Raw genomic sequence first — 72089 nt, forward strand, 5'->3', positions numbered from 1 at the left:
GCACCCTAACTGATCCAAAAGCTTAGAGCAAGAGCTTACCAGGTACATATTACACACGTAACAAACAATAGCTCTAGACTCAGCGAGTTAATCATGCATTCATGGGATCCTGAGGCCGGTTCATTCTACCCCAGCATTCCCCCTGCCCCCACCTTTCTTTCCTCTTTTGTACGATTGATGCCCTTTTTATTCCTCCTTTACATGTTATTCCTCCTCCAACAAAGACAAAGCTCAAGGCCCAGAACTTACCTATTATGGTCCTCATGAATGCTGCTCAGCAAATATTTTTATGCCTTCTTGGTTGTTGACTAACCTTACTTGAGGTGGTTGGCTGCTCTATCAGCCTGGATACTCTTGCTAACCCACAGTGAACGTGTACCATGAGCAAGAAACAAGCCTTTGTTGTTAAAAGTTACTGGGATTTAGGGATTGTTTGTTACTGCGGATAAACCTAGCCTAACCTGACTGATATATATACTCACTTTTCCTTTCAGCTCTTTGCATGTTGGAAGCACTTAGGAAGTGATTTCTCAAACTACTTATTTTCTTCTTCAGACCTACAACCACCATAAGGGCACTGTGATACCATTCTGAGCCATGTTCAGTGGCACAGAATTTGGTAAAACAAGAAGAGTAGGAAAACCCAATCCTGCTTCCTTGCTTCTTACTATGAGTCATGAGGATGTACACCACACTTCAGTGGGGTCATGGCGATGATGAGGTTCTCAGGTGTAGACGTATATCCCATCATTTAAGTGGGGACTCATTCAGCCAACATGTGCTGAGCTGAAACTCTGTTGGATGCTGTGCTAGCTGTAGGCAGGTGGGGGAAAATGTGGGTGAGAAAGCCAACAATCTGAGCCCAGCACTCTTCTGGATGTGAGCCAGATGGCCCGGCAAGAATGACTAACCCCGGTTTTGGAGATTCAGGTGACACTTGAGTCAAGTCCTTAAAGAGAGCAGGACTTACCTGGGCCAAAAATAGCTTGGGAGCAAAGCCAAGCGCATGAAGGGTGTTGGTGGGGAGAATTTTTGGCCCCCAGCTTCCCGGGGAATGTTAGACAGTGAACCCCCTGGAACTGTGGTGTTCAGAAAATTTGTGCAGGAAAGTTAGTAGGTTAGCTCTCCCAGCACTTTTCTTGTTGAGAGACAGGGATTTGGGCAGCCAAGGAGGCAAGTTTTCAAGTGTTTGGAAAAGAGCAGGCACTTGATCTCAGATGATGCCGAAACGAATGGGAACCACTAAAGCCAGACATTCTCCATGGTGCTTGGAGGAAATTAGCAGCCCCAGGAGCCAAGAGGGTGTCAGGCGGGGACTTGGGGGTGAAGAGTATGTGAGATGAAGGGGTTTGGGCATTGCTGTGGTTTCAGTTTTTCAGATGGAGCTGAGCATGGGTATGGCCACCACGAAGTTACTATTTTTAGCAGAATGCTTCAGGAGACCGACAGATCATCAGAGAGAAGGTCTTGTGCCCAAAGGGGAGGAGCCTCTAATTTTGGCACATCCGGGACACCCCCTAAAGTAAATATATATGCTCTTCTCATATCGTGCATGATGAACGTGAAGGTTTTCAGTAAAATGATGATCTTAATACCCTTTAATGATATAAATACCATGAAAATGAAATGTGCTCAACCTTGTCAGTAATCAGGGAAATGATGAGCAATGATTTGTACTGGCGTTGTTAGATTGAATTCCCAAGTTTGTGCAGGATCTACCGAGATATAAGCTACATTCTTTCCTGCTGGACTTAAACCTGGAGGGATACAGGCTGATGCTGTTGCAGCCATCTTGCCACCATGAGGGGTGAGCTTGTCTGAGAGTGGAGCTACACTGGAGGAAGGAGAGATGAGATGGAGAGAGAGAGAGAGAGAGAGAGAGAGAGATCAGGGCCTGATAGTACCATTGGAGTCCCAGGATCAAGCTGTACTCAAGGCTGGTACTCCCCTGGACTTTTCAGTTAAGTAAGCTAAGTTTGAGACCGATTTTCTATCTCTGGCAAGAGTTCTAGCCGACACAAGCATAATAATGGGGGAGAAAAGGCTCATGATATTTGTCAGTTATTGAGTGTTTACTACATACTGTTATAAGCACTTTATGTGTATTGCTTCATTTAATCCTCCCAACAAGTCCATGAGTTAGGGCACTCTTATCCTCATTTTACGGACAAGAAAACTGAGGCTTATACAGCCCAAGATCACAGAGCCAAGTTTAGACCTAGGTAGTCTGGCCCCAGAGCTCATACTCTTAACTACTGTCTTATCAGAACTCTTGGTGCTTTCTCTGCGGTTGATCAGGCTGGCTTGGCCTGAAGGTCTGTGTATGTGAATACAGCCAGTGGGATCCTGGACATTCAGTCTGTAAGGAAAACCCACATGATGTTTTCAAATTCATTGTCTTTCTACATTTAGAAGATGATGATGATTTTCCATACTGCAGTACAATGCTATGGGCTTAATTTGGTAATTAAATGTTTGTTGCTGGGAGTGAATAAATTGTTCTCTATCACCAGGAGATTTTGTCATGTCACTTTGAAGTTGGAGAAGCAAGGCGCCTGCTTGTTCACGGCGGCATTCACTTCCACACGGTAGCCTCATGTAATATATGCTGACGATCTTTCCCCATTTGTAGTCTCCGGGAAGATGTTATTTACTATCCCTGATGCTAGAGGAAAAAAAATTAGGTCACTGCCTCACACATCTTCCTTAAACCATCCGAACACATTCTTCTTTAGGCAGAGGTACATTTTCTGAAGAAGAGAAAACCAGCGCTTTTTTTCTCTTCTAGTCCAACTTTTCTAAAACCAAGACTGCTGTGTTCTCAAATGTTTGAAGCTAGCGTTCTGAAATGACGTCAAATGTGTTTCTTTTTCTTTTATGAAGTGCGTGAGCTGCAGCCTCTGTTCAGCAGTAACATCATTATATTTTTATAAAGTCCCGAAATCCTTTAACCCCGGAAGCATGGACTCTCTGCACCTCCTCTCCCTCTTGCCATTGGAGGACATCCAAGATGCCCAACTGGCCTGCCCCGCCCACTGCGGGCCATCTCCAAGATGCTCAGGGTTTGCACTGCATGGTGCACACAGCCGGGGCGCACAGACCTGTGCAGATGAGCTCTTTTGAAAGCTGCCATCTCCAATGTCGGTGTTTCGTGGACGAAACCTTATAAAGAGAGTCACTGGTCCACCTCGTTTCTGCCAAATTATGTCAATGTGGAATTAAGCTTTTTTTTTTGCTTGTTTTTGCTTTGGGGTAAGTCATAATCTTTTTGAAATAATTTACTTTGTTGTTTTTAAAAAATATGCAAAACATTTGGAATGGGTTTCTTTGATCCTGATTGTACCCTAAAAGAATGTAGAATTTTCACCCCTTCTGAAATTAAAAAAAAAAAAATCCTGTTACATGAAGATCAATCGTTAAAGTCCTTTTAGAGTCCCATGAAACACTTATTCTCAAAATATTTTATGTGAGGGGATACTGAGAGAGCATGTATACAGAGGCTTTTGAGTCAGATTAGGGTCAAATCCAAGGGCTTTACTTAGTAGTTGTGGGACTGGGCAAAATACTCCACATTTCTGAGCCTCAGTTCCCTCCTCCATAAAATGAGGAAAATAATATCTCTATGCAAGGGATGAAGAATACGATAAGCATCTGAGACATAGGTACTCATCAAGTGATAACTGCTTTTTCATTTTTTATTATTTTTAATGCTGTATAGTTGATTTACAATGTTGTGTTAGTTTCTGCTGTACAGCAAAGGGATTCAGTTACACACATGTATACATTCTTTTTTTATATTCTTTTCCATTATGGTTTATCACAGGGTGTTGAATATAGTTTCCTGCACTATACAGTAGGATAAACCTTGTTGTTTATCCATCTTATATATAATAGTTTGCATCTGCTAATCCCAAACTCCCAATCCTTCCCTTTCCCACCCCCCAGATGACGGCTTTTATTATTGCCCTTCGTTGTGGTTTTTCCCTCTACGTGAGATTCCCATAGGAACTTAAGTACCAACCATAAGCTTAAGGTGGGGAAGCAGGGGTAAAGGTAATGTGATGCCCAGGTATACATTGTGTCAAAGCAAAATTTTTCGAAAGTTAGGACTCAAATCCAAACCCAAACAAACAGATATTGGAAACATTCATTTGCGTTCAGGAAGATTCATCTTTAAGCTTCCTGGATTCATTCATGACTTCCTGTGTAGGCTACTTTGGGGAGTGTATTCCAGACACAGTCTGAGGTCTGTTCTCCAGGATCTTGTCCTGGACCCAGAGGAGACTGCACTTTTTTTTTTTTTTTTTTTTTTTTTTGTGGTACGTGGGCCTCTCACTGTTGTGGCCTCTCCCGTTGCGGAGCACAGGCTCCAGACGCGCAGGCTCAGCGGCCATGGCTCACGGGCCCAGTCGCTCCGCGGCATGTGGGATCTTCCCGGACAGGGGCACGAACCCGTGTCCCCTGCATCGGCAGACGGACTCTCAACCACTGCGCCACCAGGGAAGCCCGACTGCACTTCTTTTGAAAAGCAGATTTAAGGTAGAAGTCAGGGTGCCATAAGAGGAGACAGAAAAGCAGAAGAGATGTGGAGGAAAGTGGGGAGGGGAGTGGGCCTGGAGGAGGGGCAGCCTCGGAAAGCAGGGGACGTCCCTTTAGGAAAACCTTAGGAGAAAGGCACACAGCGGGGTGGGAGAGGAGAAGGAGAGAGGAGAAGGGAGAGGAGTCTCAACTGCTGGATGAGAAAGGCCACGTGCAAATGGTTAAAATATCGCTCACTTCTATTATATCATGAAAAAAAATGGCAGTGACCAGAGCTGCCTGGATTAGGAAAAAAGGGTGTAATTCCATCTTGGGGCTTCTGGTGAATTGAGCTTGTGGTTCTGTGGTTTATGATGTCACCAGAACCCCTGGCTGGAATTACAGCCTTTTAATTTACAACTTGGTAAGTGGGGAGGCCGAGGGTCCATCATCCCTGCTTGAAATGTGGTGAGGACCCCAGGGTCGAGGTTGGCCTGGGAGTGAAGGTCTGGAGGCTGGCCCCTTGTACCCTTAGTGGGTAGATAGTCTTGGTCAAGCCACTTTTCCTGTTCTGTCTTCTCCCCCTGTCTCCCCATCCCTCCCTCCTCATTTCCCCGAGTTGTACAGCTTGATTTTCCTATGATTTATTTTATAAAAAAACCCATGTTAGCTAGATTCCTCTGGCCTTCACGCTCATTAAGCTCACAGTTCAAACCTTTCTGTCTCAAAACCCACGCAAGAAAGGCTCAAATGTGACATCTCTGACTTCTAAAGGAAGAGCCCCACAGTGAACTGGGGAGCTCATTTCTGTCTTTTGTTCTATCCCCCAACCTCCTGCTTCATCATGCATGCCAAGGTCAGGAAGTGATGGAGCTGGTGGTACCACTGGTCCAGTGGTGAAGCCTCAAGAGTGACTGTTCACAGCCTCCTCCAGCATGGCAGCATTTGGTGCCCCAAGTGCCTTTGGTTACCCTAGCTCCTCAGCCTCCATTTCTTCTTCAACCTTTAACATAGGTTTCCTGAATATTTATTATGTACCAGGAGGCCCTGGACTCAGATCTTGGGATAAAATGGAAAGCAAGATAAATATGACTGCTGTCTTCATGAAGGCTCCTCCAGCCTGCTTGACATTACCATTTTGGGATTGCATAGATCTCAAAGTTAGAAGGTCCCAGCCCTTATTTCCAAATTCACCCATCCTTAAGGGTTCCCCGTTTCAGTTTCTGCCACTGTCATTGCCAAGTTGCTCAAGCAGAGATCCAGAGATCCAGGAGTTTCGTGTCCGATTTCTCCTTTTCCCTCATCCCCAACAGCCAATCTATTGGCTAGTCTTGTCCATGGTACCTCCAGGATAAAACTCTTTTGGACCACTTTTCTACATCTCACTGACATCATTTTACTCCACCAGCTCTTCATGATTGCAACAGCATCCCAATTGCACCTCCCACTTCTTTATTGTTCTCTCTAATCCAAGAGTTCTCAAAGTGGGGTCCTCAGACTAGCGGCAGTAGCAACACCTGGGAACTTGTTAGCAATTCATATTCTTGGGCCTCCCCCAGACCTATTGCATCAGAGTCTCTTGGAGTGGGCCCCAGAAGTCTTGAGTTTTACAAGCACCCCAGGTGATTTTGATGCAAGCTTACATTTCAGAACATCTTCAATCCATCCTCTGACCAAGCAGGGTACTTTTTAAAAAATGCATTCTCTTATTTTTTTAAAATTTTGTTTTATTCAAGTATAGTTGAATTACAATGTTGTATTAATTTCTGCTATATAGCAAAGTGATTCAGTTATACATATGCATACGTATTTTTTCATATTCTTTTCTATTATGGTTTATCACAGGATATTGTATATAGTTCCCTGTGCTATACAGTAGGATTCTGTATACAATAGCTTATCTATTCTGTATATAATAGCTTGCATCTGCTAACCCCAAACTCCCAGTCCATCTCTCCGCCACCCCCTTCCCCCTTGGCAAGCACAAGTCTATGTCTGTGAGTCTGTTCCACAGATATGTTCATTTGTGTCATATTTTAGATTCCACCTATAAGTGATATCATATGGCATTTGTCTTTCTCTTTCTGACTTACTTCACTTAGGATGATAATCTCTAGGTCCATCCATGTTGCTGCAAATGGCATTATTTCATTCTTTTTCATGGCTGAGTAATATTCCACTGTATATGTATACAGTACATCTTCTTTATCCATTTATCTGTCTATGGACATTTAGGTTGTTTCCATGTCACTATTCATTCAGGTGAATAGTGCTGCTATGAACATAAGGATGCATGTATCTTTTTGACTACAGTTTTCTCCAGATATATGCCCAGGAGTGGGATTGCTGGATCATAGTCTTTTGAGGAACCTCCATACTGTTTTCCATAGTGGCTGCACCAATTTACATTCCCACCAACAGTGTAGGAGGGTTCCCTTTTCTCCACACTGTCTCCAGCATTTGTTATTTGTAGAGTTTTTATTTTTTATAAATTTATTTATTTATTTTTGGCTGCGTTGGGTCTTCGTTGCTGCACGCGGGCTTCTCCCTAGTTGCGGCGAGCGGGGGCTTCTCTTGTTGCGGAACACAGGCTCTAGGCATGTGGGCTTCAGTAGTTGTGGCACGTGGGCTCAGTAGTTGTGGCTCGCGGGCTCTGGAGCACAGGCTTAGTAGTTGTGGTGCACGGGTTTGGCTGCTCAGTGGCATGTGGGATCTTCCCGGACCAGGGCTCGAACCTGTGTCCCCTGCATTGGCAGGCGTATTCTTAACCACTGTGCCACCAGGGAGGCCCTGTAGAGTTTTTAATAATGGCCATTCTGACCGGTGTGAGGTGGTACCTCATTGTAGTTTTGATTTGCATTTCTCTGTGCATTCTCTTATTTACTCCCATTTTACTGATGAGGGAACTGAGCCCTGATCTTAGAGGGTAAATTGGATTATATAACTTCCAAGCCGAAAATCCATCAGGAACCTCCCACTGCACTTAGAATAGAACCTGCACCATCTGGCTCTGGCCTCTCTCCCCAGCTTCCTTTTGAGCAATGCTTTTCCTTGGACTCACTTGTTTCCAAACATTCTTATCTTTCAGTTCCATGAACATACAATTCCCTTTCTAGCCTCAGGGCCTTTGCACATACCATTCTCTCTGCCTGGAACACTCACTCTTACTTTATATGAATAGCACCATCACCTCATCATTCTTGCTCAGCAAAAATGTCACATCCTCAGAAAGACATCCCCTGACTGTCTTAAAATAGATTTCCCCAGTATTCGCCATTTCAGTTCCTTATTCATCTCTTCACAGCACAATTAGAGGTAACTTTGTTCATTCTTTTTTTTTTTTTTTTTTTTTTTTGTCTCCTCCACTAGGAAAATAGGAGCTCTGTCTTTTCACCACCAAATTCCTAGTACCTACCATGGAAATACAGCATGGAATGAATGAATCTAGTCTAGATTATTTTGCTTTGCCAACCAAGTCCTTAAGATCTCAGCTCAAATATCACCTTCTCTGGGGGGCTTCTCTCATTGCCCTAAGCAGAATTAAATCCGTGATCTCCCAACACTCTGGATGGCACCATCACGACACCCATTTTCTTGTGAGGCTGGGGAGGGGGGCAGTGGGATGGCAAGACTGTGGCCTTTGAGGCACAGAGACCTGGGTCCACAAAACAGGCTGTGTCACACCCTGGCTGCTCACCACTTCCCCTCTCTGAGTTCCCTCATGTGCGCGATGGGGAGTTTCTCGTGAGGATGCAATAATGTGCCTGGCACAGGGCAGGTCCCTCAGAAGTGGTAGCTGTTAGGTTTTAGAGTGAGTTATTCTTATAACTCTCTCGCCCAAGAGCTCCTGGAGAGCTGGCCTGTGTCTTGTCATTTGTGCTGGTTAAGGGAGGAGGCATAGGGAGTCCCCTGCATGCCCTCCCCATGCATGTCCAGGGCATGGTTTTGGTGGCCAGCTGGCCAGAGGACAGTGAGAAGGCAGTCTCTGTCTGTGGGTGAGCCTGGCCTACGAGTCACAGGGAGAAGGAACACAACTGGTTTGAAAAGCAAGCTAGACCTCTTCACCTATGTGCCCCTCCAATGAACATCACAAACGGATGAGCCAAAAACGCAAAGAAAATCATGGGATCATAGATTGAGTTGAATATCCCATTTGCCCAGAGATGCCATCGAGTTGTTTTGCGACGCTGCTTGGAAAGGCCCAGTGGGTGTCTTTACTACCTGAAACTGCTTCCTGCCAGCTATTGCCCTCAGTTGCATGGATGGCAGGGAACGCAGGAGACACCAGATTCCAAGGAAGTGCATCAGGCATTTGCCTGACCCTCACTTGGTCATAAGTGAAGTCTGCTTCTCTCTCGTGAGACTCCTGGTGTATGTAGGATGCTGCCTGTCTGGTCCACCCTCTTTCACAGAGCCTCTTGAACCGTTCCACCCACTGCTGACCTCCTCCCAGGCCCATGAGCAGGAGGCTCACCTCTAAGTTCAGCAGTGTCTGCCATCTTGTGCTGTGCTCTATCTCGGGGGCACTTTGAGGTCCTGGCTTCCTCTGGAGGCAGGGCTTTGCCACTGCTCAGCTTCCTGAGTGTTCTCTGGGCACAGCACACACTAGGGGGACCTCTACTTCCAGGCATCCCTTAGTGTATATCTGTATTTTCCACACCTGAGGCATTTGGATCTCACTTTCATGATTTTTGCCGTAGTATGTTTGCAACTGCAGTTGCCCCTCATATCTGTGGGGGATTGGTTCCAGGACCCCCATGGATACCAAAATCCAAGGATGCTCAAGTCCCTTTATAAAATGATGTAGTACAGTCAGCCCTCTGTATCCGTGGGCTCTGCATTTGTGTATTCACCCATCCATCCCTGGCTGGTTAATCTGCAGACGCGGAACCCGTGGATGCTGAGGGTCGACTGTACTCAACTGCCATGAAACCATAAAAATAATACAAAAAAAGCAAAATCACTTTATGCATTTCCGTTAGATCTGCCAGAGACTTGAGCTGGAGGGCTTCTTTCTCCTTGTTGAAAGTGAGAACAGCAAGTTTTAGAGATGTGTTAAACTGCTACTTTTTCCTTGAAATAATCAGAAAGTTTGAAAGAGAATTGAGAACGAATTAATCCCTTGATTGAATGTTTTTTAAGGCTATGTCTGGTACCGCCTAAACCATTTTAGGTATAGTGACTATAGTTAGCAATACTGTTTTATATACAGTACTTCAAAATTGCTAACAGACTGGATTTTAAATGTTCTCACCACAAAAGAGGATCGTTAATTATGTCATGTGATAGAGGTGTTAGCTAAAGCTATGGTGATAATCATACCGCAATATATAAATGTATGAAATCAACACATCGTATACCTTAAACTTATACAATCATATGTAAATTATACCCTAATAAAAATAACTAATACGGGCTTCCCTGGTGGCGCAGTGGTTGAGAGTCCGCCTGCCGATGCAGGGGACGCGGGTTCGTGCCCCAGTCCGGGAAGATCCCACATGCCGCGGAGCGGCTGGGCCCATGAGCCATGGCCGCTGAGCCTGCGCGTCCGGAGCCTGTGCTCCGCAGTGGGAGAGGCCACAGCCGTGAGAGGCCCGCGTGCTGCAAAAACAAACAAACAAAAAAACGAATACGTAGTTAAGGCACAAAGTGTTTTAGTGAGATTAACTCACCTATCTTTGGAATAATCCTGTGATGGTGTATTATAATTATCCCGCTTTTCAGACAAGGAAATCAAGGCATCTAGTGGCTAACTTGCCCATGTTCGTACAGCTATTGGGTAGTGGAGGCAGAATTTGAACCCAGCTAGCTGCCTAGTTCTGGATGCCTTCATCTCAGATGCTACTCTCGCAGCCTCTTGGAGGTCCCACTCATCCTAATACTTTGGGGATGCTGGCCGTGTGGAGAGCTATGGATGGCGAGGCCAGGCCATCTCTTCCCTGGGCCTGGTGGGTCTGGCTCAGGCAGAGCTGCGTGACCCATCGACAGAGCTGCTTCCTCCTGGGGCCAGGAGCTGTGATCATCATTGAGTCTGTGGTGCTTCTGTGTCTTTAGCTCTGTTCTGTTCATTGAGCACCTGCTGGGGACTGGGGACATGGACACAGATACGCTCCTTGCTCTCGAGGAACTCACAGTCATCCAGTGGGGGAGCAGGACCATGAATGGACACTGAAAGAGCCGCCTGATGGAGTTCTATTACAGAGGGGAGCACAGCGGGGTGGGCTGGGCTGCAGGCACCTCATTCAGGTTGGGAGGTGGAGAGGTAGGTGGGGTTTGGAGAATGCTTCCTGAAATGAGGAAGGAAACAAAGAATGTGCAGAGCAGAGGGAAAGTGAGAGAGAAGGCACAGGGCTGACCAGCTGGGTATGCGCAGGGCAGCATGCTTCTCGACTCCCTTGGAGAACGTAGGCAAGTCTGGGTTCCCTTCCTGCCCTTGCTGGGAAAGTCCTGCGCAGCACTGCAGGGAAGAACTTGGGCCAACTCTCCTCTGTCATTGCTTTTTCAAAGGGCGCAGATTTGAAGTGTATGCCCAGCGACCGGTGAAGACCTCCGGCTCAACAGAGAAAAATGGAAGCTTTGGTCCCCAGTCGCTCCGGTGAAGAAGCAAAGATCACCGCAGTCTGATTTTTACAGACTCCGTACCACTGTTGCAGCCTGTGATTCTGAGGTGCAAAATTGGCCAGCCCAGAGAGGTAATTTTCGGGGTGAGTTTGTTTATTTTAAACCCCACACTGGCAGTTAGGTCAGATTTTTATGTGATGATTTTGTGTTCTGCATATAAGGAAGTACTGCTCGTTGGCTACTATGAATGTGTCCAAAACATCTCTCTCCAGAATAAACTCGTGCTTTGCTGATGAAATGAAACATACTGGGGCCACACTCAGAATAGAACGTGCTTGGTGTGGCGATCCCTGGTGAGCCACTAACCAGAACCCGAGAACTTGGAGCTCCTTACCGAATGCAGGAGCCTTCAGAACATGGAGCCGAAAGGGTGTGCTGAGTGGCAGGCTGTGAACATTTGGGGGGTATGCAAAGGCTCCCTGGAGTATTTAAAGGATGCCCGCACTCTCGTGCAGCATTTGATAAGTGGTGGTGGAGGACCAGTTTTGGCACAGGAGGGGAGGAAAAACAGTCATAATTCAGACCTTTTACCCGGGGCAGTTTAGGTTGTATCTAAGTGGAAAATGGAAGTTGTTTGGAAATCTGCTCAGGACACACAGGCAGCTGGGAAACCTGACCGTCACTAGTGAACTGAAGGACACTGTCTGTGTGGCCTCAGTAACCTTTTTGTGCAAAACTCGGAGGTTTAGGCTGTCAGGGAAGCTTTCAGGTCGCTTTCAGATTTGAAGTCCAGTTAAAGGAAAGGTAAGTAGGAATTTGCTGAGGTTGTTCTGCTCAGGGTATTGGGCCAGGTTCTTCAGCTGCAAGCAACGGAAAGTCTCTGGGAATTTATCGGCAGGACATCGGGCGCACTGAGGATCGAAAGAAAAGCTGAGTGCCTGAGTCCTGCAAAGCGGGGGACCCAGGACAATGCTGGGGACCTGGGTAGCAGGACTTAAATGCTGTCTCTGGGGCTTTACCAACCATCAGAGTCTAACCTTTTTTGGCCTTGTATTGCTTTACTCTAGCTTCGAAATTTCTGGGTGAACTGGGTCTGATCGACCCTATCATGGGTCCAGTACCCACTCCTTGGGCAGGGGAGCACAGGGAGCCTGAATTAACTGGCCCCCCAAGACTATGCAATGGGGAGTGGGTAGGGAGAAAAGAAGAACAACTCCCCCCCAAAAACTGTGTTGTTACCCAAAAAGGGGGGCATAGATGCTGGATGGGCTAGCATAACAGATTTCTCTTACTCAGAGATAATGAATAAAAAGGTGACAATTTGGACTGTCACACGGCCTATTTTTTGAGGTCATAGTAGCATGAGTATGACATTTGGTCTTCTTAGCCTGATCCTATGGAACATTTGCTTAAATATTCCAGTCGGCTGGTGCAGGGACAAGCATTTCTACCTGTGGTCCATGACTTGGCCGTAGTGCAAGATCCTTGCTATTTCAGCCATTTGTCTTATCCACTCTTGGTTAGGCTGGAATGAACAGGATTAAGTGAAGCTGAAAGGACTGGAATGATGATATTGCGGTCTATCTTTTCAGTTTGGGAGTCATAACCATGATTTTTTTTTTTTTTTCTTGGTCAGGGTTCTTTGCACATGTTCCCTGGACCAGCAGGGCAAAGGAACAGGAGGAATATGAGGGGAATTGACAGTGACCTTTAAAAATGGCTTGGTTGGGCTTCCCTGGTGGCGCAGTGGTTGAGAGTCCGCCTGCTGATGCAGGGAACACGGGTTCGTGCCCCCGTCTGGGAAGATCCCACATGCCGTGGAGCGGCTGCGCCCGTGAGCCATGGCCGCTGAGCCTGTGCGTCCGGAGCCTGTGCTCCGCAATGGGAGAGGCCACAACAGTGAGAGGCCCGCGTACTGCAAAAAAAAAAAAAAATGGCTTGGTTAACTCATGGCTTAGTTAATTCCCTTGCCCTCTTGGGTTAGGTAGGCAAGTTACATTGTTAAATTTCCACTAAGTACTGTTCTTACCAGGCACTGACAGTGGAGAAACAGCTCTAAGCAGCATTTTCCAAAGCATGTTTTATGGGATATAGACCTTGAGATCCTTAAAAAAAAAAAAAAAAAGGGAGTCTCAAATAAGCCTGGAATATGATGCAAATTACACGGTTGGATATTCATGATGCACATTAGTATATTAAAGGAGCTGATAAGTCCTGCAGTGAATAAGCCTGTTTAGTTTTGTCTAATTTGGCATTTCTAAGCATTTTTGACCACAGAACATTTAAAAATAATACCTGTTACTAAATAACACCTCTGGCTTTGAGGAATGCTGACACTGCTCTTTCACCTCTGTTGCTCTGGAACACGTGGGTGGGGTCATTGATCACGTCTTCATCTTCTTGGCACTTATAGATTTCTACATGGTGACTTCAGAGGTCGTGTTTCCTTATATTTGATCATTGTAAAGTAAGCCAGAGGCCTCACAGCATACTTCCATGTTGCTCCAGATTTGCTGTGCCAAGGTTCTTTTACCGTGCCACCAGTGTTTGTCAGGTGCCAATTACAGTGTTCTGTGAGGGCACATTTGGGAGCAGAGAACGAATAAGGGATGGACCCTTCCTTAAAGAGCCACTGGGCTCACAGAGGAAGAGTGAAGAGCAAACGAATCACTAAAAACGGTAGAATGAATAACAATAAACAGATGCTCTGTGCCAGCCCCAGGATGGGCTTGGCATTCTGTGGGCATCTGCTAAGGACACGTAAATTATGTACATCATACCTAAAGCTCAGCCACTCTGCTCTAGAAGCATTCTTTTCCCTTTGTACAGGTAAGGGAACTGAGGTTCCTGGAGGACTGTCTCTTGCCTAAGATTTCACCGTCGGTGAAAGATGGGAAAGATGGAGGCAGGTTTGAGTCTGAAGCCCAGGGTCTTTCCAAACACTCCATGCCGCTGCCATTTCCTGACCAGATTTCCTAAACCCCAAAGCTGGAAAGTTTCTGAGACTGTCATATGTGAGAGTGGGTTCAAATATTTAAATGAGTACTGTCCCAGAACACCTGAGCTGTGATCCTTGTCAGCAGTGGGAACTGACAGCAAGGCAACTTTAGCCTTTAAAAAAAAAAGTTATTTCTAATTGCATGAGCAATTCATAAATAAACTCTTCTAAAAAATAAAAATATCGCAGGTGAGCTATTCTATAACAGCTACCCTGGTCTCCTAGTCTCTTCCCCAAAGGTAAGCCACGTGATCAGTTTGGTAGGTATTCCTCCAGACCTTATGTACAAATGGATATAATATGGGAATATCACACTAAGTGAATTACCTTGCAGATTTTCTTTTTTCATTCAACAGTATATTTGAAGCTCTTTCTATGTTAGTATGTATACCTACATCATTCTTTTCTTCAACTTTTTATGCTGAAGCAACAACTTCTTTTGAAACACAGAAGTTGCAAGAATAAGAATAGTTCAAAGAATCTTCAAATATCCTTTCTCCAGATTTCACGTTTGTTATATATGTGTGTATATATATGTATGTATATAGTTATACATATGTAAGTGTAGAGTATGTATGTATATAGTGTATATGTATGTATGTAACTATATGTATGTATATAGTTATGTAAGTATAACTATATAGACACACATTATATATATAATTTAATGTTATTCTATAGATAAAGTATAATTTTCTTCTCTGAATCATTTGAAAGTAAGTAGTGTACCTCATGTCCCTGCTCCCCTAAATACTTCACTGCATAAAAGTAAAGATATTCTTTTAAATAGGCATAGCAATTATCAACTCCTCTAAATATAAATTTGACGTGCTACTTTGACCTAGTCTACCATCTTTATGCCATTTTTGTCAATTAATTGAGTAAATTGTCCTTTGTAGGATTTTCCCCTCCAATCTAGGATCCAGTCTAGGATCGGATATCGCCTCTAGTTGTCATGTCTTGTTTGTTCTTCTATTAATATGGAACGGTTTTTACAGTCTTTCTTTGTACTTTATGATATTGACGCTTTTGAAGAATACGGTCGCTTTTTATGAAATGAGCTGTTTCTTATTTGGGGTTTTCTGATGTTCTCTCACGATTAGATTGATGATTCGATTCAAGTTAGGCATTTTCAGCCAGAATATTATATAGTTGATGGGTCCTTCTCAGGGGACCACATCTGCACACTCACCGTGTTTATCTGCCCCTCGCTGGTGATGCTAATTTTGATCACCCGGGCAAGGTGTGGTCTGAGTTGTCCACTGTAAAGCTACTATTTCCCCCCCCCCGCCTTTTTTCCCCTGATGGTTCCCCGCAACTGTCATGTGGTCTATTGGAAGGCACTTAAGACCGTGCAAATAGCCTTCTCCTTGTCAATATTTCCCCCCAGATTTAGCATCACTTGATGATTTTTTTTTAAACTTTTAAAAATTAATTAATTATTGATTGATTTAGTTGCGCTGGGTCTTGGTTGTGGCAGGCAGGCTGCTCAGCTATGGCTCACCGGCTCCTTAGTTGCAGCACATGGGCTCCTTAGTTGTGACATTCGACCTCTTAGCTGTGGCACGCATGTGGGATCTAGTTCCCCGACCAGGGATCGAACCCCGGGCCCCCTGTATTGGGAGCGTGGAGTCCAGTGCACTGTGCCACCAGGGAAGTCCCACACTTCATGATTCTTGCCTGAACCAATCTCTGTTGAGATGGCTGCAAAATGATGATTTGCTAGCTGTAACAATCCCTCCATGTATACCAGTGGGCTTGGCCTTCTCTTGTAAGCTAGGGCCTTCCCTTCTCCCTATGTATTTGTTTATCTATCTGTTTATTATTGACTCAAAGATTTGGCCAGATTTGGCCAGTAGAAGCCCCTTCCTGGTTCTTTGTGACACGTACCCATCTTTTTTTTGGTATTTCATTACTTTCTGGCATTACAAAAATGTTCCAGGCTCATCGTGTACCTACCCTGCCTCAGTCCTGGAGCCATCCATTTCTCCAAGGACCTCTGGTTTCTTTTAGTAGGGGATGGTATCATAGACCGAGATCTCTACTGGATCTCCTTGCTTCTCTCTACTACGTTCTTTTTGACTGCTGCCCGCTATTTCTCAGAACGGCCGCACCACAGTTTATTCCTTGCTCTGTTGATGGACGTTTAGATTGCTTCCAGTTTGTTCCTATATCTCTCAGTTAACATTCTTGCGCACACTCTTTGTGCATTTGTGCAAGGAGTCTCTCTCCAAGGGTGGGTGATGAGAAGCAGAATTGCTTGTTCTAAGGTGTGCATGTTTAAAATGTTACTAGATATTTCCAATTTCTTCTCTACAGAGGCTCCACCAATTTAGAGCCCAACAAAGAGGATATGAGAATCTTTCTTTTTCCACACCCTTTCTGATGCTTGGTATTATCAAACATTTTGTTTTGACATAATCTGAGGGGTGAAAAGTGTTGTCTTACTGTCTTCATGTTCATTTTCCTGATTGTGAGGACGAACAGCTTTTCGTGTGTTTATTCGCCGATTGGCTACCTGTCATTTCACTGGAGGAAGCAGAGAAAGCTTTGAGGGCTGTAACAGTTGAGCCAGACCTCACTGGATGAGAAGGCTTTCAGGAGGTAGGCAAGACAGGGAGGCTGTTTCAGACATAGGAAACAACAGAGCCAACCACAGAGCAGTTAGGGCCAAGTGGTCGTAGACTTTGGATACCCCACTTTCCTGGGGTGGGGCTCGCTATTTCATCCTGGCACTGCCTCTTTCGTGGTCATCTCCACGACAAGCTTTGCAAAGAGCCTCCAGAGATGGGCGGTTGACTCCCTGGCCTTCTATTTTAAGATCATATTAGAATTCATACACACCTTCCTTGTCTGGGTGAAATTTAATGGGGCTGAGGTAGCCAAATGTTTTCCTTAAGGCAGTAAAACCAGCTGTGTTTACCAAAATTGAATCAGTAGAGGGTGGAGCCAACAAAGGGAAGGATATTGGTGAAATGACCTGCAGTGGGATATACACTGATTGACCAAAGGTATTAAGCAAACGAACCTCTATCCGGAAGCAACAGATGGAAGCCCAGCACAATGTGGGGTATAGTGATTAGGACCAAAAGGGAGGCCAGCTTTTCATTGTGGCTCAGTGGTCAGAGGCTTAGAGGAAAGGCAAGATAGTGTTTAAGAAATAATGATGTCTTTTTATGAGAATCATTTTGCAATATATACATGTATCAGATCATTATGTTGGACACCTTAAACTACTATATCTCAGTGAGACTGGACCCAAAACACGTGAAAAGAAAGGGAAAGAACAATGAAGCTGGTTACAGGGTTCTGATGGCATTCTGCTAAGACATGGGTGCAGGGTCACTTCATAAGGTATAGGAGACGCCTTCTTTCATAGAAAAAGGGGCTTCTGTGGGAGGAAAGAGCAAAAAGAAGGGGCTTCGTCTGGAGCGTGAGGGGTTTAGGTCAGAGGTTTGGAACTGATGGGGACGATCATAATGGTTGAAGTGATTCCTCAGGGAAGTTTCTGAAATGTCCTCTTTGTCTCCGATAAAGGCACAGATTCTTTTCTGCTGGAATGATTTGACCCGTGTGAAAGACCCCCCGCCTGCCCTGGATTCTGTCGAGTCGGGGCCTCTGTGGGTGATGGCAGGTACAGATGCTCTTGGCAGGTACTGGGTTACGGCTCGCACATCCACGTGCTTTCTCTGTCCAGGAAAGGAGCCAGACCATCAAGACCCGAACTTTTCATGGGGTAGATGGCCTTTGGGGCTGCAGATGTACTTGGGCAAATGGCAAAGTATTTTTTTTTTTTTCCTAATGGGTATCTCAACTTACTTCTTATAGCTATAACATGAGTTAGGTATTATTTTCCTTATCTTCTTCTTTTATTTAAACTTCTAATGTGACAGATTTTACACTCACAGAAAAGTGAAGGTCTAATATGATGAGCACCCATGTAGTCACCACCTAGATTCAACACTTTTGTCTCTCTTTCCTTTGTCTCAGTATATGTTCGTGTACGTGTACGTTATATCTATACTTATATACGCTATCTCTGTATCGATATTTTTTCCTTTTGGCTGAATCTTTTTAAAGCATGTTGCAAACGTTATGGCACTTCACCTATTCAGGAAACAGAAACTGCACCTGCTGTTTGAGTGGAGAGAATTTACTATAATGACTTAACTAGATACAAAGTCATTGGCTAGGTGACCAGAAGAATAAAATGAGACCTCCAAGGAATCACGGTGGAGGCGGTTTCAGGAAGCATCCTTTGGGTTGGTGGCATAAAGGACAAATTGGGGTTATTAAGCCAGACACCTACAGGAAGGCTCCCTGTCGCTGAGACTCTCCTGTCGGAAGCCAAGGGGCTGCTCAGCTAGTGCTGGTCTCTGAGTCGTGGCACTGGGACCCAAACCTCTGAGGAGGGGTCTGGTTGGAGGGTGCCGGTGTCTCTATGCGGCTGGATTTCGTGGCTGCTGTGGGAAAGAAGCCCTGCTACTGGGGTGAAGAAGCAGTGCTGGGGGGCAAAAGAGGAACAGGAAGCAGATGGAAAGGAGCAAGTCTCTTCTTTCTCCTCCAGCCTTGCATACTCTCTCTCTCTAGCACCCGCTTTTGGCAGATCCTTTCATGTGGGTTGCAGAGTCCCAGACCCAGCGTCACAAGGCCAAGTATAGCGCAGTGAGTTTGGAGTCAAGACACAGCATTTTCATAACTGGCACAAACCTTAAGTACTCTAGCATGCGTCCCCTATATTAAGGAGGTTCTTTTACATATACACAATAACGTTATCATGCCAAAGAAACATTATATCATTCATATGCAATCATTTAATAGTAATCATGATATCAGTTAATATGCAATCCATGTTATTCCCCCAAATGTGTTTTATGGCTGGGATTTTAGTTTTTTAGGGATTAGAATCCAATCAGCATTCCCGCATTGCATTTGCTTGACATACCTCTTTAGTCTCATTGTAGAACAGTCTACTGCTTCCCTCCTTCTTTTTAAATAACCATGACAAGATAGGTCAATTGAGTTGTCAAAAGTCCCACATTTTGAATATCTGAGTGTTTCTTCATGCTGTTGCTTTACTTGTTTGTCCGTCCCCTGTATTTCCTGTATCCTAGAATTGAAGTGTAAAGACTGGATTACATTCATTCATTTTTGTCAAGAATATGGCGTAAGGGGTGATGTGCCCTTCAGTGCGATGTGTATTTTAGCACGTCAATTCTAATGTCATCTTTTAAGACATTTATTAACTTCAGACATACTTTTGTATCCCTGGGAACAAAGGCCGAACAATTCTCATGAAAAGAGGGGGTTTGCACTGTAACAGGTACTGCCCGTTAGTTCTGGTAGAACTTGCCCTTGTTCCCCTCACGCACTGAGCCCTCCCCGGCCATCCTCTTGCGTCATCTGGAAATGTTCTGTACTATGTACTGGAATGTCTACTCATTGAGACTACGCTTTATCCCCCAAGAATCCTGTTTTGTAATCTTCTGGGTTCCCTACGAGCCCTGCAGGGTGGAGTGTAGGGCATCACCACCTCCCTGGCCATGCCGCGCTTGGCTCTATGCCACCTCTGCTGCAGAGCCAGTTGGGTGAGAACTGACTTCAGAAAAGGAGTTTTCTCCTCTTTTCTTGTCCGCGGTTGTCTTCTTCGTGAGTTCTTCAAGGGGCTGCCTTGTAAACCTTGCACTCCATGTCCTCACCCCTCTACCATCATGCCTTTCTTGCCAGACACTGTGGTCTGTCTCAGGGTTCCTGACGCTCTCCCTGCTTTGCCTTTCACCACCTGGGGTCTTGGCCATCCTGACCTTCCTTTGGCATCACTGAGTAGAGCCACCTACTTTGGATCCTCTTTCTAGGTTTTATTTTCATCCAATCCATTTCACTTTCCCATGTGCATGAGTGGCGGGGTCAGGCATGCTTGTTCTGAGTCAAGTCAAAAGATTGGAGTTCTAAGTTTAGTTCCTTAACTTGGGTACCTGCAGGGCTCCAGGTAGAGTGAGGTTTTGAGGAAGATCAGGTGTAAGAAAACCAGCAGCTCAAGTTCAAGGAGAAATGGCAACAGACCCACAGTTTCTGCCAGGTTGGGGTTCTGATGAACTGGAGAGCTCATGAAAAAAATAACGGTGCGTTCTTTGTAGCTCCTCCTATCAAGAGGTGAAATCTATTTCCCTAACCCTTGAATCTCGTTGATCTTGTGGCTTGCTTTAACCAACTGGACATTAATAAAAGGCATGTAGTCAGAGGCTTGCAAAATGCTTGCCTATTGAGGCTTGCCCTCTCTTGCCGATGGAGGAGCACCGAACTAGCCTGCTGGACAGGCCATGTGGAAGACAGTTGAGGTATCCCATCCAACACCTGTCAGCCTCTGATTGTAGCCATATACATGAGCCTAGATGAGACCAACTAAAGAAATTCTAGCTGAGCCTAGGCCAAACTGCTGACATCCAGAATCGTAGCTAATAAATGATTGTTTTAAGCCACTAAGCTTTGGGGTGGTTTCTTACGCAGCAAAGGCTAGCTGGTACATGTGCCCTCTGACGGGGGCAGCTCCTACTGAGCCTAGAGCTGCCCTGCCAGAATATGCACCCAGTGTCACCACGTCTTCCAATTTTTTTCAGAGAAGAGAAAAGTTCAAGATAATTTTTACATGAAGTAGTCCAACTATTAAATGCTGGCACTAATTAAAAAAATATTCTAGAGACCCCCCCCCCAAAACATCTGGGAGCTAGACCCCAGTGTCTGGCAAGAAAGGCATGATTGTAGAGGGGTGAGGACATGACAGAGTGCAATCTCCCTGCAGCCATCTTCCTTCTCTCTACTGGCTCCATTGTTTGCCTCCTAATTCTCCCTGATCCAGGGGAAGTGGACTTTGGAAGGGGGCACACGAGTCAGCCGCAGCCTCTAGGGACCCCTGGGATCAAAAGCTTCATCTTGGCCTGCCTTCTAGCACTGAGTCAGTTAAGGATATTTGTGGAAGGATGAGGATGCCTCTAAAAAAACCCCCGAGGAGGGCATTTCTTTGGCTCGTCCCTCAACACTCGAAGAAAATGCCACCTCCTCTGAGCTGCCTCACCACGTAGTTCATTCCTCCACCAGGGCAAGTGATAAATTCGGTACTTTTCCCCCCCTCTCTTCTATCTCCCTCACTAGACTTGGGGGAGCTCCTGGAGGGCCAAGTCTGGGGGAATTATTTACCTTTCCGCCTCGCTGCTCAGACTGATGCTGTGTGTGGAAGGGACAGGCGACCTGTCGAATACCTGGAATGTTCTCTTGTGCCCCTCCTCTCTGTGGGACGGGCTGCGTCTTGCCCTACTCCCAGTCACCTTTCCTTGAAACTCTATATAAGAGTGAGTCATGGAGCACAAATGTTCATCTAGCTAAGGAATTCTAAATGGAATTTTCTTACACTTGGGTCAATTTATGGAAAAGCAACAAACAAACTAAAAACAACCCCCTAAAGCAAACACAGAAGTCCTCCCCATGTCAAATGTGTCAGAGGCAAGCTCCAGAGATGGGGTGTCGAGCTGGCTCTCGGCCCGGGAGAGTGATTTTCCTCCTTGAGGCCTCGGAACTGTTGGGGCCACAGGGCAGCCTGACGTGGGGGCCTCTGAGCGAGGTGATTTAACTTGAGCGGGGCCTGCAGCGTTTTATTGGGTCTGTGCACTCCAGGCCAGGCCAAACATCTGGCTGATTAGGGAAGAATAAAGCCGCCCAGTGTCTGGTCCCATAACTCCTTGTATTCCCATTGAGAGTGTGAGTGCGCGGACACATTTTTCCATTTTTTTTCACATATTTCACCCCTCACAGTCTAAGACTTGGCGTGGACTGGGTAGGCCAGAAAAACTTTGAGTGTAGGCCATCAGAGACCCTCAGGGGAGTCCCGGGGAAGAACAGATGTGCCCGGTGGGGCCTCCTGCTCCATTCTGCACTGGCTGGCTGAACCCAGCTGGTGGAGGCTGCCTGGTCTTGGCAGGAGCCCGGCGGGAGGTGCACGGCTCGCCTCTCTCCACTAGGGGGTGGGGCAGTTTGGAGTCCCGCGCTGAGGCTGCTTACAAGAAACTCACCGGCAAGGAAACCAGGAGGCTCAGAGGACTCTTTGAGCCCCAGGGATCCGATGGGGGGGCCAGGCCTTTTGGTGAGTTGCCTCCTAGCAGTAGATCTGGTTCTCGGTGAAGGATGAATAATTGGGTCTGGCCCAGTGTGGCTCAGGTGGGCCAGTGAGGGCAGCTCCTCTGGGCTGTGACCCCTGCAGTCCTGAGCTTCTGCCCCATCCCCGGGCCCTTCCCCATCTGTGATGTCTCTGTCCTTTGTCACAGGCTAACCATAAAAGGTAACTGGGAGCCGGGTGGAGGACATGGGGATGGGCTTCGTCTTTTTTTTTTTTTTGCAGTACGCGGGCCTCTCACTGTTGTGGCCTCTCCCGTTGCGGAGCACAGGCTCCGGACGCGCAGGCTCAGCGGCCATGGCTCACGGGACCAGCCGCTCCGCGGCATGTGGGATCTTCCCGGACCGGGGCACGAACCCGTGTCGCCTGCATCGGCAGGCGGACCCTCAACCACTGCGCCACCAGGGAGGCCCTGGGCTTCGTCTTTTACCACACTGCCATATGGGGCCTTGGGCTTTCCCATGGCAAGGGGAGTCAGGGTGCCTGGAAGCCTGCTGCAACTTGGAATATTTCCCCAATTTCCTGCTTACTGCCTGAATTTCTGGCGTGAGAAATTTTACTCCTTTGCGTCAAGGTGTGGGTGCTGTGGTCTCTTTTACAAATGCAACTCTTGGGGCTTCCCTGGTGGCGCAGTGGTTGGGAATCCGCCTGCCAATGCAGGGGACACGGGTTCGAGCCCTGGTCCGGGAAGATCCCACATGCCACGGAGCAACTGAGCCCGTGCACCAAAACTACTGAGCCTGCGCTCTAGAACCCACGAGCCACAACTACTGAGCCCATGTGCCACAACTGCCGAAGCCCGCGCACCTGGAGCCCGTGCTCCACAACAAGAGGAGCCACCGCAGTGAGAAGCCCGCGCACCGCAAGGAAGAGTAGCCCCCGCTCACTGCAACTAGAGAAAGCCTGCATGCAGCAATGAAGACCCAACGCAGCCAAAAAATAAATAAAACAAATCTATTAAAAAAAAATGTAACTCTTTCAGAGAGAAGGAATACTTTAAGAAAAGGACATTGTACGTCTTCTTTGGAGAAATGTCTATGTAGATCTTCTGCCCATTTTTTGATTGCGTCGTTTTTTCTGTAATCTATATGGATAAATAATCTGAAGAAGAATGAATTTATATATATGTATAACTGAATCACTTTGCTGTACACTTGAAACTAACCTAACACTGTAAATCAACTATACTCTGATAAAATTTAAAGTAAAATAATATTAGGAAAAAATGAGAAAGGACCATTGTAGTAGACTTAGAGTGAATTAATCTATCACATTCCTCTCCCCCCCACTCCCCCAGGGCCCTTGACCTTGAAGCAGAGGATGGAAAGGAAGGACAGGGACTGGGGCTGGGAGAGAAAGAAGCATTAGGAGGTCTGGAGCAAGTGGAGAGGAGTAACAGTAGAGGCCTCTTGGCAGATTTCTGGGGAAGGAAAATGGAGTAGAAAGAGGGTTTTTAGAACGGAAGAGGGGAGCTAAAGAATGAGGGGGCAGGACATTGAAGAAATATTCCATGATTTAATTTCAGGCTGCCTTTTTGCCCGAGCTCCTTGAATTCTGAGCTAAATTTTTAGTTTCTCACTCTTCCCAACTTCCCCATCACTTCCTGAGGGATTGACAGAAGGATGAAATGCAAACTCAAGTTCCTGAACTCTCCGAGTCTGGATTTACTAGCTGGTAAATGGAGAGAACTATACTCACCATTATTCATGCAAGGAACCAAGCACTGTATCTGTAAGGAAATACTAGTCTATTGATGCCATAAAAGATTAGAGTGTCTTCCTTCATATGTATATGCAATAGTACATAAATAGTAAAAATGCTACTGTTGCTGGGAGATTGCAGTAAGGGTTCTGGTGAAAATGGAAGGCCAGGAAGATGCTGGCCTCAGCCTGTGAACCACCATCCAGTTGTGTCAGGTGTTGCCATCAGCTGAGAGTAGGGAAGAGGGACCAGATTGGCTTCTGAGATTTTCAGAGAAGGAGCCAGACTTTTTTTATTTGGAGGGCAGGTGGGCTACATATAGACCCAGGCTTTAAGTACTCGAGCATTTTTTTTAAAAGCTAAAATAGACAAGCAATGTGCAAACACCACTTTCAGTGATTTACACCCAAACAAATAATTTCAGAAAACCACAATCTACCAAAAGTATAAAAAGCAAACCCCGTAAAAATGCAAAATGGAACAAACGGGATGTTTGTTTTCCTATATGCAGATGGGCCTTTCCCATCCTGTGGCCCAGATGCTCTTCCCTGCTCTGTCTTCATGGAGTGAAAGGAGGGCCAAAACATCTATGAATCCACCCCTCCTCCATCTAGGGCACCTTGTAGCAAACACATAGAAAACAGCAGGACAACCTAGGTAAATAAGGATGCAAGAGTGAAGAGAGGCGAGGGTAAGGCAATAAGAACGTATCTGAGGTAGACTTGTGCAAAGACATTTGCGCTTTAAAGTCCTGCACAGTTTCTGAAGTTGGACTACAGGTTCGGCTGTGAGCTCAGTGGCGGCCAAAGCAAAGAGGGAAATAAGAGCCACAAGGGGACTCACACTGTCCATCAGCTGAACCTATGTCAGCTTGCGTAGCAGAAGCATGGTACTTACTGGAACTGAGGCTGGGCTGCTTTCTTCCCTACGTTTTCATGGAGGAAACACTGTGTGATGAAGTTGAGGACTTCCTGACCCCAGTGCCGCCATACACGGAAGGGCGAGTTGTATATGCCTCACCAGAAAAATCCCTCCGTGGAGGCAGATACCATGTAAGCAAGGCCCATCCAGTAAAAATGATGGTACAAGAACCCCAGACACTCTGGCCCAAACATTCAGCTTTTTCATGGTCAGATTTTACCCAAAAGTAAAATTTAGAAAATGTGGAGCGGTTGCCTGCAAGGTGTGTCCCGTGGGATGACAATATGCAAGATGTGAACAAAGGTGAAACCAAGGTAAAAGGGCTATTTTTGTAAACTGCAAGCACTCCTGGAACCTTTCATGGGCTGCCGCACTTACACCTCTATGGTTTGTAGTGTTTCCAGAACCTATGGAACGGCTTAGCTCTGTGCTGTCTGTAGGATCTTGGGAGTCCCGTGGAGGGGGCGGACTGAAAACCAAAAAGGCCTCAAAGCCCCAAAGCTAGAGCTGCACAGATTTGTTCCCCAGCTGTACCTTGGCCTCAAACTCATTTTTGAAAGGAATGCTTGTGGGGTGTCACCTTGGATGGCACTCTTCTGAAGCAGCGTTTCCTGGATTGGCTATAATTTTCCTAGAGAATGTAAATTAATAATATAAAGCAATTTATAATTGCTTTAACAGTAATAGGCAACTAAGCCCCACCTAAAATGATCTTGCCTCTGTTCAATCATGAGCCTGCCTATCACCATGGGAAATCCAGCTCTCCAGTCTCCATGGACTGCCACACATCCTTCCACTAATCCTCCGTGGATCTGGGGTGTCATCCCTGAGATGTGAGGAGAATTGGGCAGAGAAGAGTCAGTGGTTATTCTATGGCCCGGCCCTGGATCACCACAGTCCTGGGCTTGATGTGTCAGTGAAGGGCTGACCCATTCACTCGGGCCGCCCACGGAGCGCAGGGTGGGGTTGGGGAGAGCTTCGGGGAAGCTTCTAGATATGAGCTGGAAGAAATTGAACGTTATTCCCAATTTCTGAAACTCCTCAGTGGGTCCACTTCTTTTTCTGCTTTGTTTATGTCTTTTTTTGGTCTTCTTGAAGGGATGTTTCCAGATGGGATCCTTCAGGTTGTATGAGAGTGGATCAGGTTCATAGCCTATCAGATCATCAGCATTTCCCCCAGTTTTGTGGCCAACTGTTTGGAAATGTTTGCTTTCCAAGGGCAGCCATTCATTTATCTCTTTCTGCAGCAAACATATATTCAGTGCTGGCCATATGCAAAACAAGAGGGAGCAGACACACACAAATATATACAAAAGTCATCTGAAAGTTACATAAATCTCTGTATAAATAGCATAAACCAGATTTCCAGCCAAAAATGGCAAGCATCATGGGTTTGACAAAGAACATGTATACAACAAGCCCTATTCTTTCAGTAAAATGATTTTTAAACAGTTTACAATCAATGATTGTTTACTTACCAAACCAGTCTGATCACTAAATATGGGCATGCCGATTTGGGACAGTGATGTGGATGAATTTTGACTTTCTGATGTCAGTCTGATTTTGAGTGTCCTCCCTCTGCTCTGGACATAAGGCCTTTCTCTGTCCTTTTCCTTTATACCATTGCTCAAGACTAAGACCTTTAATAGACTAGGATAATCCCATTCAGCAAACATTTACTGGCTATAGTGTCTTAGCATCTTTACATTGGAGAAACTTTCATCTGATCCCCTCCAAAGACCTTCTGAAACCCACCTTGTGTACAAAAACTTCCCCTTGGGAAATTTTCTCTTTAGCTTTCTGCCAAGCAGGGCTCTAAATGAAAAGAGAACACCCCCTTCTACGAGTATTATGGTTAAGAGAGGTTTTGCCGCAGATCATTTGCAAGATAGGTGATGTACTGTGCTCAGCAGCGGTCTGAACAATCTGTGATTTGGTTGGTAGGAAATGCGCAAACAGTGGAAAACCATCCCCAGGGTGGTTAAAAGCCAGTGAAGATAAATTTCTTTTACAGTCTCATTATTCGTAAAAAAATGATATGTTAGGAATGAAATTCTTTCTACACGTTGGGTCGAAGATCAAACGGAGCTGTTGTCTGGATTCGGGGAAAGATCAATAATACAATAATAGGGGATGTTGTGAGTCTGGAGTGTGGACAGTCCTTCATTCACTACCATGCGTAAAATAGATAGTGGGAACATGCTATAAAGCACAGGAACTCAGCTTGGTGCTCTGTGACTACCTAGATGGGGGGCATGGGGCGGGGGGGGGGGGGGTAGGGGTGGGAGGGAGGTCCAAGAGGGAGGGGCTGATTCACTTCATTGTACAGCAGAAACTAACAGGGCATTGTAAAGCAGTTACACTCCAAAAACAATAATAAAAAGGATTACAATAGAAATTCACAAATGAATGAAAACAGTGTCTTCCTGACTTGCCCCAAAGCCTTGCATGACCTAAGGAGACCTTCTTTCCAGCATGAGGAGGAGTATGAATGGATTTGCCAATTGCAATTTCTGGAAGTTAGCACCTGCGTAGGAGGATCTCCTTAGAGACAGTGGAGAAGGGATGTTAGTGGATTAATCCATTAGCATCCTGTTTACACTTTCTCTTATGTCTAACTTTCCCCTTAATTGCAATGTTGTATTGTCCTGAAAGTCTTAGTTCTGTAGCCTAAATGTTTTGTGCTGGCTTGCAGTGAGAGGGAAGATATTTCTGGCTAAGGATGTGTGGTCAAATAGGAGATGTAATACTAGTGAAATTCACCTCCAACATTAGCCAGTCCGTATTTACTGAGCAACTTCTATATGCCAGGCATATGTGTGTGTGTGTGTGTGTGTGTGTGTGTGTGTGTGTGTATGTTCTAGCATCAGAAGAGTTAGGCAGGGCACTGAGGATCTCTAATTCTCCCTCGTTGTTATTTTATCTCTTTTCTTAGCGTTGCACATCAGCATTTTGCAGCTTGCAAACAGCATTTTCTCTTTAAGTATACCTCTTTCTTTCTCTGAAAATCTGAATTTCACACTGACATGAAGCAATGTTATTGGAGAACAAAACCATCCTGGTCCTAGAACCCATGAAGTCTGGCTTCAGCCTTTCCACCTTGAGTTTTCAAGATGCAGTCGTTTTCTTCTAAGAAAATAAGGGAGCAAGCTTCTTGTCTTCTTTCCTGTGGGTAAGCGTAGGTTATGACTTTAGAATGTTGTCTTCGTCCAACAAGTTTTGCAACGCAATGACCTCATCTGTATGAACTCAGATTCTGTGGTCTTATAAAAAAAGACATAGAAGATTAATTGGAGGGGTTATTTGGAACAATTGATACTACTTTATCTTATTTGATATGTCTTTGGTTCTTAACTTGTTGAGTTAAAGATGTTTGCTTCCTAATTGATTACTTGAAAATGATTCTTGGATGCGTTTTGGCACTGGGTTTTTTTTATTTAAAAAATACAGATTTTTAATTCCAAAAAATGCAGAAAGGAGAAAATTTAAATAGCCTATGATCAGATATTTAAACATCCAATGTGGATATATAGCTATATTTATTTATAAAAGTGGGTTGATATTGTACAAACCATTTGTAAACAGTGTTTTTCATTTCATATATCATGAACGTTTCCATGTTGTTTCGTATTTTTCTCTATCATCATTTTAATATCCACATAGTTATTCCCTGTGTATAATGCCATAATACACTAAACCAGTTGTTCATTGTTTGGACAGTGAGGCTATGTCCAACTTTTTGCTTTTATAAACAATGCTTCACTGGACATCCAAATGCATGTATCTTTGGCCATGATGATTTTCCTTAGTGATAAATGCTTAAAAGTGGATTAGCTATGTCGAAGTTTATGCCTATTTTAAAAATTATTAATAGACTTTGCAATATTGCCTTCCAAAACGGTTTTACTAGTTTACCCTCCTATGAACAGTGTATGAGGTTCTTTACCTGTCTGTCCTCTTATCAATAAGTATTATAAATTTTTTTGGATACATATTTGCTAGTTTGATAGGCAAAAATGTTATATGACTTTTCATTGTGTGTCCTCAATTATTAGTGGGGATGCAAATTTTTTTTTTTTTTTTTTTTTTTTTTTTTTGCGGTACGCGGGCCTCTCACTGCCGTGGCCTCTCCCATTGCGGGGCACAGGCTCCAGACGCGCAGGCTCAGTGGCCATGGCTCACGGGCCCAGCCGCTCCGCGGCATGTGGGATCCTCCCAGACCGGGGCACGAACCCGCGTCCCCTGCATTGGCAGGCAGACGCTCAACCACTGCGCCACCAGGGAAGCCCCGGGGATGCAAATTTTATATTTATTAGCCACTTGTATTTCTTCTTCCATGAATTGCTTATTTATGTCTTTTGCTCATTTTTATTACCGTGTGGTTTTTCCCCAAGTGCTTTTTATATGTTAAGATAGTAAATATTTACTATCATTAATATGGTAAATATTTTCCTCTCCTAATATAATTTAAGGTAATTTCTCTTTTTTTAACACATAAGTTTTTCAATTCTGTGCAGTGGAGTCCATCAGTCTTTCCCTCTGTGGTTTCTGCCTCTATCATATGCTTAGCGTTTAGCCTCGATTTTAAATGCTATAAATGCAGTGCATACATGCTCCTTATGAAGGGTCCAGATGATGAATACGAGTGTAAAATGGAAAGCAGGGTTCCGTTTCCTGCTCTCCATTCCTATACCCCAGAGTGACTACTGTTAGCCATTTGGATGCCCTTGGTCTTTATAAAACAGGAGTAATTGATCTTTGGTCAATGGAACGACCATTTTCACTTGTTTATGCTGTGGTGGTGCATCGAGCTGTTGGTAGTGGCGTCAGCTCCCCATCCTCTGCCCGGCATTCTCTTTCTCCAGGCCCTAGGACTGGTGTGGTCTGCGTGTGTTTATGGCTGGGGGGCTCTCAGCCTCTTGATTGCTGCTCTGGGACCCGGTAAGCAGCTTGTCCAGAGGCTGGGATGGAATGAGGACGGGACAGTCCAGCTGGCCCAGTGTGCTCTCCTCTGGTGCATGAGATCTGGAATCAGATGCTTTCGTATGGGTCAGGCCTTCCAAAAGGCGACACGCCCAAGGGGCCCCTCTATGCCCAGCATCAGGTGAGCTGAGTCAGGCTGTTCAAGAGCCTGCCCTTGGCCTCTGGTGACCACAGCTTCAGAGTAACGTGCCTGAGGTCACCCGGGCAATTGGACCTAGGACTCAAGGCTCTGTCCTCTTCCCTGAGGCTTTTACGCGATGCTATTACAATGGATCCATCTCGAAATGCTTTTGTCAATACAAGGGGAACTGAATGCTCTGAAAATTTCTGATTCATCCTTATGGAAGTTTAAAATAAAATAACATTTTTAAAAACCACATTGAAAAGAAGCCAGCCTCTATTCTTCACACAAAGCTCCCGAGAACACTATTACACACCCCGTGGAGCCACACGGGGAGGTAAAATGCTCCTTCCTTCTTGATTTGAATCAAGGACTTGGATGAGTATCGGTTTCATTCACACAACATTTTGATGTCTGATTTTTGTACCTGTTCAGTAGTCTTTGAAAATATACAGGTTAAGCTCAGGTTCAAACTGGTCTGCTATTTTTTTTTTTTCTGGGAATAAAACACTTTTGTTTGTTTCATTGCCTGGTAACACAATTAACGCTTGGGTCCAGCTCAGGGTTTGGCTAATGGGGGATGGGTTGTTTTGGTCCCGGATTGACAGTGTGAGCTCTTGATGGGACTGAATTTCTTCTGTTCCAGGGGAGAACTGCTCCTCTGTTAGCCGGCTGTGACGCCGTCACGGCGTCTGAGACGTGTGTCAGGAAGGATGGGAAGGATGCCTCACCTCCTGGCCAGGTAGTGAATGGGGCTCTGTGCAGGGAATGGAGCTGGGCAGAGCAGATGGGTGGGAGTGGGGGACAAGGGGGAGCCTCAGCAGGGAGTTACTCCTCCACTCGCAGGCCTGGGCTGCCCAGAGAGGCAGCCCCAAGTGCCACTGGTCTTTCCTTTTGCCTGACCTGCGCCTTCCTGAAATCCTCTCACAACAGATGAAGCCATCAGCAGATGCTTGTGAGGAATCGATGTGCGATAAAGGCACCATTAGGCTGAGGGTGTGTGTCTGCAGAGCAGCGTGGTATGACCTAGAAGTCGATCATCTTAAAGAATCCCCGTCTTCGCACATCTGGCTGGGTGAGCTCTGGCAGGTGACTTCTTTTCTTTGAGCTGCCCTTCCTCACCTTTCGAACGGGGATAATGAGATACCAACTTGCAGGATGGCTGTGAGCCTCTATAGCGATTTGCATATAATGGGTTTCTTAGCGCAGTGCCTGGGATTTGGTAACATGCTTAGCTACTCTTAGGAGTTTTGGGTGGCGAGACACAGCACATATGCATGGACTGTGACCCCAAAATATCAAGCTGGTATAGAAACAGTGAGTGGCGCAGACAGGGAAATGTTGCAGGAATTCAAAGCAGGATGTGTCCCCAAGGGCTGGGGACAGAAGGGCAGGCTTCCTGGAGGTTTGAACTGGCCTTTGAAGGAGAATTCCGTGGAAAGGAAGGTGAAGGCAAAGCAAAGTTGGTGTGTGCTCTGCCCAGAGCCCAGATGTGTGCATCACGTCTCCACTGCCTTTGTTTTAGATGTTAAGAGCCCTGACCAAAGCCACATGGGGCTAGAGGCAGTTTCCTCTCCTGTACTTCATCCATCGGTGTTGCCAGTGGTTATTATGCTTTCGGTTGCAAGTGACAGAAAACTCGAATCAAACTGGCTTAAGCAGAAAACCAGAAGGAAAGAATCACCACCACAAAACCCCAGCAACAACAGAGAAGAGCATGCGTTGACTTCCCTCTTGAGCAAACCCTCCCCGCGGTGACTCCTGGCCTTTCCAGGCTTAACCCAGCTTCGCACCCAACAGAGAGAAAACATCTTTCTTCCCCCAAGTCCATCGTCAGGTCTCCTTGGCCTGGCTATGGTCGTGGGTCTGCCTGCAACCAATCACTGTGGCCCAGGTGTGTATTTATTTTGTCATGCCACCTACTCATCATCGAAGCCTTCAAAGTGACATGATCTTGGGGGTTCTTACTGGGGGGAGGGGGAGTGGCTCCTGAGGAAACAAAAGCTGCAATGCCACTTGATGTTGGGACAAGGTCTACACACTCCTCGTGGTCATTTTATCCACAAAGTCAGGAGAGTCACCACCACCAAGAATAAAAGCTTATCTAGTGGCAGCAAAAGAACTAGAAAGTCAGCTCTGGCTGCCCGTGTCCCCAGGTGCAGAAGAAACTGGAGGGCCTAAGGTGTGGTCCTGGCACAGGGCATGGTGTGGCCCATCCAAGACGGGTCTGGAGAGCTGCTTCGTAGAGTCCCAGGGCACTGGACCGCTGCAGCTTCCGGAGGTAGTGTGGTCAGACAAAGGAGAGGGTGCAGAGTGGAGGGGTCTGAGTGCATCGTGCAGTCTGATTTTGAGTCCAGGGCTCGGAGTGGGGAGGAAAGACCTCGTGCCTGAAAGTCCCTTATCACCCCTGCCGTCCTTCTTCTCCAGCAGGCAGCCAGGCCGGTTTCCCTTCCCATGTCACAACCCGGGTGCTGGGTATTCCAGAGCCAGCTTACTCTCTGGTCTGTGGCTGCCAGGACGGAGGGGAGAAGTCACAGCCTGTGTGCTGCGTGGAGTCTTCTGGGGGTTGGTGGAGATGACCTCCAGGCTCCCCTGCCCCTTGCTCTCTGGGGGTGCTCAGAGCCCCCCTGGCCTGGCCGGTTTGCGCCTGGTGTCTTCAGTTATATCCCTCAGAGGATTTGCGTGCAGTGATGTATGAAGTGGGTGCTCCAAGGGAAGGTGGTCAGGGATGGGAAGAAGACATGAAACCAAGCAAGAGGGTGGAGCCCATGAGGGTGGCTTAAGCCTGATCCTGCTAGGGTGTAACTCACCTCTCAGAGTTGGTGCTGAGCAAGAGAGCTGGCTTTCATACTCCCACGACTTTCAGTTGTCGGCCAAGGGGACATGAACTCCAAGCACTTCTCGAAGGTTCAGGCTTTTGGAAACAAGAACACGTGGAAAGTAGGGGAATAGGCACCAGAAACAGCAAAAGGCACGGGGGTGGGAGTGTGGTCTGGATGGAGCAGGGACACTGTCTATCCCAGTAGTGTCTTCTGTTCACAAAACTCCACTGCATGTGTTCTCGCTGGGACACATGAGCAGAATTTTTCCCTGTGGGGAACAGTCCAGGAAATACTCAAGCCTCTGTATTAACTGGATCTGAGAAGACTGAACTAAACACAATCAGCTCATCGTACTGACTAGGACAGGGGTGGCTTCAGGCATGGCTGCACCCAGGTGTCTCAATGACACATCAGGAGCTCTCACTGTCTCTTAGCTCTGCCTTTCTCTGTGCTGGCTCCATCTTCAGGCTACTGCTCTCCTCATGGTGGCAGGATGGCCTCCAGCAGCACTGGGCAGACTTACGCCCAATGGAAAACTTTCAGTAAGGAAGTAGGCTTCCAGTAAGGGCCCTGGGATGAATTCTGACTGGGTCATGCCCTCCCCTGAAAACTCTCTGATGCAGTGAGTGACCAGGCCTGGGTCACCTCACCCCTGGAGTAGTGTATGTGTGTGTGTGTAAAACTTTCCCAAGGAACACTGGAGCTCTGTTACTAGGAGAGGAGACTAGGCTAAGGCTGGGGCTCAGGGCCCAAAGTCAGGCATTCTGGGCCATGTGGCAGAACCACAAAGATGTCTCGTCCTCCCCTGATACTCGTGTGACCTGTCCCTGACTTGCGAGGCTGGAACCAGGGGTTCAGATCTCAGGGGCTAGAGTCTCCTTTCTGGCTTGGACTGTGTTGCTGTGTGCATTTATTCACTGTACTTTTTCAACTTAATATTACAGAAGTTATATGGAGGCGTATTATAAACATTCAAACAATATATAATGTATATAAATATATTTTTAAAATATATAATATATAAAAATATTTATATTATCTATTACTATATATATTTATATTTATACTTACATATATAATAGAAAACACATAAAATATAAAATGCAAATCACTCATAATCCTAGCCCCAAAGAAACTTACCGTTAGTCGGTTTTGGGAGTATCACTCTCTAGATACCCCTTTCTCCATCTCAGTGACCCAAATTTCCACCTCTTTCTTTTTTTTTTTTTAATAATTTATTTATTTATGGTTGTGTTGGGTCTTCGTTTCTGTGCGAGGGCTTTCTCTAGTTGTGGCAAGTGGGGGCCACTCTTCATCGTGGTGCGCGGGCCTCTCACTATCGTGGCCTCTCTTGTTGCGGAGCACGGGCTCCAGACGCGCAGGCTCAGTAATTGTGGCTCACGGGCCCAGTTGCTCCGCGGCATGTGGGATCTTCCCAGACCAGGGCTCGAACCCGTGTCCGCTGCATCAGCAGGCGGACTCTCAACCACTGTGCTCTCGACCAGGGAAGCCCCTCCACCTCTTTCTTTAATAACCAGATGAAATCACTCCAGCCCCTCTCTCTTGTGACTTCCGAAATCTCTCTTATTTTTTTGGCCGTACCGCTCAGCTTGCAGGATCTCAGTTCCCTGACCAGGGATTGAACCCGGTCCGGCCATGAAAGCACCGAGTCCTAACCACTAGACCACCAGGGAATTCCCAAATCTCATCTTCCTTACATTGTACCTTGTCACTTCTTGCCTTGAGCCCGTCCATCTGTGTGTCCATTAACATGATTTTTACTGAGTGCCTGTTAGATCAGGAGTGTGTTGTAGGCACTTGAGATGCATTGGTGATCAAAAGCTAAGATGCCTGCCCTGGTGGAGCTTACATTTTCGTGGGGTCCAGGCAATCAACTAACAAATAAACCATTCTTGTAAACGGTGGAAAGCCTTCCAATAACAGGGTTATTGCCTTCTTCTTCCTCCCCTTCCCCTCCCTCTTTCTTCTTCTCCACCCCTCCTCTTCCTCTCCTCCTTCATCATCATATCATCATCCTCATCACCACTAACACTTATTCTAACTGTTCTAAGCATTCCACATGCATTAACTTATTTAATTCTCACAACCACTCCAGGAAGCAGATGCTATTCTTACCCCCATTCTACTGATGAGAAAATTAAAGCACAAAGAGACTTAGTAACATGCCCAAGGTCACATCACTAAAAACTGCTAGAGCAAGGATTTGAATGCTGGTGATTTGATTCCAGAGCCGGAGAGGTAGCTGTGGCCCTCAGTACATTACAGCATCATCCAGTATTCTGATGAACATTGGTTTCATGAGACAGTAATAGACATTCCAGAAGGAAAAGGGAGTAGTTAAATGGTTTAGGAAAGGCTGGGCTAAATAGGGAAATAAACAGCTTTCTTTACTGCAGACCTTCTCAGAGCCTTTAATTTTCTAAAGTATGAATCTCTAGTGGCAGCAATTTCCAAACTTAGCTGACTGTGCTTTTGGGGGTGGAAACACCTTTCAACATTGCATGGCACTGGTATGTCACCGAATGCAGTTTAAGCAAGGCTGCTTTGTGGCTTATTTTTTCCTTGCCATTCCTACTTGTAGTTTTCAGACCTCATCTTTCTCCGACAACTGCTGAGTATCCTTTTAGTACTCACTCTACTCAGGTGATCCATGCAGAGTGGGTGGGTGAATTTCACGTGGAACCTGTTGTTCTGACACTTGTTGCTCAACAGCATTTGTCTCTGGCAGTAATGAAATTGGTGTGGAGCAGAGCAGGCACTGAGCTGGACTGGTGGCGTGATCCAGAAGGGCAGGAGGGCAGCAAGGTGAGTTTTGAGGAGAAGAGATGCAAAAACCGAAAATCTTTAAAAAAAAGAGGAACAGTGGCAGGACCCTGTGGGGCTTTGGAACTGTAGGCCCTGGAAAACTCTATGGGAAGTGATCAAGTGCAGTCATCGTGTGGATGAGATGACTAGTGACCTCCCAATGTCCATTCTTCCTTTTCAAGTAGCACTGCTGTCTGGCCAGTCCCAGCCTCCCTTGCAGCTAGGTGAGGTTATCTGACTAAATTCTGTCCAAGGAAGTAGAAGAAGGAGTAGTATGTGGTACTTCAGGAACTGACCTTGAATGGGAGGGAATACCCTTCATCTCCTCTTTCTTCTTCTGGCTGCTTGGAATGCAGACGTGATGCCTGGACTTGAGCAACCATCCTGGACCATGAGATGACATGCCAAGGATGGTAAAGTACAAAGACAGAAGGTGACACTGTGGAGCCACCACACCAACCCTAAGTTATCTATCTCTAGACTACTTTTATGTAAAAGAGAAATAAATGTCTGTCTTCTTTTAAGTCACTGTTATTTCCAGGGGGCTGTTGGGGAGTTCTGTTATAGCAATGGAACCGACACAGCCATAACTCTACCTTTCTAGCCTAGATGGGTGGTAGACTGAAAAGTAAAATTCTGGAGATCTGAGGTCAGAGTAGAAATGTGGAGGCCTCGGGGTGGTGACACGTTCTCCTGACTGGCTCGGGCTGCTGCTGTCCACGGCCCCGCTTTACTCCTCCTTTTTTTGGCCAAAGCAGTGAAAGAGATGGACATAGGATGGTGGGGAGGGGACGCTATGACTGGTCCTAGTGAGGATGGATTGCCAAATGTCTTATTCTGAAAAGGGAATAGGTTTCACATGGACAAGATGGAAGGACTGCTTGTTCCCTCTGGAAAGTTCTATTAAAATGACCAACCCAGACACACTTTAATATTAATGGGAAATTCCTCCCGTTGTTTATGAAATCATTTTTGAGTTGATTTTAAAGAGAGAGAGAGAGAGAGAGAGAGGAGAGAGAGAGAGAGAGAGAGAGAGAGAGAGAGAGAGAGAGAAAGCCGTTTGCTAGCTAAACGAAGCCCAGACAATTATTTATAGATGCATCTGAGTGGCTTGTTTTAACACAGAGTGGCTGTCTGAAAAGACTCCACTTTGACACTGGTAAGCACCCCTGGCACTAAGAATAAATTTATGAATGTCTTTTATGAGAGCCAACAAACTAGACAAATAACCCCACAGACCATCCTTCACGTCGAGAACCAGAACAAAGACAGTCGTATTTGTCACTCCCTCGGGACAGGAACGGTGCCAAGGTGTGCAGCCCTCCCTGGGGCCGGATGTTCCCCTCCAGCTAATGTGATTTCTTTGGGCACTGCCACCGTGGCAGGCAGATGCCTGGTTTATTTCCATTCCTCCACTTCTCTGATTTGCTTGGGTAGCTAAATATCTCTTTCCCAGGAGAACATCTGCTCTTTTAAAAATGGAAAAAAGCAGGAAGACCTCCAAGCCGTTAGACTGGAACTCACCCTCTGGAGAGACACACCAGAACCTCATACAATATGGCCCCTGGGGTCTGTGCCACATCTCAAGAGAGGGCTCGTGCTACCCAAGCCCCATCAAGACTCTTGGAATTCTATCCTGTTCAACAGAATTCAAGACAGTTCAAATTCCATGCTGGGACGCCTTAGGCTTCTTCAGGGCTTTGACCAAGTTGAGGTCATTTTTCTTGCTGTCTCATTTATAGATGACTTCTTACTATCAGCCACACCAGGGTTTGGTTGGAAATGAATCCACCACAGTTCAGAGGTGCAAAAAAATGTGGTGGAAAACCTCACAACTCGTCAGTCAGAGGTGCTTAAAAGCTGACATGCTTCTGAGTGAAAACAGTCTCTTTGGGGAAAATAGTCTTTCAGAGCTCCCTCCCTTTCCCCGGGGGCCTCTGGGTGCCAGGGGATGCTCCCCTAGCATTGTGGCACTGGGGGGTACTTCTCGCTGCAGCCATGCCGTGGGCTATGCTGTGGCTGGTCTGGCCTGGTCCCTGGCATCCCATAGCGTGTGTAAGGGGGGTTTTGTTCACCCGTCTGTCTGTGTGTGGGTCACAGCAGCACCCACTACTGAAGTCTCTGATCTCTCCACTTCCTTTGGTGGTGAGGGTCCTGTGTTTGAATGTAGGCTGGTTCCACGCCACGTGTCTCTGTGGGTCCACGGATACTCACCCTCCTAGGACCACCTGACCACACCAGGTGGCATTTCCCACTTGCTTGGCCACTCACTGTTGCTCTGGGGACATTCTTTGAGATGGTTTCTATATTAGTTTACTCAGGCCACCATAACAAAATACCACAGATGGGGCGGCTTAAACAACAGACATTTATTTTCTCACAGTTCTGGAGGCTGGAAGTCCAAGACCACGGTGTTGGTTGGCAGGGTTGGTTTCTCCTGAGGCCTCCATCCTTGAGCTGCAGATGGAGGCCTTCTTGTTCATGGTGGTCCCTCCATTAACTCGAACCCTGGTGACTCTTCCTCTTCTTATAAGGGCAACAGTCAGATTGATTAGAGTCTCACTCTAATGGCCTCTCTTTAAACTCAATCACCTCTGTAAATATCTTATCTCCAGATATGGTTATATTTTGAGGTACTGGGGGCTGGGACTTGAACATATAAATTTGGGGGAACACATTACATACAGTCTATAACAGTTCCCTTCCCCTTGATGTACCTTGATGGATGTACCTTTCTCTTTTTTTTTTTGCTGGATGGCCAAGGTGGGCTTGCTGGGTCCTTCAGAGATCAGGCCAGGCCAAGGGTGTCACCATCCCACTTGGTCTGTATCTCCCTGTATCCTCAGCACCATCCTTCAGACCTGAGGAGAGGAAGCCCTGAGAACTCCCCTCCTGTTAAATCCTGTCTTTTCTCTCGATGTAGCTAATATGTCCAGACCACCACGTGGTGTTCTTTGCAAGGGAAGCAGTTTGGAATTTAGAAATAACCTTTTCTCAACAAAGCCTGACTTTCAAAACTACTTTCTTGCGCTTACAAATCTTGTTTGAAATTCCCCACTTTAGCACAACGACTGCCTGGCCCTCTGAAGCAATGCTTCAGAGCACTGGGGGTGGGGTGGGTGGGGTATGGGGGCTGCGGGGCAACTTGATTTACAGGGAATGAAAAATAAATTTAGATGATATTGTCAGAATTATGATTTCTGCTTCATACGTCATGTGACTTTCAGTTCAGATCTTTTTAAAGTTCATTTTCTTTTCATTGTGAAAAACAGTACATGTTCATTTTAGGAAATTTGGTAAATAAGTTCAAAGGGAAAAACACATGCAAAGACAGCCACTGTTATCATTTCAGCCTATTTCCTTTCATCTCTTTTCCTATGGATAATTTTTAAGCTTTATTTTAAATTAAATTTAATTTAATTTGTATTTTAGAAAACTGGTGGGGCTTCCCTCGTGGTCCAGTGGTTAAGACTCCGTGCTCCCAGTACAGGAGGCCCGGTTTCTATCCCTGGTCAGAGAACTAGATCCCGCATGCCACAACTAAAAGATCCCACGTGTTGCAACTAAGACCCAGTGCAGCCCAATAAATAAATATTAAAAAAAAACCTGGTAATATTTTCAAATGGTTAAAAAATAAAAACAACATCCTATGGTGTACAGTGAGAAGTCTCACATCCACTCTGGTTTCTGTTCACCCCATGCCCTGTAAGTCATCAAAACCCCCTAGTTTTTTGGTGGTTCCAGAGTTTCTTTATTCAAATACAAATCGAATATACACTCTTCTCTCTCTCCTTTCTTACGCAGAAGGTAGTAGCCTTCTGTAGTCTTCTGAACCGGGACAACTCCCCGCATTAGTATTTCTTTAATAGCTTCCTGCAGTCCGGACGCCCAGCTCTCCCCATCCCTAGCTGTGACACTTTGGGCGAACCCCTTCACCTGCCCGGGTCACGCTTCACTAGTGACTCAGGTCTTTGAATTTATGGGAGCTAATTCTACTTGTCCCCTTTCCCTCTTCCTGGTAACAAACCCTGCCACCTGCTCTGCCACTGCAGCCCTGGCCACAGGTGTGGACATATGACCCAGGCCTGGACAATCAAACGACAGTCATTGGTTCTGGGATGGTCATGTGACTCCAGCTGGCCAGGCCTCTCCTCCCAGCGCTGATGGGAATGCCGGCCTCCTGCCCCTTTCTGGGCTCGCCATGCTGGTGTGATGTGAACTTGGTCATTTCATGGTCATCTTACCCATCATATGGAGGGGACCCATCACTGGTAGGACAGATGTGGCAACATTCAGAGGGAAGCAGAGAAGAGAGATGAAGCGCCCCGATGATTCATTAGAGTCTTGGATTTAATGCTGCCTCGAGATCCACCACACTTTTCACGTTATGAGAGGTTCACCTGCACTCCTGTCATAGCCGGGAGAGTCCTAACTTGTCCTGCGTTCAATGAAGCCCCTTGGGGAAGGAGGGGAGCTCACTGAGAGGCGGGGGTTAAGGGCATAGGCTTTGGAATCATATCTTGCCTCTCCCACAACTTCGTATGTGGCCTTGGGCAAACCATGACACCTTGCCATGTGTCCATTTTTGAACCTGAAGCATGACATGATTGAATGAGTTGATATATGTCAGGTGCATAGCCCAGCACACAGGCCATCACACTGTCACCAGTTCCCTCTTCACGCCACCCCATCCCATCTTCCCTCTCACCAGCCGAGTTTCTGTGGAACATGCATTTGAGTTGCAATAGTCAGCATCAAGATGGTGGGAAATGACCAGCGATTTTTCAATCAGCAGACAACTAAGCCTGCACAAACAAACAAAACCAGTTTCAAATGAAAGGCACTAAAATAGAGCAAAACTTTAAGGTTGGATTGAAAATGAACAGCCCCCATGTGTAGGAGGCCATCTTTCTCCTTCTCTTAAGTTCTCTTAAGGGTCAATAAGGGCCTCTCGTCAAATGGTTTCCCCAATACCAAGTTTTCTTTTTTTTTTTTTGTCTTTTTAAAATCTCCCTGTAATAGTCTGCTAGAGCTGCCATAGTAGAGTACCCCAGACTTTGGAAGACTTAAACAAAGAAATTTATTTCCTCCTAATTCTGGAGCCGAGAATTCCAAGACCAAGGTGTTGGCAGGGTTGGTTTCTTCTGAGGCCTCTTTCCTTGGCTTGTAGATGGCTGCCTTCTCCCTGTGTCTTCACGTGGTCTACCCTCTGTGTGTGTCTGTGTCCTTATTTCCTCTTCTTACAAGGATACCAGTCATATTGAATTAGGGCCCACCGGAATGACTTCATTTTACCTTAATTATGTCTTTAAAGATTTTAGCTCTAAATACCTTACATCCTGAGGTACTGGGGGTTTGGACTTCAATATATGAATTTTGGCCTCCGCAGTTCAGCCCATAATACTCCCTGAAAGGGGCTTTTCACCACGGCCCCAGACTTCCTAGACTTCTCTCCTGCTTGGCACTCCCTTTCCCTGTGCCTGAACTCCAGACAGATGCCACAGAGCACGCGCTTTGGTAGAAGCGGCAAAGCAGCTTTCATCAGAGTCCTAGGACCCTGGAAAAGGTGAACAGCACAAAAAGCCTTCCGAAATTGGTGGGCGTGGAAATGAAGGGGCGTGGGTGGGAGTATTTTGGGACTGTTTGTCCTTTGCACGTATTAAAGGCTGGCCTAGTTTAAAATGGAGTCTTTCCTATTTTTTTTTTTTTTAATTGTAGTTTTGAAAGAGGGTGGATGATTAGTGTCTGCGTGCAAGAGCCTGTCGTGGGGTAAAAAATAAGTCAGTGGACAGTTCTATAACTGGGTATAGACAATCTCAAAATGCTGGATAAAGGAACATAGCAAGATTCTTGGCCTTTTATTTTCTAATATCTTCAATATAGTTTTAGTTGATCTGTCATCTTTAGCTTGGAGTCATAGGAGAGACGTTATTTCATTTAGTTTTGTCACCAGGAGAGCAAAGACAGTTGATTGTAATCATGACACATTGGGAATAAGTGATGGATCGAATCACTTTTGTTTTGACTGCTGGGAGCTGAGCTTGCAGCCTGTAGTCAATGATTGTATAGGGCTGGCACCTTGAGTCTCTGTGTGTGAACTTTCCCTGACGCTATCCTACTGCCCAGCCTTTCTTTTCTGTATCTATGATTTCACTCTCTTTTTTATTACATTAAATATGTTTTTATAAGCTTTCTTCAAATCCATTAATCATTCAATCTGTCCATCCATCCATATATAATTATTCGGGAGTATGTTCCTGTATCTCAATATGACGTTGGAAGTAATCAAGCTTTAACCTTAATTAGAGGCTGAACCTCATTAATATTCTATCCAACCATGTTTAGCTCGTATCTTTCAAATTGAGATTAAAAATGAAAAGCAGAGATTCTTTTCAAAGGACAAATATGCTTTCTATGGCTTTGAAACATATTCTTTTGTAGATATTTTGACCATACATATCTGCAAATATATGTACACACACAGATACACATATATATGCAAAGGTTAATATAAGACACATGTATTTAGAATTCTGTCGTTTGGCATGATTAGGATTTGTGGGCTATTTAGTTTTGTCAAATGTTCTAGTTAATCACAAGTTGCTTTTTATGTCATATAAAAGCTATCAATTAAAACAAGAATGTGGGACTTCCCTGGTGGTGCAGTGGTTAAGAATCAGCCTGCCAATGCAGAGAACACGGGTTTGAGCCCTGGTCCGGGAAGATCCCACATGCCGTGGAGCAACTCAGCCCGTGTGCCACAACTACTGAGCCTGTGCACCTAGGGCCCGTGAGCCACAACTACTGAGCCCATGAGCCACAACTACTGCACCCGCGTGCCACAGCTACTGAAGCCCCTGCGCCTAGAGCCCGTGCTCCACAACAAGAGGAGCCAACGCAATGAGAAGCCCGTGCACCGCAACAAAGAATAGCCCCCGCTCACCGCAACTAGACAAAGCCCACACGCAACAACGAAGACCCAACGCAGCCAAAAATAAATAAATAAAAAACCCAAAAAACAAAAAACAAGAATGTGTACACCTAAAACTAACACAACATTATAAATCAACTGTACTTCAAAAAAAAAAAGAAAAAAAGAGCGGAATAAGGAAACAAATAAACAAGAATGCAATAAAACATTTTACTCTAAAGTTAGACCAGGCATAAACTGAATCTTTCTTTTTAATTCAAGCGGTACTTTAGTCTTGGGCTGATGAATGTAGCTGTATCACTGGACTAGAGATAAACTAGTCAGTTCTAGACCTTCTGTTAAGTTAGGGGAATATCTACCAGAAATTGCAAGCATGTGATTTGGGGGCTATGTTTATACTGATGGCACGATGTTTGACACTTTTTAAATGAGATGCCAACATTTAAAAAATTGAGAGAGTTCACATAATAATCTAGATTTTAGGCTTCTCTTAAGTGATCACTGGTCCTGGACTCTAGAGGCCCTGCTCGTCTCTGTCCTGCCTGGTTCCTGGTGGTGTTTGAGATTGCAACTCCTGAATATGCCTTCATAGTTTATTGCAAATTCTTAATAAGCAATGATCAAATTATTAGGATGATCTGTGTTTTGCATCTATTTGGTACTTTTTAGTTTTCAAAAGACTTTCAAACACAGTAGCTCCTTGCCACAGCCCTGTGGGATAGGCAGGGCATGGCTTGCACCCATTTCCCAGTTGGAGAAGTTAGAATTCCTGTACAGAAGACACTACCCTCCATATTTAAGAAGCCTTGTTACCCACGAATTTATAAAACCTCTTTTGAGATTAAGTACATTTTTTCCTTTCAAATGAAAATGTATTTATGTTTTCTCCTGATTATATAAACAATACATTCTCAAAGGCAAAAAGCTTAATGAATATAGAAATACAAAAAAAGAAAGTAAAAATTACCTGAAATATTTTCACACAGAGATAATCCTGTTAATTTCGGTGAACTCACTTCAAAACCTCCCTAAGCATATGCACAGATGTTTGTATTTACATAAGTTTACCCTAAATGAGATAATATTAATGATGTGGCTATGTAACCTACTTTTAATTTTAATCAGGAATACATCCCAGATAGCTTTCCATATCTGTACACTGAGATGTACATAATCGTTTTTAAAGTAACATAGCATTTCATTTTGGGTGAAAATGAGATACACACTGAGATATCTTTATGGAGATATCTTTAACCATTTCTCCCTGGTTGGCCATTTAAGTTGCTTCCATTTTTTCCATTATAAACAAGGCTGTGATGAACATCCTTGTGTATGTATCTTTGTCCACTTGTTCAGTGAACCCATAAGGGCAAGTTACTAGTTTGAAGCTGTGTATTTGTGCCTACTTTAATCATCAGCTTTGGAGAGAATGTCCTTTAAATCCACATGAGCTCTTGGAGTTGAGGGCCAAGTCTATATTGAAGGTGTTCTAGTTTCTCCAAGGACAAGCTGTGTGACCAAGGGGATTGAGAATTCCACAAACCTTTACTGACCATCTTTTATATATATTAAGAAATATATAAAGGCAAATGAAACACGATTTTACATCTTGACACCTCCTTGATCTTGACACCTAATGTAGAAGTGCACACACACACAAACTATAATACAATATGGTAAGTGATGAACTTGTAGGCGAATGAGTCAGAAGGCAAAATAGATAATTATGCATGGGAAAGTCTGAGACGGTAACATTCCTGTTAAATCTTGAAGGGTGAATAGGATTGCAGCAAACAGAGATGAGGAAAGGCATTGGAGATGGAACGATGGTATGAGACAGCCTGAGCTCAGAGGTTTGGGGAGTGGGTATCCTGGTATGGCTAGTAATTAGTAATGGGACCTGGAAAGCCTTCCTTGGGGAATGAGTTTGTAAAGCTCCCTTGGCCTCATCTTCCTCATTCATGAGGGAAATAATTTTGTCTACTTCACAGGGTTAGAGGATTGAAAAAGGTAATGGATGTAGGTGCTTGAGCGCCCAGTCGGTGCTGTCATCGTGATCATTATTATCTGTTCCCTTCACAATTCTGCTGAACTCTCCGTTCAGCCTTTATCCTCCTGCACAGAAGTCTGGTCATCTTCCTGGGCAACTGTCCTGTGCCCATCCTCTAGGTGAGCTCCCGGGACCATCTCCAGCTCCTTTGCCATCCTCGTTGAGAATTCCAGCTTCAGATGTGGAGGCAGAGAGCAAGGAGGCTCACATTATTTGTTTCAATATCTTTACTCTGAAAAGTTTGTTTCTGTGCTGAAGACTGTTGGACATCAAGCTGGACTTCTAGTTTGGAGGTGTGGAAAAGCCATATAATTTCAAATATTTTCTATGAAGTGCTGTAAATTTTTAGGGCCAGGAAATTGTGCTGTTTCAGGATGATGAAATGGAAAAACCCACAGGTGTGGAAGACTTTGTTTTGCCACAAGTCACAGTTGTACGATTTTGGAGAAATCCTTCATTTCCCTGGGTCTTAGTTTCATGATGATACTGACGATGGTGATGATGATGATGGTGATGGTCGTGGAGGAGAATACTAACCACAGTGAGAGAGGCATGTGCCAGGCTCTTGACATATATTATTTAATACTGACAACAACCCTATAATGTTGGTATTATTATCCCCATTTTACAGATGAGCAAACTAAAGTCCAAAGATGATAACTCAGAAGACTATATAAATGTCAAAGTAAGTGTCAAAGTCAAGTTCAAATCCAGGGCTCTTTAGCTCAAAAAATCAGTGATCCTCACCCCTCCCTCCCTATGTTTTTTCTTCTGGGAAAATGAAGAGATTTGGTGAGATGACCTCAAAGGATGCTTTAAACTCTAAAATCCACAGTCTATGGAGACGTGCCCACCCCCATCCAAAGGTTGTTGATGTTATTGAATATAAGGTGGGATCTTTATTCCAAACAGGTTGTTCTAGCCCACCTGGCAGAGCGAGACAGGGCAGCATACACGAAGGATGGAAAGTTGGTGTCATGGGCATCTATATTTATTCTGCCTCAGAGTAAGAAGGGTAGAAGCATGTCCACGCTTTCTGATGCCAGGTGGGATTAAATTCATCATTTGATTTGGGAGGTTTTGTTGTTGGCTGGTTTCAGCCACACCTTCTGAGCTAGTCACCTTTTATAGACAAGGGAGCTGGGGTGTTTTTTTGCAGGGAAAGCTACTCCACAGACACCCAGGGGGCCCTGCACAAGCGCAGGAAGGATGCCGGCCCGAAGTTACCCAGATTGTTATTCAATTCATTGACCCACACTGGTAAAGAGAGGTCAGCAGCCTGAGCCCTCCCTGCAGGAGGGAGGCTGTCCTCAGCCCAAGCAGAACTGGATTGACCAGTTTATTAGAGAGGGGTTGCTTTATGGGTGTGGGAATCTTTATTCTTGGCCTCTGGATTCACAGACCTGAGACTGAATCCAGCAACTGCCACACTGGCTGGCAAAGTACCTGGGATGCGGACGAGCCTCGTAAATGAAAAAGGTATTTAAAACTCTTAGTGTCAATGGGGCTAATTATGCTTCCTCCAACTCTTAAATTAATTAGATTTATTAATTGAATAAAGTGTAACAAATATTTTGTGTGGTAGAATAGACATACATGATATTTTTCATTTAACCATTTGTAAGTATGCTATTCAGTGGCATTAAATACATTCACGGGGCTTCCCTGGTGGCGCAGTGGTTGAGAGTCCGCCTGCCGATGCAGGGGACACAGGTTCGTGACCCGGTCCAGGAAGGTCCCACATGCTGCGGAGCGGCTGGGCCCGTGAGCCATGGCCGCTGAGCCTGCGCGTCCGGAGCCTGTGCTCCGCAACGGGAGAGGCCACAACAGTGAGAGGCCTGCGTACCACAAAAAACCCCACAAAAAACAAACAAAAAAACCATTACGATGCGGGGTAGCCATCACCACTGTCTGTGCCCAAACCTTCTTCATCATCCCCAACAATAACTCTGTGCCCATTAAACAATACTCCCCCTTCCTCCTTCCCCTGAAGCCCCTGGTAATCTCTGTTCTACACTCTGTCTCTGAATTTGCCTATTCTGGGCACTGCAAGAAAGTGGAATCATGCAGTATTTGTCTTTTGGTGTTTGGCTTATTTCATTTAACAGAACATTTTCAAAGTCCATCCGTGTTGTAGCATTGCAATATTGTGATTTATAAGAAATATTTGGTTGTATATATGGGGTCTTCAGCCACAGTTCTTGTCTCACAGCTCCCAAAACACTTGGAATTTCCTAAGTGTTGAGAGTGATCAAGGGGTCTTTTGTTATGTTAATGAAGTGACTTTTGGAAGGTACTGAAGAACCAGGGGCTGGTTGTCATTGAGCCAACCTTGTGTTTAGAAGGTAGAAACTTTCAGTCCCACCCCCTGACCTCCGGGGAGGGGAGAGGGGCTGGAGGTTGAATCAGTCACCTATGGCCAATGATTTAATCCATCGTGCCTATATAATGAAGCCTCCATAAAAATCCAAAAGGATGGGGTTCAGAGAGCTTCTGGGTTGATGAACATGTGATTTGAGGAGCTTGGTGCATTCCTGGAGGGTGTAGAAGCTCCGATCTTTTCCCCATACCTTGCCCTCTGCATCTCTCCCATCAGGCTGTTCCTGAGTTAAATCCTTTTATAATAAACTGGTGATCTAGTACGTAAAATGTTTCTCTGAGTTATGTGAGCCCCTCTAACAAATTAATTGAATCCAAGGAGGAGGTCATGGGAACCTCTAATTTATAGCCAGTTTACCAGAAGCACGGGTAACAACCTGGACTTGCAACTGGCATCTGAAGTTTGAGGTGGGGAGATGGTCCTCTGGGACTGAGCCCTTAACCTGTGGGATCTGATGCTTTCTCCAGGTAGACAGTTAGAACTGAGTTGAATTGTAGGACAGCCAGCTGGTGTCTTGAGAATTGCTTGTTAGTGTAGGGAGCTCTCCACCCCACCATGTTGGAAATTAAGTCTCAGAACTAAAAGAAGCATAGATCAAAAGGCCATTCCTTTTTCATGGCTGAATAATATTCCACTGTATGTATATGCCACATTTCCCCCCAATTTTTTTTGTTTTTACTGTGGTAAAATTTCTCATCTTAACCATTTTTAAGTGTACAGTTTGGTGGTATTAAGTATGTTTACATTGTTGCACAGCCATCACCACCATCCATCTTCTTAACTCTTTTCACCTTATAAAACTAAAACTACCTATTAAACAATAATTCCTCATTTCCCCTCCCTGCAGCCCCTGGCAACCTCCATTCTACTTTCTGCCTCCATAAGTTTAACTGCTCAAGGTACCTCCTATAAGTGGAATCATCTAGTATTTATCTTTTAGCGATTGGCTTATTTCACTAGCATAATGTCTTCAAGCTTCATCCATGTAGTAGTAAGCGTCAGAATTTCCTTCCTTTTTAAGGCTGCGTACTATTCCATTGTATGTATGTACTACATTTTGCTTATCTGTTAATCTGTTGATGGCCACTTGGATTGTTTCTAAACTGTTGTGACTAATGCTGCTATGAACATTGGTGTGCAAATATCTGTTGGTCCCTGCTTTCAGTTCTTTTGGATATATGCCTAGGTGTGGAATTGCCAGGTAGAGTGAAACAATCTTTTTTTTTAATTATATTATTTTTGAATTTTATTTATTTTTGTAGTACTCCATGTGTTTCTTTTCTTGTTTTTAATTTTAATTTTTTTTATACAGCAGGTTCTTATTAGTTACCTTTTTTTTTTTTTTTAACGGTACGTGGGCCTCTCACTGCTGTGGCCTCTCCCACTGTGGAGCCCAGGCTCCGGACGCACAGGCTCAGCGGCCATGGCTCACGGGCCCAGCCGCTCCGCGGCATGTGGGATCCTCCTGGACTGGGGCATGAACCCGTGTCCCCTGCATCGGCAGGCGGACTCTCAACCACTGCGCCACAAGGGAAGCCCCTAGTTACCTATTTTATACATATTAGTGTATATATGTCAATCCCAGTCTCCCAATTCATCCTACCACCACCACCACCCCAGCCGCTTTCCCCTCTTTGTGTCCATATGTTTGTTCTCTGCATCTGTGTCTCTTATTTCTGCCGGCAAACTGGTTCATCTGTGCCATTTTTCTAGATTCCACATATATGCATTAATATATGATATTTGTTTTACTCCTTCTGACTTACTTCACTCTGTATGACACTCTCTAGGTCCATCCACATCTCTACAAATGACCCAATTTCGTTCCTTTTTATGGCTGAGTAATATTCCATTGTGTATATGTGCTACATCTTTATCCATTTGTCTGTCGATTGGCATTTAGGTTGTTTCCATGACCTGACTATTGTAAATAGTGCTGCAGTGAACATTGGGGTGCATGTGGCTTTTTGAATTATGGTTTTCTCTGGGTATATGCCCAGTAGTGGAGTTACTGGGTCATATGGTAATTCTATTGTTAGTTTTTTAAGGAACCTCCATACTGTTCTCCATAGTGGCTGTATCAATTTACATCCCCACCAACAGTGCAAGAGGGTTCCCTTTTCTCCACACCCTCTCCAGCATTTGTTGTTTGTAGATTTTCTGATGATGCCCATTCTGACCAGTGTGAGGTGACACCTCATTGCAGTTTTGATTTGCATTTCTCTAATGATTAGTGATGTTGAATATCCTTACATGTGTTTGTTGGCAATCTGTATATCTTCTTTGGAGAAATGTCTATTTAGGTCTTCTGCCCATTTTTGGATTGGGTTGTTTGTTTTTTTGTTATTGAGCTGCATGAGTTGTTTGTATATTTTGGAGATTAATCCTTTGTCAGTTGCTTCATTTGCAAATATTTTCTCCCATTCTGAGGGTTGTCTTTTTGTCTTGTTTATGGTTTCCTTGTCTGTGCAAAAGCTTTTAAGTTTCATTAGGTCCCACTTGTTTATTTTTGTTTTTATTTCCATTACTCTAGGAGGTGGGTCAGTAAAGATCCTGCTGTGATTTATGTCAAAGAGTGTTCTTCCTATGTTTTCTTCTAAGAGTTTTATAGTGTCCGGTCTTACATTTAGGTTTTTAATCCATTTTGAGTTTATTTTTGTATATGGTGTTAAGGAGTGTTCTGATTTCATTCTTTTACATGTAGCTGTCCAGTTTTCCAAGCACCACTTACTGAAGAGTCTTATTGTCTTTTTTCCACTGTTTATCCTTGCCTCATTTGTCATAGATCAGTTGACCACAAGTGCGTGGGTTTATCTCTGGGCGTTCTAATCCTGTTCCATTTATCTATATTTCTGTTTTTGTGCCAGTACCATATTGTCTTGATTACTGTAGCTTTGTAGTATAGTAGTATAGTCTGAAGTCAGGGAGACTAATTCCTCCAGCTCCATTTTCTTCTCTCAAGATTGCTTTGGCTATTCGGGGTCTTCTGTGTCTCCATAGAAATTTTAAGATTTTTTGTTTTAGTTCTGTAAAAAATGCCATTGGTAAATTGATAGGGATTGCATTGAATCTGTAGATTGCTTTGGGTAGTAGAGTCATTTTCACAATATTGATTCTTCCAGTCCAAGAACATGGTAGATCTCTCCATCTGCTTGTGTCATCTTTGATTTCTTTCATCAGTGTCTTATAGTCTTCTGAGTGCAGGTTTTTACCTCCTTAGGTAGGTTTATTCCTAGGTATTTTATTCTTTTTGTTACAGTGGTGAATGGGATTGTTTCCTTAATTTCTCTTTCTGGTCTTTTGTTGTTCGTGTATAGGAACGCAAGAGATTTCTGTGCATTAGTTTTATATCCTGCAGCTTTACCAAATTCATTGATTAGCTCTAGTAGTTTTCTGGTGGCATCTTCAGGATTCTCTGTGTATACTATCGTGTCATTTGCCAACAGTGACAGTTTTACTTCTTCTTTTCCAATTTTTATTCCTTTTATTTCTTTTTCTTCTCTAATTGCCATGGCTAGGACTTCCAAAACTATGTTGAATATTAGTGCTGAGAGTGGACATCCTTGTCTTGTTCCTGATCTTAGAGGAAATGCTTTCAGTTTTTCACCATTGAGAATGATGTTTGCTGTGGGTTTGTCATATATGGTCTTTATTATGTTGAGGTAGGTTCCCTCTATGCCCACTTTCTGGAGAGTTTTTTTTATCATACATGGTGTTGAATTTTGTCAGAAGCTTTTTCTGCATCTATTGAGATGATCATATGGTTTTTATTCTTCAGTTTGTTAATATGGTGTATCACATTGATTGATTTGTGTATATTGAAGAATCCTTGCATTCCTGGGATAAATCCCACTTGATCATAGTGTATGATCCTTTTAATGTGTTGTGGGATTCTGTTTGCTAGTATTTTGCTGAGGATTTCTTTTTAAAATATATTTATTTATTTATTTATGGCTGTGTTGGGTCTTTGTTGCTACTCACCGGCTTTCTCTAGTTGCAGCGAGTGGGGGCTACTCCTTGTTTCGGTGCATGGGAGTCTCACTGTGGTGGCTTCCCTTGTTGAGGAGAACGGGCTTTAGGCATGTGGGCTTCAGTAGTTGCAGCACGCAGGCTCAGTAATTGTGGCACCCAGGCTCTAGAGCACAGGCTCAGTAGTTGTGGCAATGGGCTTAGTTGCTCCATGGCATGTGGGATCTTCCCGGACCATGGATCGAACCCTTGTCCCCTGCATTGGCAGGAGGATTCTTAACCACTGTGCCACCAGGGAAGTCCCTTATTGAGGATTTTTGCTTCTATGTTTATTAGTGATATTGGTCTGTAATTTTCTTTTTTTGTAGTATCTTTGCCTGATTTTGGTATCAGGGTCATGGTGGCCTCGTAGAATGAGTTTGGAAGTGTTCCTTGCTCTGCAATTTTTGGGAAGAGTTTGAGAAGGATGGGTGTTAGCCTTTCTCTAAATGTTTGATAGAATTCACCTGTGAAGCCATCTGGTCCTGGACTTTTGTTTGTTGGAAGATTTTTAATCACAATTTCAATTTCATTACTTGTGATTGGTCTGTTCATATTTTCTATTTCTTCCTTGTTCAGGCTTGGAAGGTTATACCTTTCTAAGAATTTGTCCATTTCTTCCAGGTTGTCCGTTTTATGGCATAGAGTTGCTTGTAGTAGTCTCTTATGATGCTTTGTATTTCTGCGGTGTCAGTTGTAACTTCTCCTTTTTCATTTCTAATTTTATTGATTTGAGTCCTCTCCCTCTTTTTCTTGATGAGTCTGGCAAAAGGTTTTTCAATTTTGTTTATCTTCTTAACAAACCAGCTTTTAGTTTTATTGATCTTTGCTATTATTTTCTTTGTTTTTATTTCATTTATTTCTGCTCTGATCTTTATGATTTCTTTCCTTCTACTAACTTTGGGCTTTGTTTGTTCTTCTTTCTCTAGTTCCTTTAGCTGTGAGTTTAGATTGTTTATTTGAGATTTTTTTGTTTGTTTCTTGAGGTAAGATTGTATTGCTATAAACATTCCTCTTAGAACTGCTTTTGCTGCATCCCATAGGTTTTGGATCATCATGTTTTCGTTGTCTCTAGGTATTTTTTAATTTCCTCTTTGATTTCTTCAGTGATCCCTTGGTTATTTAGTAATGTTGTTTAGCCTCCATGTGTTTGTGTTTTTTCCCTGTAATTTATTTCTAATAGTGTTGTGGTCGGAAAAGATGCTTGGTATGATTTCAATCTTCATAGATTTACTGAGGCTTGATCTGTGACCCAAAGTGTGATGTATCCTGGAGAATGTTCCCTGTGCACCTGAGAAGAAAGTGTAATCTTTGTTTTCGGTTGGAATGTCCTATAAATATCAATTAAATCTATCTGGTCTATTGTGTCATTTAAAGCTTGTGTTTCCTTATTAATTTTCTTTCTGGATGATCTGTCCATTGGTGTAAGTGAGGTGCTAAAGTCCCCCACTGTTATTGTATTACTGTTGATTTCCTCTTTTATAGCTGTTAGCATTTGCCTTATGTATTGAGGTGCTCCTATGTTTGGTGCATATATATTTATAATTGTTATATCTTCTTCTTGGATTGATAGTTTGATCATTATGTAGTGTCCTTCCTTGTCTCTTGTAACGTTCTTGATTTTAAAGTCTATTTTATCTGATATGAGTATTGCTACTCCATCTTTCTTTTGATTTCCATTTGTATGGAACTTCTTTTTCCATCCCCTCACTTTCAGTCTGTATGTTTCCCTAGGTCTGAAGTGGGTCACTTGTAGACAGCATATATATTGGTCTTGTTTTTGTATCCATTCAGTGAGCCTGTGTCTCTTGGTTGGAGCATTTAATCCATTCACATTTAAGGTAATTATTGATATGTATGTTCCTATTACGATTTTCTTAATTGTTTTGCATTTGTTTTTGTAGATCCTTTTCTTGTGTTTCCCACTTAGAGAAGTTGCTTTAGCATTTGTTGTAGAGCTGGTTTGGTGGTGCTGAATTCTCTTAGCTTTTGCTTGTCTGTAAAGCTTTTGATTTCTCCGTCAAATCGGAATGAGGTCGTTGATGGGTAGAGTAATCTTGGTTGTAGGTTCTTCCTTTTCATCACTTTAGATATATTGTGCCACTCCCTTTTGGCTTATAGAGTTTCTGCTGAGAAATCAGCTGTTAACCTTATAGCATTTTCCTTGTATATTATTTGTCATTTTCCCCTTGTTGCTTTTAACAGTCTTTCTTTGCCTTTAATTGTTGTCAGTTTGATTACTATGTGTCTTGGTGTGTTCTTCCTTGAGTTTATCCTGCCTGGGACTCTGTGCTTTCTGGACTTGGGTGGCTATTTCCTTTCCCATGTTAGGGAAGTTTTCGAATATAATCTCTTCAAATATTTTCTCAGGTCCTTTCTCTCTCTCTTCTCCTTCTGGGACCCCTATAAGGTGAATGTTGTTGAGTTTAATGTTGTCCCAGAGGTCTCTTAGGCTGTCTTCATTTCTTTTCATTCTTTTTTCTTTATTCTGTTCCACGGCAGTGAATTCTACCATTCTGTCTTCCAGGTCACTTATCCGTTCTTCTGCCTCTGTATTCTGCTATTGATTCCTTCTAGTGTATTTTTCACTTCAATTATTGCATTGTTCATCTCTGTTTGTTTGTTCTTTAATTCTTCTAGGTGTTTGTTCTTTAATTCTTCTAGGTCTTTGTTAAACATTTCTTGCATCTTCTCGATCTTTGCCTCCATTCTTTTTCCGAGGTCCTGGATCATCTTCACTATCATTATTCTGAATTCTTTTCCCGGAAGGTTGCCTATCTCCACTTCATTTAGTTGTTTTTCTGGGGTTTTATCTTGTTCCTTCATCTGATACATAGCCCTCTGCCTTTTCATTTTGTCTATCTTTCTGTGAATGTGGTTTTTGTTCCACAGGCTGCAGGATTGTAGTTCTTCTTGCTTCTGCTGTCTGCTCTCTGGTGAATGAGGCTATCTAAGAGTTTTGTGCAAGCTTCCTGATGGGAGGGACTGGTGGTGGGTAGAGCTGGGTGTTGCTCTGGTGGGCAGAGCTCAGTAAAACTTGTCTGCTGATGGGTGGGACTGTTCCCTCCCTGTTGGTTGTTTGGCCTGAGGCAGCCCAGCACTGGAGCCTACAGGCTATTTGGTGGGGCTAATGGCTGACTCTGGGAGGGCTCATGCCAAGGAGTACTTCCCAGAACTTCTGCTGCCAGTGTCCTTGTTCCGCAGTGTGCCCCAGCCACCCCCCGCCTCTACTGGAGACCCTCCAACACTAGCAGGTAGGTCTGGTTCAGTGTCCTCTGGGGTCACTGCTCCTTCCCCTGGGTCCTGATGTGCACACTACTTTGCGTGTGCCCTCCAAGAGTGGAGTCTCTATTTCCCCCAGTGCTGTCCAAGTCCTGCAATCAAATCCTGCTAGCCTTCAAAGTCTGATTCTCTGGGAATTCCTCCTCCTGTTGCCAGACCCCCAGCTTGGGAAGCCTGACGTGGGGCTCAGAACCTTCACTCCAGTGGGTGGACTTCTGTGTTATAAGTGTTCTCAAGTTTGTGAATCACCCACCCAGTGGTTATGGGATTTGATTTTATTGTGATTGTGCCCCTCCTACCGTCTCTTTGTGGCTTCTTCTTTGTCTTTGGATGTGGGGTATCTTTTTTGGTGAGTTCCAGTGTCTTCCTGTTGATAATTCTTCAGCAGTTAGTTGTGATTCTGGTGCTCTCAGAAGACAGAGTGAGTGCATGTCCTTCTACTCCGCCATCTTGAACTAATCTGGGTGTACCAATTTTAAATGTACAACTTGATGATAGTTTACATATGTTTACTTGTAGAACCACTACCTAAATCAAGATTTAGAATATTTCCATTACTCCAGGAGGTTCTCTAGTGCCCTATTATGGGCAAACCTGTCCCTCCCCTGACCATGATCCTTCCACGTTCTCAGCCTCAGGGTCCCTCCCTGTCCAGGCTTAGAGATTCATGGAGGGTTAACTAGGTGAATGGATTAAAGGGTCACACACACATATACATGGATACACATGCATGCACACACACGCACACACTCACAACTGGTCTCTCTGTAATCTTGTAGGTCAAAGAAATAACTTTCAATCCATCTTTTCATTTGGGCTTTTTTGGTTCCTTGTCTTCTGAGATGTTTTTAGAGGACACAATGATTCTCAGCTCCTCTTTACCTTTTTGAGGATAGACTTGGAGGTCCAAGAAAGTCATCTTGCTGGGATGGCTTTTGAATTCCTGGGTCTGAAACTGTAAAGTCAGTAAGAAGCGAGCCACTGAAATGAAGGAGCCTCATCCGGTAAGAGATTAGAAGTCACAGGGCCCTCTCCTATAGGACATGGTCCATCTGCAGTGGTGGGTGGAGGAGATCTTTGGCTAACCTGGTGACCCATCAAGGCCCCTTGAAGGAGGGGTGGGTTGTGAAGAGTACAAAGGATAAAGGGGGACCAGGAAGGCTTTGGGGGCTGAGGTGGCCCTGGGGCTGGCTGTGACCCTCCCTGTATCTCTTGAGGTTACTGTGTCCACAATGTCCTTGCTTCTTGCTAGGTCCCTGCTCTTTCCCTCACTGCTGTCTGGGGGCCTCACCCTCTGCTCTGTGTATCTCTCTGATACTTCTGTTTATTCACATAGTTGGCCTCCATGGTTTGGGTTCACCATGAGCCCCTATAACTTAGCTCAGCTCCCACCAATTGCTGCCCCCACACCTCAGGATGTCCCCGGTCAGATTCCTACCAGAGGAGATGTGGTTTCTCTTCTTATGTCAAGCCGAACCAGAGGGAGCTGCTCAGCCTGGGACAGGCTGTCTGTGGTTAGGACCCTTTCCCGGCTCCAGGGCAGTGCAGGGACTTAGGGATAAGGCAGCCTTGGCAGGCATCCTGTTGACCATTCTCAGCCTCCTGCCTTCAGGGTATCATTCCCACTTCACAGCAGAGGACATGCCCACCCCAACACACAGCCTGTGTTGATGGCAAGGATGGACGTTGATGTTGGTGGTTGGAGGTGGTGTGGGGTGGGTGGGGGAAAAGAGGAGTTAGGGGGACTTAGGACCAAGTAGAAGGCAGTATTTTTCTCATTATGATTATTTCTATTCTCACCTATGTTCATGGAGTCCCTCCTGCCTCTGGAGTCCCATGGTTCTCCATGAATTCCCTGTGAACGGTGTTCACACTCCCAGTATGGTTATTACTTTCAGTATAGTTATTATTATTTTAATTGAGATATAATTGGCTTATAAAATTGTGTAAGTTTGAGGTGTACAATGTGTTGGTTTGATACATTTATAATTGCGATATGACTACCACTGTGGTATTACCTAACACCGACCTCTGTTGTGTCCCATAATTATCATTTCTTTGTGGCAAGAACAATTATGATCTAGTCTCTTAGCAACTTTGAAGCTTATAATACAGTATTGTTGACTATGATCACTGTGCTGTGCACTAGATCTCCAGAACTAATTTATCTGCTGGTTGTAAGTTTGTACTTTCAAATAACATCTCCCCAGTTCCCCGACTCCCAACCCCTGGTAACCACCATTCTACTCTCTGATTTTACAAGTTTGACTTTTTTAGGTTCCATATAAATGAATTCATAAAGTATTTGCCTTTTTCTGACTTTTCTTACTTGGCATAATGCCCTCAAGGTCCATCCATGTTATTGCAAATGGCTGAATAATATTCCATTGTATATATGCATGCTGCATCTTCTTTAACAGTTCTTCTGTTGACAGACACTTAAATTATTTCCGTATCTTGGTTATTGTGAAGAATGCTACAGTGAACATGGATGTGCACCAGTATAATTATTATACATAACACTAACCTTCTTGAGGTCTATGAGAGTTCCAGTTCCTCCATATCCTCACCAACACTTGATATGGTCACTTTTTATAATTTTAGCAATTCTGATGGGTGTATAGCAAGCCCTTGAGGAAATTAAATGATTTAATGTGCTTACATTTGTTTCCCACATGTGTTCATTCTAGCACTTATCTTTATTTTTTCATTATTATTATTATTTGGTAACACAGGTGATCATGCATGAAATCAATAAGACATTCCATTGCATATGACAGAAAACTCCAGTTGGATTAATCATACGAGAGAATTTGTTGATTCACTCAAATGATCTGACTGAGGGCCTTCAGGAGCAGCTGGATCCAGAAGTAATGTAACCTAGATCAAAATCTCCCCTCTGCTTCTTCTGGCTTGGCTCCAATCTCATATCGATCCTCTCCTCATTGTCCCAAGATGGTTACCTATACCCGCCCCCGGCCCTGGGGCTGCATTACTCCTAATCATATCCAGCAGAGAAGAAAATATCTCTTTCTACAACTGTTGAACAAAATCCTGGGTTTTACTCTTATTGGACCAGTTTATGGAACATGAAGCACTTTCGTGACCAGGACAGTAGGATTATATGAATTAACTTTGACCCAAGCCAGGCGCCCAACCATAGAGTAGGAGGGTGGAATCAGTTTCCCCCAGGCACCTGGGGGAGGCATGGATATGGGAATAAAGGTCCAGGGCCGCTCCTGAGAAACAGAACACATGCTGGGGCATCTGGAATAACCCATCTCCACTGAGTATGTTATATGGTCCAGAGCTGGAATGGACCCGAGTCCTTTTGTCCTCCTAGTTTGCACTGCCCAAGGACAAACCAGGTCTCAGCAGGAGCAATCCCTAAATTAGGGAAGCACTTACCCTGTCCGTGTTGCTGAAATGTTCCTCACTTCCCTGCTCAGGGCCAGACTGGAAAGCCCAGCGGAGCCTGGCTTTGTCTTCCCCACTGCTATCATTTCTTTTCTTTTCTTTTTTTTTTTTATTGGAGTATAATTGCTTTACAGTGGTGTGTTAGAAGACCCCGAATAGCCAAAGCAAACTTGAGGATGAAAAATGGAGCTGGAGGAATCAGGCTCCTTGACTTCAGACTATACTACAAAGCTACAGTAATCAAGACAGTATGGTACTGGTACCATTTCTTTAAACTCAATCTTAGCTGCAATGCAGTTGTCCCAGTTTCCAGGTTAAGGCTTCTGGCTCTTGAGCGTGAGTTACACTTCAGTTATTTGAATGAGCTATGATCTGTCCACAGCTGCTTGTTGGAGGATTCCGATCCGAGCCTCTGCACCCACACCCTCCTCGGCTCTTTCTTCAGCAGCTATGCTGCCTGTCTTACTGTAACTCTCAGGGAACCTCCTTCTTCCTTCCCAGCTCTCTTCCCTGCTTCTATTGCTCTTTTTCTTCTTTTGTTTTCCTTCACTCCATCTCTTTTTTGTTCTGCCTCCTTTTTTCTTCCCTTCGTTCTAGTTGCTGATGTTGGGGAGGGCTTACATTTTTTCTCGCTTTTGTTTTAACATTTCACATTACTGATGGGTGTTCCTTTTATTTTATTTCCATCTTGAAAACCTGGTCATTCGTGGCCAGCCAGATCGGGACCCTGGCACACTCAGACATTTCTTGTTCTTTTGTGTGTGGCCACTGGCTGTAAAAACAGTGTCTTGAGTCTCCAACTCCGTACATGGAGGCAGGAAATCTGAATTTTCGCCCTGAGTCCCCCAACTAAGTGCTTAAGTTTCATTCTTCCTGAAGAGGCCAGAGGCTCCCAGTTCTTCTGAGATATTTGTGCAGTGCCGTGATATGCCCACAGCAATGTACCAGGCTGTTGGGAAAAGTAAACAAAGGTGAATCTAAACAAGCTGCTCCCTCTGCCCTCGAGGGCTTTGCGGTTGCAGACAAACATGGATTTGGACACCCCATGCTCTCCTGGCCCTCAGAACCCAGAGTTTCTTCCAGGTGCCAGGCCCCATGCCGTGCACTCCATTTGCAATCTTACTCATTCCTCCCTGAGAGTGGACGTTGATATCTTAGCCCCATCTCCTAGATGAGGAATACTGAGGCACAGAGCCTCAGACTGACTCGTCCAAGGCAGTAGAGCCTGCCTTTGTATTCAGACTTCTTCGCTCTGCCGTGTGGTTCTTCTTTCTTCCACTGACCACAGATTTCTAACTTCTGCTGTATAGCTTCTACAGAACCCGTCTCCTTTGTATTTGTGGGAAAGGAGGTTGAGGAGGACAAGAAAAAAGTAAGGAGGATTAGAGGCTAAAAAAGCCCACCCACACCTGCTGCCTCTGAATGCAGTTGCCGTCATGGCCCAAGTTGCTGGGGGGAAAGGGTTGCTGAATATTCCTAGTGTCAAGATTTAATTTTTCTAGTGTGGGCAGTGGGCCAGAGAGTGTCTTCCCTATAATGCACCTGCATGCTCATTGAGGAAATAGCTATCGATTTATATTTACTCTGTGCAAGCCACACAGGGCTGAGAGCAAAACCAAGATTTGGGTCAATGATTTCTTCTCTGGAGACACCTTTAGTCTAGAGTACATCAGTGGCGATTCTGCAAGAAAGGTTGTGATCTTTATCCTAAGAGAAATAATAATGATAGTGGTATCAAACTCTAGCAGTGTCCTTCAAGTCTGGCTCTGTCCTTAGCATTTTGCATGTATTAGCTCATTGCTACAGTGCCCCCCAGCAGGTAGGTTTTGTTACCATCTGTGCTTTATAGGTGAGGAAGCTGAATCAAGAGAGGTAGTGGCTCTGTCCTGGGCACACAGATAATAAGTTGGAAGTAGGGATTTGAACCCTGGCAGGATGGCTCCAAAGCACAGCTGCACTCTGTCTCCTCCAGTGCCCCAAGCACTCAGAAAACCCACTCCACCCCCATCTGGGGGTTCTGAGGAGGATTTTTGCAGGAGAGACATTTGAGCTGGCCTTGCAGGGGAGGAAGGGGGCTGTCCCCCTGTGGACATGTGGGGGGCAGTCCCTTGGGCTGCAGGGCTGGCCTGAAGCAACAGCAGGCCCTCCACCCCCAGGGGCGGGAACCAAAGCCTGACATTTTGCTTCTCCAAATAACTGCATCACCTCGCGTGACTGCACTGGCGTCAACGGTCATACATCGCCCGTGTCTTGAAAACGTCAGCGGTAGTGCATGTACATGGAATCCCAGAAGTGGATTCTGTGATGCACCTGAAGGCTTTTCCTTCAGCACTTCTCCATCTCCTGCTCTTCAACTACTCAGAGTGCCCTTGTGTTCTAGTGGGGCAGGACTGGATCATATGAGGAATGGATGGGTTTTTATTCTGTCCTTTGATGTGGTGGCCTCTTGGGTACTTAGGTTTGTCTTCTGCAGGCTAACATGTCTCAGATCACTCTGCTCTCTTCTTGAGACCATGGAGATCTCCCTCCCTTCCTCCCTCCCTTCTGCGTGCCTGTCTGGAGGCGGCATCTCCTCTGGGCTCAGCCCTTTGTGGGCTGCTGCCCTGTGGGTGGGTAACAAGGAGGGTAGAGTCTGGTGGGGAGAGGATTGTGCAGTTGGATGATCTCAAACTCATGTCATGCCCTCTGGAGGTGTGTAGAAAGTGCAAAGCGACAGGGGGCCAGTACGGACTTCTGTTTGAGGGGTTACAGGAGGTTTCCAGGGGGGGAGGTGAGGTGTGGCTGACTCCGAAAGGACAGACAGGCAGATAAGGTGGAGGGGATTATCCCAGGAGTTACGGAATGGGCACAGCTGACAGCAGGCTTTGAGGGGTGACAGGAGGTGACACTAAATGGAGGGGAGGATTAGACTCATCTCTGGATCCTCAGTGAGGGTCACACCTCAGTCTGCTCGGTTTCCAGGTGAGAAAGGGCAATGCAGGTTCTGACAATCACTTGGGATTCTTGGGCCCTGGCTTCCCTTTCTGCTCTCTCCTCGCTGGCCTGCAGTGGTTGCAGAACCTGTAGCAGAAGCCTAGCCACGGAGGCAATAAGTGGAATTTCTTCATGTGATGGAGAGACTTTGGAAGAAGGCTCCAAAGGGAACACATGCATATTTTCTCTTATTTTTGGTCAGATGGATAACAGAGGAACACTTCCCTGCTGCACCACTTGTGGACACATCCTGTTCCCCATATCCGCTGGGCAGAGCCAGTTCCCCTGAGACAGTCTCTCGATGAACGTCATGAGCAAAGCGTTCTGAATTCTTATTGTTTCCCATCAAGATTGCACTCAGCCCTGATACGAGCCAGGTTCTTTCCCCATCTTCAACTGCATAGTTCAGCGCTGTCTGGGGTGACAAGACACCCCGGGTTGCCCAGGATGGAGGGGTTTCTTGGGAAACAGGACTTCCAGTTTCAAAATGGGGAAAGTTCCAGCCAGACTGGGACAAGTTGGTTACCCTAATTCCACAAATTCTGGCCCCATAAAACCCCTTGTTCTTGTACGGCTGGGTTGATGGAGGAGTCCACTGAATAGTTCTGGGGGTCACTTGGCACCTCACCTCCACGGGGGCTGCAGGAGCCATTATGCAGTCACTGCAGATTTTTCAAAGCCGGCCAGAAGCTAGGTCCTTCCTGCGCTCGGCTCTGATTGGTCCTGACGGTATCATCCATAGCCCTGTGGCCTGAGCACGGTTGCCAGGGAGATGGGGTATTGTCATCAGCCGGGCTGGCTGACCCTTCCGAGTGGCACCAGCGGGGAGAGAGGAGGGGCAGGCTGCTGTGATGGGCCACCCCACCAGAACAGGCAAGGGAGGTTCCCCAAAGGAGCTAGGGTGCTGGGAAGACAAAGGCGTTAATGGCCCTACAGCAGTCGCAGCGGAAAAGAGCACAGGCTTTGGAGCTTCCATGCCTTTGTTTGAATCTCAGGAGTGTGCGACTCAGAAAGTTGCTTCTTTGTGCTCCAGAATCCTCATTTATAAATGGGAATAGTATTTCTCACCTTGCAAGTCTTGCTGGCATATTACGGGCATATAATAAATGGTGTCTGTAGTTATTATTGGTATTATGAAATCTGACCTCCGGCCCCCTGCCCTAGCTCCCTCCCTCCGCCACACCAATGCCGTGGGCATTTTGCCACCCAGTGGGGCTCACTCTGGGCTTCTCCTGATATATAGTTCCACTCTGTGCTCTGAGGACTCCGGGGCTCCTCACGGGCACCTCAGGGGCTTCTGGGGAGGATGCAGGGTGCATGGGGGGCTTTGGAGGGCTTGGCTGTGCAGTAGGACATCCCAGGCCCAGCATCTGTACTTCACTTAGTGCAATTCAGCTCTGGGGAACCATTTCATGTTTGGTTTTTCAGAAAGGCTTCGTTTCGAGAAAGGACTTAAAAATACGTCGTCATACTGGACCTTACAGGGATACTATACACATTAGGGAAGCAAAAGTCGCAGATTGTGGCAGCCTTGGCTGGCTTTCAGGGTTTTGCTGACCCCACTCTCTCCTGGCCTTGGTCACAGAATCTCCAATGACCCACGATGGGGCTCTGCTGGGGAGATGACATTCTCCTCTCCCTGCCCTGGGGACTCTATGTTTTAAGTCAGTTCTATAGTTTCTGCAGAACTGAAAGCCATCACTCGAAGTCACACCTGGCCTCTTATTATTTGGTTGGTCTAAGCAGGTGGTTCTGTTCATCCTCCCATTACTTTCAAACAAAGAGGGGATGATGAAGTGACCGCTTGAATTCCACAGGCGGGAGAGCCCAGGAGTAGGCATTGCCGGGGCAACAGTGATTGGCACAGGAGACAGGGGCATGAAATATCACTATCCTTCACACCTGACAAGGGTCCCTGCTCTTTTAAGGAGGTGTTGCTCTAACATTCCTGTGGACGGAGAGGAAACATCAGTTTCCTGGTTACAAATGTAACGCACATAGTAAGGTCCTCCTTCCTGTTCTGTGTGGATATCCCATACGCCCTACGGGGCAACAGAAAGATGAGGGCAACAGGCCTGAGGGCCTCTCAGCCTTGGGGACCCCTCTGCCTTTGGCAATCTTCTCTGCCTCGCCATCCATGTGGGAGGCCAGTGTCTTACCAGCAGTCAGGTACAGGAGGTACCCACTTTCCAGGTGTGGTACCTCCCCCAGACTAAGACGTCATGACAGTTTCCTCCTTTCTTAAGTATTTCTGTGAACTTTCTCAGAATCACAGGTCAGGGCCTGGATTCTGTAAAGAGGACTTTAGCTGATTTATTCCCTGTATGCACGGGTTGTGGGGCAGATTTTTGGAGAAGTCCTACAGATATGTCTCTCATTATCCTGACACCCCTCTCTTCCATCCTCCCCTACGTACCCTTCTTGCTCTGCCTTTGTGTCTCTGCTGTCTGTCACCCCCGCCTCCTTGGGACCCTCCACATAGAGAAAGGCCGACTGTTTCATGAGTCTGCAGACACTATAGACTCCAGTTAGATGGGAAGGGGGTTTTCCTCTGCTCAAGCTTTAGAGAAGGGATGTAGGGGTGTGTGGTAGTCAGGTTCTACCGAGAAACAGAGTGTCTGTGATACAGAATGAAGGGTTGATTTTAGGGATCTGACCTTATGCGCTCGTGGAAGCTGGTACAACCCTCCGTAAGGCCGTTGCCTCTGCATCTGGCACTGGGCTTGAAGTCAGAAGGGCTGGCTGTTGGTGAGAAGGTGACTGTGAAGTGGGGGAAGCCAGGGTAAGCTGGGACCCAAGAAGGAGGTGCTGGGACCCGCATCAGTTTCATCCACCTGCAAATACTCCATCTACGGGACATGAATGCCCTGCGGGAGAAGCTGGTGCGCTTTGTCACAGAGCAGCACTCCTGGCCCAGGACCCAGAGAAGCCAAAAGAGGAGATCCAGTGGGGGCTGAGAAAGCTGAAGCCTGGCTGCTGCCTGACACTCACAAGGTGAGTGACGATGCGCCCAAGCTGTACCTTGACCTTGAACGTGGATTCTGAGCCTGAACGTGGCTGCAGCTTCATGTCCATCTTCCAAATCCTGCACAAATTTCTCCTGTGGCCCAGAATTCTACGTGCATGGAAGAGAATTCTGGGAAAGATCGTTTCAGCTTGGCTAAATCAACGGGGTGCAAAGTAGTCACCACGGGAGACAGCGGGTGATTTCAACCATAAACCACTTTCTCCTTATGACCTGTGGTTGGTTTCTTTTTAATTTTCTAAGGGCAAACACCCCTTAGCATCATGCAGGCCACAGAAAATAACACCATGACCACCATCTTTTCCACAGAGACTACACAGTTTCATTTCCCAAGAGGAAAATGTATTCCTTCTGTTACCGGCAGTTAACCCTATTCCATATGAAGTGATCACCCTGGCGGAAGACGGTGCCTCTTTCTTGGGCTAGTTTTCGTTATGAAGGGTCCTCCACCTTAGCTCTGAATGCTTCCAGTAGTTTCTTCAAGATGCCCATATTTTTGCCTGCAAGGCTTCCTAGAGGCTAAAATCCTGACTGTCTGTGACGGTTAATTTTATGTGTCAACTTGACTGGCCTGATAATCCATACCCCATTCAACTCGCCTGTTTGGCCTGTGCAGAAGACAGATGGATTTTGGAGAATGACAGTGGATTATCTTAAGCTTAACCAGGTGGTGACTCCAGTGGCAGCTGAAATACCAGATGTGGTTTTATTGCTTGAGCAAATTAACACTCCCCCTGGTACCTGGTATGTGGCTGATGGCCTTTCCCTTCTGCAAGGTATCACACTGGTCCATTACATTGATGACCCTATGGGGACTGGACCTAGTGAGCGAGAGGTAGCAACTTCTCCAGACTTACTAAGAAGAAATTTGTGTGTCAGAGGGTGGGAAATAAATCCAACTAAAATTCAGGGGCTTTCTACCTCAGTGAAATTTCTAGAGGTCAATGGAGTGGAGCATGTCGGGATATCCATTCTAAGGTGAAGGGCAAGTTGTTGCATCTGACTCCTCCTACAACCAAGAAAGGGGCACAAGATCTCGGGTATCTCTCTGGATTTTGGAGGCAACGTTTTCCTCACTTGGGTGTTGCTCTGAATCATTTACTGAGTGACCCCAAAAGCTGCTTATTTTGAGTGGCAGCCAGAAGAAAGCCTCAACAATAGGGCCAGGCTGCTGTGCAAGACGGTCTTCCACTTGGGCCACAGGATCCAGGAGCTCCAATGCTGCTTGAAGTGCCTGTGGCGCTAAGGATGCTGTTGTGAGCCTTTGGCAGGCCCCTCTTGGGGAATCCCAGCACAGGCCTTTAGGATTTTAGAGCAAGACGCTGCCATCATCCACAGATAACTACTCTGCTTTTGAGAAACAGCTCTTGGCCTACCCCTGGGCCTTAGTAGAGACTGCACATTTAACTTTGGGCCACCAGGTTACCATAAGACCTGAGCTATCTGTCATGAGCTGGGTGTTATCTGATTTACCAAGTCATAAAATTCGGTGTGCATAGCAATATTTCATACTCAAAATGGAAGTGATATGTACGTGGCTGGGCCTTGAAGACACAAGTAAATTACATGATGAAGTGGCCCAAGTGCCATGGTCCCCACTCCTACTACACTGCTTTCTGTCTCCCAGCCTGCACCATGGTCTCATGGGGAGTTCCCTGTGATCAGCTGACAGAAGGAAAGAAGATTGGGGCCTGGTTTACAGGTGGTTTTGCACGGTAGGCAGGCACCGCCTGAAAGTGGATGGCTGCAGCACTACAGCCCGTGTCTGGGACATCCCTGGAGGACGTGGTGAAGGGAAATCCTCCCAGTAGGCAGAACTCTGAGCAGTGTACCTGGTTGTTCACTTTGCTTGGAAGGAGAAGTGGCCAGTGAACTATTGATTCATGGGCTGTGGCCGATGGTTTGGCTGGATGGTCAGGGACTTGGAAGGAACATGATTGGAAAATTGGTGACAAAGAAATTTGGGAAAGAGGAATGTGGATGGACTCTCTCTCGCTCTCGCCTCTACTGCACTCCTCTCAAGCTACGTGGCTCCTCTCGGTTCCCCAGACACTTTGCAGTTTGTACTTGCCCTTCACCCCTTCTTGACCACTAGGTAAGTGGCCTTCCCAGTTACTCTCTGGCTCCTTACCCATTCATTGCCCTTCCAGCTCTCATCAGTCTGTACCTGTTTCTTTCTTCATGTGTGTCTGTTACCTGTCTCCCCTACTAGAATGTGGCTTCTTGCAGGCTTAGCCTCGTCTGCCCTGTTCATTGTGGTCTGTGCCCTTGCCTAGCAAATGTGGAAAGCACTTGATAAACATTGCTCAAATGGGTGAGTGGAGAATGTGGTGATGCTGTAGAGAACTGGGGAAAAACACTGGTGCAGATCAGAGGGGAAGTGTGTTAATGGTTCCGTTGGTCAACCGCACCATGGGATGCCTACTGGCTCAGACCCCAAATGGGCCCTTGAGAGCTTGCAGTGAAACTTTTAGTATGAGAGCAAATATCACAAACCTGACATTCCAAATGAATACCCTGGTTGTATGAGCCATATGCAATTTTTCATGCCAACAATCATAATATGAATTGAGTGTTTACTATACACTCAGCTTTGACTGTGTAATAAACAAACACAGAATCTCAGGGGTGTTCAGCTCACCTGTCCACGGGTCAGCCAGGGTTTTCCTGATCTACATGGAACTTGGCTGGGTTGGGCTCCTGCTGCAGGCTGGATCCAGGTCTTTTCCACATGCTCCTCCTTATACTAGCTGGTTCCTTAAGCCAAGGCAAGATCACGAGAGGGCAATGCCAGTCACACAGGCATGTTGCAAGCCATTCTTAACATTTCATTGGCCAAAGCAAATAACATAGTCAAGTCCAAAGTCAGGGGCAGGGAAGCTCCCTCCCCACCCCCTGAAGAAATGGCAAGGGTTTGGATGTCTAACACTATAGTATACCATACTCCTATATATAGTATATATACAGTATATATAATATAGTATATGATATACTACATATATAGTATATATAGTATATACTAGTATATAATACACTATATATAGTATAGTATATACTATAGTATATATAGTATAGTATACTATATATAGTATAGTATATACTGTAGTACATACAGTATAGTATATACTATAGTATATATAGTATATAGTATATACTATAGTATATATAGTATAGTATATATAGTATATAGTATATACTATAGTATATATAGTATAGTATATACTATATATAGTATACAGTGTAATATTCTCTATATTACATATAGTATAATATATAAAACATAGTATAATATATAAGTAATATATAAGTATAGTACAACTATATATTGTATAATAGATACATACATTATATATAGTATACTATATGTATATATTATATATAATATATAGTAAGTATATATTATAATATATAGTATATATAATATACTATATTATTGAGAGTAAAGAGATCAAGAACCCTCAAGATTGATGCTGTGGGTCATCATACATAGATATGCACTTACATAAAGGCATTCCGTGCTGTGCAGAGGGCAAAGCTGCTGCCGAGAATCTGCTTCAGTTATGATGGAACATTTCAATTCCATCATCTGCCACATTCTCTAACCAGAGGTCTTTTAGCACAAGATAGGCTGGTGGGAAAGGGATCTGTGTGGAGGGCTTGATGCCATGTCCTGTTCTGTGTGTATCTGTGTTTGTGTGTTTATAGAAAAATTCAATACTTAATTGTATGGTTGGCCTGCTCACCACTAATTTCTAAAAGAGACGTTCCAAAGCCATGGTTAGGTTTGCTCATATCTCATAAAAGCCATAACTTGGCTGTGGGCACCCAGAAACTAATCCTGTGTGGAGACAGGGGCAGCAGTCACCTGGGAGGGTTTGATGTTCTGGAAGAGTCACACTGTGCTGAGAATTATTCCTCACCTCTCCAGCATCCATTTCCCTTCCTGCTTCCTAAATGGATCCCAAATTTCCCAGCATGTGGTTTGCAGATCAGATCCGGTAGTGGACTTTTATTGGTTGAAGACAATTAACCTAATTCTTGCTACAGTGAATTGGTTCAGGAGTGGGAATGTGGTGTGGAGTTCTTTTAAGGTTGTGGAGAAGAGAAACTCTCTTCCCCTTGAGATACAAATGAGGAAGATGAACCCTGTTAACTCTCTTGTGACCATGAGAGGAGTCAGCCTTAGGATGAAGACATGCTGAGGAAGGTCCACAGAAAGATGGAAGGAAACGGATGCTGAGCAACATTTTTCAGCCACTTGATCAGCCCATACCTGAAGCCTATACTATCTCCAAAAATCTTTAGTTCCCTTTAAAGCTTGAGCCTGAGTATGGTTTTCTGTTACTTGAAATGAAAATAATGTGCACTATTACACCCACCCAGCCAAAGTGTTCTTTCCTGGTCTGCTCTGTTACTGGAAACACCCGCTAATAAAATCGCTGCTCTGGGATAAATCATGCTACCCAAAATACTTCAGGAAACATTACTCTGGAATTCCCACTCATCTCAGGAAGAGTTCCTAGTCTTGTGGAACAGACAGATGTATCATGTCACGACAGGCTGGCACAATCTGTGCTGGGATGGAGCATGGACATGTGTACATAGAGTGACAAGGATTCCAGAGCTTGACTGCAGCCTCATGTTGCCTCCCATTATTTCAGTAAAAGAAGCAAAGTGCCTCCTCATTGGGATATAGGCTCTTCCCAGAGGACTGTGGGAAGGTTTTAACTAACAATATTTATGGGGCATCATCACCCACAAAGCACTGTTCTAGATAGTGGAGATAGCACAGTCAGTCTTAGTCAGCTTGGGCTGCTATAACAAAATACCATCCACTGGGTAGCTTATACAACAAACACTATTTCTCATGGGCTCCCTTGCAGATGGCTTCCTTCTTGCTGTGTCTTCACATTGTGGAGAGAGAGAAAGAGCAAGCTCTCTGCTCTCTTCTTATAAGGACACTAATCCTGTTATGAGGACCCCACCCTCAGACCTCATCTAAACCAATTACCGAAGGCCCCATCTTAAAATACCATCACATTGAGGGTTAGGGCTTCAACATAAGAATTTGAGGGCAGGGGTGGTGGGGGGACACAAACACTCAGTTCATAACATGCCTTGAGCAAAACAGAGCCCCTGCTCTCATGGATCTTGCATTCCATAAAGGAGGCAGACAATGAGCAAACCAGCAATATACAATGGATGAAGGAAGAGAAGAAAAATAAAGTGAAGAAAAATAAAGCATGGCAGATAGAGAGTTGCAGGAGCAGAGGGAAGACCTGTGTTAGGAGGTGATGGTGGAGAAAAGACCTAGGAGGAAGTGAGAGGGTGAACCATGGAGCCAGGAGTGGGGAGAGTGCTCCAGGCGGACAGAATAGCAAGAAAAAAGATGCAGAGCTGGGACGAGGCCGGAAGGCTACAGCAGAAGGTCTAGGGACCAAGGGGCTGGAGGTGAGGTCAGAGAGTTAGTGGGAACCATATCCTAGGTCTTCTAGGCAATGAGATGAGGGCCTATGGAGGGTTTCAAGCCCAACATGATTTGATGTATGGTTTTAAAGGCTCCCACTGGCTGCTGTATGGAAAAAAAGAGTCTAGAAAAGTTTAGGGGGTTGGATGGTGGCCGCCCCAAAGATATGTCTACATCCTCACCCCTGGAACGTGTGAATGTGACCTTACTTAGAAAAAGGGTCTTTGCAGATGTAATTAAGTTAAGCATCTTGGGATGAGATCACTCTAGATTATATGGGTGGGACCTATTCCAACCCAAAGCCAAATGTCCTGTAAGAGAAAGAAGAGAAAACACAGACACAGAGGGAAAGGCCACGTGCAAACAAAAGCAGAGGTTAGAGTGCCGCAGGCACAAGCCAAGGGATGCTTACAGCCATCGGAAGCCAGACAAGGGAAGGAAGGATTCTCTCCTAGAGCCCCTGGAGGAAGCATGGCCCAGCTGACACCTTGACTTGGCACTTCTGGCTTCCAGAGCTGTGAGATAATAAATGTCTGTTGTTTAAGGCACCAAGTATGAGGAAATGTGTTAAGCAGCCACAGGAAACCAGTGCAAGAGGAAAGAGTAGTGCAGGGCATCTGGAAGAAGGCCATTGCAATAATTCAGGTGAAACGCAAAGCTACCTTGGCTGAGGGGGGGAGCAGTGAAGGGCCAGAGGGTGTCCTATTGTGAAGGTAAGCTAGTTGTGGCCTGAGTAACTGTAGAATGAAAGGGACGTCTTCAGAAGAAGTGACTGGGAGCATCAGGTTAATGTGTGTGGGAAGGTCAGGAGTTGAAGATGTGTATTCGATGCCACCCAGGTGGCAATATCAAGTAGGTAGTTGGATATATGATCTTGTTACCTGCACTGGAAATAGAAATCTGAGAGTCATGGACATATGGATGGTACTTAAAGCCAAGAGCCTGGATGCTTGCTCCAAGGACTGAGAGTAAACATAGAGGAGGAACTTTTGGACACACTGTATTACAAAGGAGGCCAGGGAGGTGAGAAGGATGGTGTCCCGGAAGCCAAATGAAGGAAGTACAGGTCTATTCAAGACAAACTGGACATAATTTCATCCTTTGGTAATCAAAATAAAAATTGTATTACTCAAGAATTGTGGCTTATACCACCTCTTTCTCCCATCCTTGAGGACATGAAGAAATGTATCATGACTGCCATGTCAATCATCTATCTGGGATATACTACACAGTTCTGGGCTACAGACCCAGGATCAACATGGGCCATGGGAGACAAGGGGCACATGTGGAAGGTTTATAAGACGATGGAAATAAAAATGATAGCTCCTTGAAGAATGGGTTTTGACTACTTGTTTGTATAATCCAGTTACTGAGCAATACATTTTTGAAAGTGTTTGATACTTTTGGATCACGCTGTCATTTAAGAGGAGGGTGTGTCATCTTTGTCAATGCTGCTGGAGATCAAGGCAGTGAGGGCTGGGTATTGACCACTGGATTGAGCACCGTGGAGATCTTTGGTGGGATTGGAAGGAGCCATTTCCAGGGGGTGGTGAGGCTGAGAGCTTGACTGGAGTGGATTTAAGAGAGAATGAGAGGAGAGAAACTAGACAGCTCGAGTTTAGTTAATGTTTTAGAAAATCTACTCTGTGAAGGAAAACAAAGAAATATGGAGGTAGCTGGAGGGGGAGGTGGAGGTCAAAGTAGTTAAAAGTATTTTTTAGAGAGAAGAAAGAGCAGCATGTTTGTAAGACGATGGGGAAGATTCAGCAGAGAGGGGAACACCAAATATGCAGGAGCCAGGGGAGTTCATTGCTGTTATAATGCCCTAGAGGAAGTGAGAGGTGATGGCATCTAGGCATCCAGGGCTTGGGGAGGGGCTGGCCTTTGCAAAGAGCCCACTCAGTGACAGGAGGAAAGCAGGGAGAAGGGACAGGTGCAGGTAGGTGAGTAGATCCAATGGGTTTGTGTGTGGAATTCCTCTCCTGACTGCTACTGTTTTGTCACGGAGGAATGAAAGCAAGGTTATCAGTTGAGAGTGAGCAATGGGGAGGAGGTTTGTGAAGCTTGAGGAGAAGGCACAGAGAATGTTCCCCAGGTGAGTGGGGGAGAACCTGAGTAGGGAAATATGGGATTACTGGGCAGGGCCAAGGGATATTTGAGATTGTGATTGTTGAGGTGAGTCCATCAGCACAGCTGGGTGTGTCTCTCCTGCCACGTTCAGCTGCTAGGAGTGGGCACAGAGTAGGTGGGAGGTTGGATTTCATTAGGCTTTTCCTGGGCAAGAAGAAGGAACTATGGGTACTGGGACTGACCATGTCTGAAAGGGAGTAATGACCCTGGAATCTAACCAGGCAAGGGGGACAGGTTCTCTTGGTGGTTGGGTCACTGATGGAAGTGCTGATGGGTTTTTAAGGTGGTTAGAGTTGGGTTCATAAGGGGTGTAAAGTGGAAAGACAAGCAATAGTGGTCTGTGGGTGGGGTGTTTGAAATTGGGATTCTAGAGAGAGTGGAGTGTATTAGCGTGTTAAGCCTGTTGTAACAAAATGCCATCGACTGGGTGGCTTCACAGCTGAAATTTATTTCTTCACAGTTCTGGAGGCTGAGAAGTCTAAGATCAAAGTGCTGGCGAGGTAGGTTTCATTCTGAGGCCTCTTGTCTTGGCTTGTAGGAGACCTTCATCTTGCTATGTGCTCACATGACTTCTGTCACGCTGAGGGACAGAGAGAGATGGCAGGTTCTCTAGTGTCAATTCTTATAAGGGCACTAATCCCATCATGAGGACCTAACCCTCATGACCTCATTTAACCCTAATTACCTCCCTGAGATCCCCGTCTCCAAATACCATCCCATCAGGGGTTAGGGCTTCAACACATGACTTTTGAATATTCAGTCCGTAACATGCAATTATTGACAATGACACAGCATAAGCATTGAAGATTAT

The sequence above is a fragment of the Phocoena phocoena genome, chromosome 3 (assembly GCF_963924675.1).
Source record: "Phocoena phocoena chromosome 3, mPhoPho1.1, whole genome shotgun sequence".
Lineage (NCBI taxonomy): Eukaryota > Metazoa > Chordata > Mammalia > Artiodactyla > Phocoenidae > Phocoena > Phocoena phocoena.